The sequence below is a fragment of the Coregonus lavaretus genome (assembly GCF_964263955.1).
Source record: "Coregonus lavaretus genome assembly, chromosome: 18".
Taxonomy (NCBI): Eukaryota; Metazoa; Chordata; class Actinopteri; order Salmoniformes; family Salmonidae; genus Coregonus; species Coregonus lavaretus.
In genome coordinates, this window is record NC_140005.1 from 34,010,103 (window position 1) to 34,076,061 (window position 65,959).

The 65,959-nt window shown below is 42.4% G+C and overlaps 4 protein-coding genes across 4 annotated transcripts in view; all 4 read left to right on the forward strand.

The window, feature by feature from the left end:
• The first annotated feature begins 8,852 nt into the window (after positions 1–8,852).
• Positions 8,853–27,511, forward strand: g2e3 (G2/M-phase specific E3 ubiquitin protein ligase). Its single transcript, XM_084181494.1, has 15 exons — positions 8,853–8,961; positions 11,236–11,301; positions 11,454–11,551; positions 11,768–11,869; positions 12,340–12,464; positions 12,901–13,069; positions 19,737–19,843; positions 20,023–20,139; positions 20,242–20,366; positions 20,518–20,629; positions 20,984–21,297; positions 22,589–22,770; positions 23,824–23,996; positions 26,310–26,521; positions 26,714–27,511. Exons 2-15 carry the CDS (start codon positions 11,247–11,249, stop codon positions 26,959–26,961), a joined length of 2,139 nt encoding a protein of 712 aa, XP_084037620.1. The 5' UTR covers positions 8,853–8,961; positions 11,236–11,246; the 3' UTR covers positions 26,962–27,511.
• A 2,334-nt stretch (positions 27,512–29,845) lies between these two features.
• scfd1 (sec1 family domain containing 1) lies at positions 29,846–53,100 on the forward strand. The gene is made up of 24 exons (XM_084182567.1): positions 29,846–29,934; positions 30,552–30,711; positions 30,856–30,946; positions 31,176–31,298; positions 31,523–31,610; positions 31,732–31,821; positions 32,255–32,310; positions 32,842–32,927; positions 33,381–33,480; positions 34,257–34,396; positions 34,696–34,786; positions 34,906–34,985; positions 35,104–35,185; positions 46,496–46,592; positions 46,730–46,800; positions 48,370–48,449; positions 48,578–48,640; positions 48,862–48,937; positions 49,230–49,283; positions 51,467–51,519; positions 51,615–51,648; positions 51,844–51,909; positions 52,064–52,132; positions 52,426–53,100. The coding sequence occupies exons 1-24, from the start codon at positions 29,904–29,906 to the stop codon at positions 52,447–52,449; spliced, it is 1,905 nt and encodes a 634-aa protein (XP_084038693.1). The 5' UTR covers positions 29,846–29,903; the 3' UTR covers positions 52,450–53,100.
• Positions 53,101–53,835: 735 nt separating this feature from the next.
• opn6b (opsin 6, group member b) lies at positions 53,836–59,040 on the forward strand (the record flags this gene model as incomplete). Its single annotated transcript, XM_084181903.1, has 6 exons — positions 53,836–53,929; positions 54,450–54,655; positions 55,309–55,408; positions 55,758–55,862; positions 57,296–57,519; positions 58,600–59,040. The coding sequence occupies 6 exons, from the start codon at positions 53,836–53,838 to the stop codon at positions 59,038–59,040; spliced, it is 1,170 nt and encodes a 389-aa protein (XP_084038029.1).
• Positions 59,041–65,239: 6,199 nt separating this feature from the next.
• The window catches only part of coch (coagulation factor C homolog, cochlin (Limulus polyphemus)), a gene marked incomplete at both ends in the record, with an annotated part of 6,267 nt that continues 5,547 nt past the window's right edge, over positions 65,240–65,959 (forward strand). The window contains 2 exon segments of the mRNA XM_084181613.1: positions 65,240–65,273; positions 65,618–65,662. Coding sequence (XP_084037739.1) covers positions 65,240–65,273; positions 65,618–65,662 — 79 coding nt within the window.

Sequence of the window (65,959 nt, forward strand, 5' to 3'; positions counted from 1 at the left end):
CCTCACACTATCTCAAACCAACAGATAATACTAAAATACTAAAAACAGACTAAATGTTGTTGTTTTTTCTCCACAACTGGGTAAGTAGTTAGTGAGTGATAGTGTAAAGCTCAGATAAAGGTATTACCTCTCTGCAGTATCCTAGGCTCTCAGCAGCCTGTGCAGTATCTCTCCCTCTCTCTGTTTGTTTTCATATGGCAGTTTTAAAAAAGAGGGTGTTTCTCCTTTGTGGGGAAACAGTGGTCAGTGATACCCCTGCCATGTGGAGAGCCCAAACATAGGCTCCACCCTCCTTGGAACTCAGTGCCCTGAGGATGACATGCAGAGTTAGGGCTAGGGAAGAGCCCATCCGGCCATCCCAGTACTAACCCTGCCTGTAACCCAATCCTCACATCCAATCATAACAGTCATAACATCACAGTAATCTATAGAACCCTGGATGCATGTAGTATAGTCCTTCACGTCCAATCATAAGACAGTCATCTACCTAATACTAATGTGTCTCTAATTACTTGCTTATTAGGCTACATTAATGGAGGTCTGACATGGCTTTCACCCCGACTTCAGAGTACGGTAAACCTTCACTAAAAGAGATATAAGAACTTTATCATACACACAGTATCTGTGTGATCGAATATCTGTGGAGAGGATTTTGATGAAACAATTTGCAAATACACAATTTTACAGTCTTTCAGCCAACACTTTATTTTTTATCAGTCTTCATATTAGCTTTTTTGGCTATAGGAAAATACATTTACAGTGGGGAGAACAAGTATTTGATACACTGCCGATTTCCAGGTTTTCCTACTTACAAAGCATGTAGAGGTCTGTAATTAATTTATCATAGGTACACTTCAACTGTGAGAGACGGAATCTAAAACAAAAATCCAGAAAATCACATTGTATGATTTTTAAGTAATTAATTTGCATTTTATTGCATGACATAAGTATTTGATCACCTACCAACCAGTAAGAATTCCGGCTCTCACAGACCTGTTAGTTTTTCTTTAAGAAGCCCTCATGTTCTCCACTCATTACCTGTATTAACTGCACCTGTATAAAAGACACCTGTCCACACACTCAATCAAACAGACTCCAACCTCTCCACAATGGCCAAGACCAGAGAGCTGTGTAAGGACATCAGGGATAAAATGGTAGACCTGCACAAGGCTGGGATGGGCTACAGGACAATAGGCAAGCAGCTTGGTGAGAAGGCAACAACTGTTGGCGCAATTATTACAAAATGGAATAAGTTCAAGATGACGGTCAATCACCCTCGGTCTGGGGCTCCATGCAAGATCTCACCTCGTGGGGCATCAATGATCATGAGGAAGGTGAGGGATCAGCCCAGAACTACACGGCAGGACCTGGTCAATGACCTGAAGAGAGCTGGGACCACAGTCTCAAAGAACAGCATTAGTAACACACTACGCCGTTATGGATTAAAATCCTGCAACGCACGCAAGGTCCCCCTGCTCAAGCCAGCGCATATCCAAGCCCATCTGAAATTTGCCAATGACCATCTGGATGATCCAGAGGAGTAATGGGAGAAGGTCATGTGGTCTGATGAGACAAAAATAGAGCTTTTTGGTCTAAACTCCACTCGCCGTGTTTGGAGGAAGAAGAAGGATGAGTACAACCCCAAGAACACCATCCCAACCGTGAAGCATGGAGGTGGAAACATCATTCTTTGGGGATGCTTTTCTGCAAAGGGGACAGGACGACTGCACTGTATTGAGGGGAGGATGGATGGGGCCATGTATCGCGAGATCTTGGCCAACAACCTCCTTCCCTCAGTAAGAGCATTGAAGATGGGTCGTGGCTGGGTCTTCCAGCATGACAACGACACGAAACACACAGCCAGGGCAACTAAGGAGTGGCTCCGTAAGAAGCATCTCAAGGTCCTGGAGTGGCCTAGCCAGTCTCCAGACCTGAACCCAATAGAAAATCTTTGGAGGGAGCTGAAAGTCCGTATTGCCCAGCGACAGCCCCGAAACCTGAAGGATCTGGAGAAGGTCTGTATGGAGGAGTGTGCCAAAATCCCTGCTGCAGTGTGTGCAAACCTGGTCAAGACCTACAGGAAACGTATGATCTCTGTAATTGCAAACAAAGGTTTCTGTACCAAATATTAAGTTCTGCTTTTCTGATGTATCAAATACTTATGTCATGCAATAAAATGCAAATTAATTACTTAAAAATCATACAATGTGATTTTCTGGATTTTTGGATTTAGATTCTGTCTCTCACAGTTGAAGTGTACCTATGATAAAAATTACAGACCTCTACATGCTTTGTAAGTAGGAAAACCTGCAAAATCGGCAGTGTATCAAATACTTGTTCTCCCCACTGTATATCTCATAAAGTGGTACAGTAGATGTTTCTGGAACGATTATCAAAACTAGTTACTGTTATTTAAACAATGCTACCTTATTGTCTTGTAATTAACCACAGGTATAGACAAAGATATGCCTACATGACAGAAACCATAGACAGGTTGTAATAAGAGTAGGGTTTTGAAAGGAGAGTCAAACAGTGTGACTGCCTATAGCCTAGTGTGATTTAGATTTATTCAGTGGAAATAAAGAGAGAGAGACTGTGGCTGTGCCAAACAACCTGGCTTAGTTGACTACCTCTGTCTCAGGGCTCACAGCCTTTTCACATTTCTGATTAGCAGTCACACTTTATCACTCTGTAGACAACTCAATTTTCGTTGAGGGGAGAGGGAGGGGGTGAGGGGGCAGGCAGGGCTGGAGAGATGACATGGGGACCCCAGTGAGCTGAGAGCTGAAGCTGATAATTAGACTTGGGGTCAAAGAGACAGAATTATTTGGCTTATGTAGACAGCAATTTCCTCAAGCCACATGAGATGAGATATCACAAGCTGTTACAAATGTGCACCGGGAAGCCATGCGAGTGGGGTCAAAGTCAATCTTATATTCCCCACAGCAATCCGAATATTGAAAGCGCCAACTAACTAGGGACCGAATCATTTAATTTGACTCCTTACAAAGGGAAGGACTGTCCCCTCAGTCTCAGCCTTCAATTTCAGAGGCTGGTTGAGTTCACAGCTCTGACATCACCTGATAATCATGTCTGAATGCTCCTCACTTTATTTCAGACGAGCGAGAGTTGGATTCTGGGTTAAGGTTGGTGGTCATATGACCGTCATGTCCTTTTAACTCATCAAATGTGGTAGAATTTAATGATTGGTTTGATGTCTCCTGTGTATGCCCTCCCACTTGGCTCATAAAAGGTGCATCTCAGTGAGCTATGCCTATAGACTACAGTATGTGTATATGAGTGGAACCCTGTGTCCATGCAAACTCGGAACAGACTAATAGATTATGGAATCACAGGTACAGTGCATTCGGAAAGTATTCAGACCTCTTGACTTTTTCCACATTGTTACGTTACAGCCTTATTCTAAAATTGATTAAATTGTTTTTTTCCATCATCAATCTACACACAATACCCATAATGACAAAGCAAAAACAGGCTTTTAGAAATTTTTGTAAATGTATAAAATAAAATACAACGGAAATATCACATTTACATAAATATTCAGACCTTTTACTCAGTACTTTGTTGAAGCACCTTTGGCAGCGATTACAGCCTCTAGTCTTCTTGGGTATGACTCTACAAGCTTGGCACACCTGTATTTGGGGAGTTTCTCCCATTCTTCTCTGCAGATCCTCTCAAGCTCTGTCAGGTTGGATGGGGAGCGTCGCTGCACAGCTATTTTCAGATCTCTCCAGAGATGTTCGTTCGGGTTCAAGTCTGGGCTCTAGCTGGGCCACTCAAGGACATTCAGAGACTTGTCCCGAAGCCACTCCTGCGTTGTCTTGGCTGTGTGCTTAGGGTCGTTGTCCTGTTGGAAGGTTAATCTTCACCCCAGTCTGAGGTCCTGAGCACTCTGGAGCAGGTTTTCATCAAAGACCTCTCTGTACTTTGCTCCGTTCATCTTCGCCTTGATCCTGACAAGTATCCTAGTCCCTGCCACTGAAAAACATCCCCACAGCATGATGCTGCCACCACCATGCTTCACCGTAGGGATGGTTCCAGGTTTCCTCGAGACGTGACGCTTGGCATTCAGGCCAAAGAGTTCAATCTTGGTTTCATCAGACCAGATAATCTTGTTTCTCATGGTCTGAGAGTCTTTAGGTGCCTTTTGGCAAACTCCAAGCGGGCTGTCATGTGCCTTTTACTGAGGAGTGGCTTCCGTCTGGCCACTCTACCATAAAGGCCTGATTGGTGGAGTGCTGCAGAGATGGTTGTCCTTCTGGAAGGTTCTCCCATCTCCACAGAGGAACTCTGGAGCTCTGTCAGAGTGACCATCAGGATCTTGGTCACCTCCCTGACCAAGGTCGTTCTCCCCGATTGCTCAGTTTGGCCCGGGTGGCCAGCTCTAGGAAGAGTCTTGGTGGTTCCAAACTTCTTCCATTTAAGTATGATGGAGGCCACTGTGTTCTTGGGGACCTTCAATGCTGCATAAATGTTTTGGTACCCTTCCCGAGATCTGTGTCTCGACACAATCCTGTCTTGGAGCTCTACGGACAATTCCTTCGACCTCATGGCTTGGTTTTTGCTCTGACATGCACTGTCAACTGTGGGACCTTACATAGACCGGTGTGTGACTTTCCAAATCATGTCCAATCAATTGAACTTACAAAAGGTGGACTCCAATCAAGTTGTAGAATCATCTCAAGGATGATCAATGGAAATAGGATGTACCAGAGCTCAATTTCGAGTCTCATAGCAAAGGGTTTGAATACTTACACTAACAGTTCTCTTTAGTTTTACAATTTTTTCCATTGTAGAATAATAGTGAAGACATCAAAACTATGAAATAACACATATGGACTCATGTAGTAACCAAAAAAGTATTAAACAAATCAAAATATATTTTATATTTGAGATTCTTCAAATAGCCACCCTTTGCTTTGATGACAGCTTTGCACACGCTTGGCATTATCTCAACCAGCTTCATAAGGTAGTCACCTGGAATGCATTTAAATTAACAGGTGTGCCTTGTTAAAAGTTAATTTGTGGAATGTATTTCCTTCTTAATGCGTTTGAGCCAATCAGTTGTGTTGTGACAAGGTAGGGGTGGTATACAGAAGATAGACCAATTTGGTAAAAGAGCAAGTCCATATTATGGCAAGAACAGCTCAAATAAGCAAAGAGAAATGACAGTCCATCATTACATTAAGACATGAAGGTCAATCAATCCGGAAAGTTTCAAGAACTTTGAAAGTTTCTTCAAGTGCAGTTGCAAAAATCATCAAGCGCTATGATGAAACTGGCTCCAATGAGGACCGCCACAGGAATGGAAGACCCAGAGTTACCTCTGCTGCAGAGGATAAGTTCATTAGAGTTACCAGCCTCAGAAATTGCAGCCCAAATAAATGCTTCACAGAGTTCAAGTAACAGACACATCTCAACATCAACTGTTCAGAGGGGACTGTGTGAATCAGGCCTTCATGGTCGAATTTCTGCAAAGAAACCACTACCAATAATAAGAAGATACCTGCTTGGGCCAAGAAACACAAGGAATGGACATAATTTGAGATTTTTGGTTCAAACCTCTGTCTTTGTGAGACACGTGTGGGTGAACGGATGATCTCCGTATGTGTATTTCCCACCGTAAAGTATGGAGGAGGAGGTGTTATGGTGTGGGGGTGCTTTGCTGGTGGCACTGTCTGTGATTTATTTAGAATTCTGCAGCGATACGCCATTCCATCTGGTTTGGGCTTAGTGGGACTATCATTTGTTTTTCAACAGGACAATGACCCAACACACCTCCAGGCTGTTTAAGGGCTATTTTACCAAGAAGGAGAGTGATGGAGTGCTGCATCAGATGACCTGGCCTCCACAATCCCTCGACCTCAACCCAATTGAGATGGTTTGGGATGAGTCGGACCGCAGAGTGAAGGAAAAGCAGCCAACAAGTGCTCAGCATATGTGGGAACTCCTTCAAGACGGTTGGAAAAGCATTCCAGGTGAAGCTGGTTCAGATAATGCCAAGCGTGTGCAAAGCTGTCATCAAGGCAAAGGGTGGCTATTTGAAGAATCTCAAATATAAAATATATTAGATTTTTTTTTACACTTTTTGGGTTACTACATGATTAAATATGTATTATTTCATAGTTTTGATGTCTTCACTATTATTCTACAATGTAAAAAAAAAATTACAATTAAGAAAAACCCTGGAATGAGTAGATGTGTCCAAACTTTTGACTGGTACTGTATGTAAATAAGGTATCTGTTTTTTTTATTTTATACATTTGCTAAAATGTCTAAAAACCTGATTTTGCTTTGTCATTATGGGGTATTGTGTGTAGATTGATGAGGGAAACAAATATTTTAATCAATTTTAGAATAAGGCTGTAACGTAACAAAATGTGGAAAAAGGGAAGAGGCCTGAATACTTTCCGAATGCACTGTATCCCAATCTATGAATCCATTGTCAACACGACAAAGACAATTTATAATGAAGACACCTCCTTTTCACTATTGTTTTTCATATCAATGTACTGTACTTTGTACTTTGTTGAAGGTAAGGTTGGTTGAGACAATTACATTGATGGAAGCTACAATCTATCTGCAATATTAAAGCTGATCTATGTTGGTTGAGACCCACATAACTGACTACAGCTCCCTAGTTTGTTGACACAAAAATGTATTTCTGTGTTAGGTCAGAAATATACGTGTTGATGTGTGCTCTGATGTATGGTTTCGACTAACTATTTTGCCATTGTTATGTAAATTCATAGTCAAATTACCTTGTCTTATAGACACTTCTGCACATTAGTTGCACATGGTGTGAACAATGTAGCTCCTGTTATTATATCAAAATGCTGAACAGTATTACAGTACCATGATTGGACAGGTGAGATCACGCCAAGTATGCGTATTCATCTGAGTAAATCTGTGTCTATCATAGAAAATCTATTGAATCCTCCCAACAAAAGAGAAACCATGTAACATTCCAGCACACAACAAACCAACTCCTTCCTCTCCGCAGGCAGCATTGTAGTTTGTCAGTCCAATACAACAAAATTGTATTTTCATATAAAAAGGTGTTTTTCAAATGAGACAGAAGCTAGTGAAAAGGCACAGGAAGCTAACAGAGGACATATGTGTAATTATACTATTTTTACTGCCAGGAGCTCAGTATGTGAGAGGGGAATTAGTGTCACACCTGTGTATAATTGGCTAAATTAGCTTGTATAACGCCAGCTCTGAATAGTGGTGGACTTCAGGGGAGGTGTGTGCAGAGTTGGAAATCTAGATTGTTGTTTACACTCCCTTAGGAAACTTGTCAGGGGAGGAGAGGAATAGTCTGTAATCTTGGAGCTCAGCGGTGTTGACAAACACAAGGTAAATCAGGTAGTTCAGATAGCCGTACAGTACTGCTTATATTACAGTTCAGAGAAAATTTGAGTGGCTATTTAGTTTATAAACTCCACTTGTGTTGTGTTTAAGACACATACATTGAGTCTCATTACAATGTACCTTGCCTCCTTTCCCAATGAAATTAATCAGACTATCCATAGTCCTCCTGTAGGATTCTCATGTATTCATGGCAGGTTCCAGTTACTGTGTAAGATGGCTACTGTACATCGTCAAGTCAATGAAATAGGGGATAAACTGAAGAAGTGACAGGGAGGGAATATCATTGTAGTATTATCTTATATTAGAATGGGATTGATTTACTTTACATATGGCGGTGCTATGTGCCTGACGATGGCATACCATAGCTCTCCGTTGTTCATGACAGCTGGTTGGTACTCTGTTCTGAGACTAGTGTCTGGGCAGATGTTGTCCACTTTTCATGTGGTCTTCACCCAAACTAGGGTACCCAAAGAACAATACTGCTGGTGGCCAGCTGGGAATGGGAAATGAAAGGGAAACTTTAGTTTACAGTGCTGCAGTATATATATAATATCTATGACTTTCATCTGCATAGTGTGCGACATTCTTTTTATACTGTATGCCAGTTTAACATGTCAAACATCCTTAAAAAACAGCGAATCAGAAAAATATGAAGCCGTTTTAGGCCCTTGACACTTTCAAATGCCTAAAAAAAGTAAATATTAAAGGAATTTCTTGTCTATTACCGCCATCTATTGGTGAGTCGCTGCAGTGATACCAAAATCTTTTCATGTCTTTGTCCAACAGATGCAGAACATAGCCTAGTGTACATACAATCAATTTCATAATTAAGAAGTTATGGAGCTCTATAAAGCAATGTATTTGATAAAGCATAGACAATTTTGGTTGTATGTAACTTGATGCACCCAGATACGTTTTTGTGATTTAATCATATGCTCGAATTGAGGGGTTGACATATTTCCCTTGACATGCGCAACCCACCATTCATTTTTCACAGTACAACAGTACCGGTGTTTCAGACAAATAAAATATATCCGAATAAGCCTAAACAGATCCGAGTATGCCTTTGAATCAAGCATACATAGAACATTTTATATGCTAGATAGAAAGACATATCAGTCGGTTGTTTGTTTATTTACCCATGTATTGCTTATTTATATTTCAACATGACTAGGATTAAATTAAATTAAGTCCAATGTAGCCTACTTTACGGTCCCCTCCTAATCTTGCAGGAACATGCAACATGAATATCAGTGGACTATATGCATACATCTTTCTTTTTTGTGTTTTTTAAAAACTTTAAAACATTTCCTTGCACAGAAAATCAAGGGACAAAAACAATTGCACATCACTTGTAATGTAGTTGAATTTTAATTGTATTTTTAAGATTTTCTTTTATTTTGAAAAGCTTTTGATAATTCTACCGGAATAAACTTTGACTCCTCCCATTTCCGAATGTTTTGGTTCGGTTTGAAATTTAAACATCGAAGAACTTGAAGAGCGACGAGGGAAATTTAAAATATTGGAAAAGCTGACAAATTTGATTAAGATAGAAATCGAGTAAAAGTAAGATGCACGTTTGCAAGACACGAATGCACTCAATTTGTAATGTAGCTAGTTGGCTAGAGTGTAACTATGCACGTCTGTAATTTAGTTTACAAATTAGATAACGTTAGCCTATTGGCATGCCTTTCTTTGCATGAACTAGCTAGAATTTACAGCCAAAGCTAGCTAAATAACGAAGACGAGAGTCATTGGGTCATTACACGAGTTCGTAAATCTCGTTGCTACATGTATAATACAGATACAATTTGAGGAAGCCTATAAAATATGAAATCATTGAATCTAGTTAAAGTAACTGTTAGCTAAATGTGCATACGTTAACTACCTAGCTACATACCCATAGCTCTGGGGTGTATTCATTCATTCGATTGCAAAACGTTTCTTAAACGGAAGTAAACGACACGGGGAGGGACCTACCTGAATTTGTCCAATAGAAACTCTTGTTTTAGTTGCCGTTTGGACAATATCTGTATATATAATATATGAAGGTTTGGAGTATTACACCCCTGGTTCATCGCGAGTTGCTTGCATGTTCTTTCATATATCATTTTAGTGACTGATTCAATATACTTTTGTAACTCATTAACGTAAAGATGTTGCTAGATAAGAGTGGCGGAATTGTGAAAAATTCTCTGTCCACGAAACAAACGACTTTTGGGAACTTTGTCAGGTCCAAAAAGGTCCACGTTTCGGACTTTGTCAGGTCCGAAACGTGGCGATGCCTTCAATTGTTTAGGCAACGCCACGCACATTTACATAGAAAAAAACATAAACGTCCGTTGTCTGTCACGAACGTTGAATACAATTATATTTGAACTTACTCTGCAGACTGTCCATGGTGTTGGTCCTTCAGCTTGTCCAAATTTGAGACAAAATATCCACAGGAAAGTATTATTAAACCAACGTCAAAACGCGAGTATGGCTGTGTTTAGACAGGCAGCCCAATTCTGATATTTTTCCAACGAATTGATATTTCGCCCAAACACAGATATTTTCACATCAGATCTGATTGGTCAAAAGACCAATTAGTGAATAAAGATCAGAATTGGCCTGCATGTCTAAATGCAGCCTATGTGTGAAGCAATCAAGATGTTTCCTCATGACCCTAGGCACATGCACAACGGAAGTACATGCACACCATGAATGAAAACTAACGTGTGTTTACATGATTTTGTGCAGGTGCCAGGTGATAGAAATGTCTACTTCAGTATGGCACTCTAAAATGTTGAGTAAACAATACTTTCCTGTGGTATTTTGTCTCAAATTTCGAGCAGCTGAAGGACTAACTGCACAGACAACTGGTGGAGTAAATTCCAATGTAATTTTAAGGAAAATTATGGCTTTTAAGGAACATTTCCACGATTTTGCAGGGCTTTGTTTCAGACTGTATACCAATAATTAGTGTCAAAGTCTGATTTATTAGGCAAGCCTTTGACCATCTTTGGCTGCATGTGCATCCGACGCATGCACATGGACCAGAGCTAACATACCCACAGAGAGTGGGCCCTGGCCCTTCAACAAAAAGTAAACAATGGAGCCAATGTATTCCAATACATTTTCAAATGCAAAAAGCACTTATTGCTATGATGTATCTGTAGTGCTCAAGGAATTACGTTCCATGCAACAATAGGGTATTTGAGGTGCGCTTGATTCAGCTGGGAGTTTGTACTTTTGGGACTATTCCATTGGCTCCATTCTAGAAGGCAAACTAGCCTATGTCAAATTACATTTTATTTATAACAGGTGTATACTAGAAGTGAAATGCATACTTACAGGCCCTTCCCAACAATGCAGAGAGAAAATAATAGAAATAAAGAATAGAAAAATAATAACACAAGGAATAAATACACAATGAGTAATGATAACTTGGCTATATACAGTGTACACAGGGTACCAGTACTGAGTCGATGTGCAGGGGTACGAGGTAATTTCGGTAGATATGTACATATACTGTAGGTAGGGATAAAGTGGCAAGGCAACAGGATAGATAATAAACAGTAACAGTAGCGTATGTGATGAATCAAAAGAGTTAGTGCAGAAAGAGTCAATTGGTTAACTATTTAGCAGTCTCTTATGGCTTGGGAGTAGAAGCTGTTCATGGTCCTGTTGGTTCCAGACTTGGTGTCTGGAACCAACAGTCAATGACCATTGTTATGGCCTTCCTCTGACACCGCCTGGTATAGAGGTCCTGGATGGCAGGGAGCTCAGCCCCAGTGTGTATTTGACAGTCTGGTATCTTGAAAGTTCGCTAATACAGCTAAGGCATTCATTTTTCAGGCAATTTCCACATGAAGAAAATGAAGAGGAGGATTCGGAGATCCGAGCAGGAATACTCCATAGACTGTGAGTCATCAGTATGAAGGCCATTATGTTGTTGTAGTAGAAAACTTGCTCACTATTTTCAACACTTTGGCTTCGATGATAATGGTGAACAAACACACACGCATGATCAAACCACCCTACCAGAAAGTTATGGTACTTCTCTCTATTTTAAGGTTGTGCACTTTGTAAACTCAATGAAAATTGTCCGGACAAATATGGCGAGAAGATCACACTTAAGTCACATGAACTCACTGTGCACTACTTTTGCCTGGTAAGAGAGAAAGAGAGAGAGAGTGTGTGTGTGTATATTGAAATTACTCATTGTTAAAATGATGTATTACGGCCTAGCTTGAACCAAAATATTTTCTCATTGTGGAATATCATTATTCAAACAGTAGCAATCTATTTGTTTTATTGTTCAGTTGTTCACTGAAGGAAGCTTAAATGTACAGAACGTTTTCTGTGTCTGATGTTTTTTATATTCCAGCTGATGTCAAGTGGAGTGTATCAGCGTGGAGAGGAAAACGAAGGGATCTATGGCTTCTTGGTGGATGATATTAAACAGGAGGTCAGCAGATCCCACAGACTAGTAAGTCAGTGTGTTCTTTCATATTGAGTGAGTATTTATATAGCCTACTTTGACACTTGCCACCATAGAGATGCGGTGTAAAACACACACAAACAGATGTTCTATTTATGGCCCGCATGGTCTCAGAACTATTTCAGTAGATAGAGTTTTACAGAGTGGCTTGACACACCAGGTAGAGATTAGGAGCTTGAACACTCACCGAGCAGAAACGCTGCTCACCCCTGCGGAGAGACCACTGGAAGTAGTGAAGTCTGTAGAAGTTGTTAAGTATGGTGTACATTTGTATCAGAGTTAGCATAATCCTAAAGGGTTTGTCCACTCCAAGCCTAAGTAGCACTTTTATCACAAGAGACGTTCAGTACATATTATAGATTTAGCCTTAAGTAGTTTCTGGTTGCTTGGATTCTTGTTCAAAAACATTATTGTGTCATAAATTTACTTTTTTGCTTTCTGTGTACCTTATGTTTTAGAAGTGTGCGGTCTGCAAGAAGAATGGTGCCTCAGTTGGGTGCTACGTCAAAAGCTGCCGGAAAATGGTCCATTTTCCGTGTGGCAAACAACACCAATTCATCTTTCAATTCACAGATCCATTTCCGTAAGTGACCATGATTATATATTACCAGTATGTATTGTGTCTAGAGATTCTAAACATAATCCACAGCAGCCATGGCAAGGGTAGTAACAAGGGGAGAACTCGGCGCAGTTCTTGTTTTTGAGATTATAAATATATCCTTTATTCACAAATTGTTAAAAGCCATATTGACATTTGACATTTTAGTCATTTAGCAGACGCTCTTATCCAGAGCGACTTACAGGAGCAATTAGGGTTAAGTGCCTTGCTTAAGGGCACATCGACAGATTTTTCACCTAGTCGGCTCGGGGATTAGAACCAGCGACCTTTCGGTTACTGGCACAACGCTCTTACCCACTAAGCTACCTGCCGTTTCATCAGAATGAAACGAGCACTCTTATCTCACAGAAACAGAAACCATGCTTAATGCTTTGGTGCACATCTGATTGTCTTTCCCCAGCTCCTACTGCAAGGATCACAGTCCCACCCAGTCTGTGCCAGTGTCGTCCTGTGTCAGTGAGCCACTAACATGCTCAGTGTGTCTGGACGTCGTAGAGCCCGTCCTCTCCTACTCCGTCCTCAAGTGTCCTGCCTGCCATGGCAGCTGGTTTCACAGAGACTGTGTGCAGGTACCTACACTACCGTTCAAAAGTTTGGGGAATTAGAAATGTCCTTGTTTTTGAAAGAAAAGCAATTTTTTTGTCCATCAAAATAACATCAAATTGATCAGAAATACAGTGTAGACATTGTTAATGTTGTAAATGGCTATTGTAGCTGGAAATGGCTTGTTTTTAATGGAATATCTACATAGGCGTACAGAGGCCCATTATCAGCAACCATCAGTCCTGTGTTCCAATGGCACATTGTGTTTGTGAATCCAAGTTTATCATTTTAAAAGGCTAATTGATCATTAGAAAACCCTTTTGCAATTATGTTAGCACAGCTGAAAACTGTTGTGCTGATTAAAAAGCATTAAAACTGGCCTTCTTGAGACTAGTTGAGTATCTAGAGCATCAATAATTGTGGGTTCGATTACAGGCTCAAAATGGCCAGAAACAAATAACTTTCTTCTTAAACTCGTCAGTCTATTCTTGTTCTGAGAAATGAAGGCTATTCCATGCGAGAAATTACCAAGAAACGGAAGATCTCGTACAACGCTGTGTACTACTCCCTTCACAGAACAGCGCAAACTGGCTCTAACCAGAATAGAAAGAGGAGTGGGAGGCCCCGGTGCACAACTGAGCAAGAGGACAAATACATTAGAGTGTCTAGTTTGAGAAACGGACGCCTCACAGGTCCTCAACTGGCGGTTTCATTAAATAGTACCCGCAAAACACCAGTCTCAACGTCAACAGTGAAGAGGCGACTCCGGGATGCTGACCTTCTAGGCAGAGTTGCAAAGAAAAAGCCATATCTCAGACTGGCCAATATGATGGGCAAAAGAACACAGACACTGGACAGAGGAAGATTGGAAAAAAGTGTCATGGACAGACTAATCGAAGTTTGAGGTGTTCGGATCACAAATAAGAATATTTGTGAGACGCAGACCAAATGAAAAGATGCTAGAGGAGTGCTTGATGCCATCTGTCAAGCATGGTGGAGGCAATGTGATGGTCTGGTGGTGGTAAAGTGGGAGATTTGTACAGGGTAAAAGGGATCTTGAAGAAGGAAGACAATCACTCCATTTTGCAACGCCATGCCATACCCTGTGGACGGCGCTTGATTGGAGCCAATTTCCTCCTACAACAGGACAATGACCCAAAGCACAGCTCCAAACTATGCAACAACTATTTAGGGAAGAAGCAGTCAGCTGGTGTTCTGTCTATAATGGAGTGGCCAGCACAGTCACCGGATCTCAACCCTATTGAGCTGTTGTGGGAGCAGCTTGACTGTATGGTACGTAAGAAGTGCCCATCAAGCCAATCCAACTTGTGGGAGGTGCTTCAGGAAGCATGGGGTGAAATCTCTTCAGATTACCTCAACAAATTGACAACTAGAATGCCAAAGGTCTGCAAGGCTGTAATTGCTGCAAATGGAGGATTCTTTGATGAAAGCAAAGTTTGAAGGACACAATTATTATTTCAATTAAAAATCATTATTTCTAACGGTGGTCAATTGGTAGAGCATGGCGCTTGTAACGCCAGGGTAGTGGGTTCGATCCCCGGGACCACCCATATATTAAAATGTATGCACACATGACTGTAAGTCGCTTTGGATAAAAGCGTCTGCTAAATGGCATATTATATTATTTCTAAACTTGTCAATGACTACATTTCCTATTCATTTGCTATATTTCCTATTCAAACTCATTTCATGTATGTTTTCATGGAAAACAAGGACATTTCTAAGTGACCCCAAACTTTTGAACGGTAGTGTACATCCCAGACAAGCAGTGACCCTCTTGAGTGAATGTGTGAACACATTATTATTAAGCAACTCCATACTATATACAAAGTGTTGTAACAGGTCCTTACATTTAGGGCTTTACCAAACATGGCATAACCCTTATTCCACCCTCTATATAGAATTACATTGGCAAATAAGCGATTTGTGAAGCATCCATGGAGGTCTTACAGAGGGTTTATGAAGGCTTCATAAAATCGTTAATTGTAAGTGACTGCCTGCAGTCTCTTACAGTCGTATGAAAAAGTTTGGGCACCCCTCTGAGGCTGCATAATAATTTACTCTGTCGTCACAGAAAATGATCACAGTGGCATGCCATTCATTTTCTGTACTGGGGTATTGTCCAGACAAAGATTTTTAGTGTAGCAATATTAAGTTGTATGAAATTAAATCAGATGTGAAAAATAGGCTATGCAAAAATATGGGCACCCTTGTCATTCTGTTGATTTGAATACCTGTAACTACTTAGCACTGATTAATTGGAACACACAATTGGTTTAGTGTGCTCATTAAGCCTTGAACTTCATAGACAAGTGCATCCAATCATAAGAAAAGGTATTTAAGGTGGCCAATTGCAAGTTGTTGTTCTCTTTGACTCTCCTCTGAAGAGTGGCAACATGGGGGACCCAAAACAACTCTCAAATGACCTGAAAACAAAGATTGGTCAACATTATGGTTTAGGGGAAGGCTACAAAAAGCTATTACAGAGATGTAAGCTGTCAGTGTCCACTGTGAGGAACATAGTGAGGAAATGGAAGACCACAGGCACAGTTCTTGTTAAGGCCAGAAGTGGCAGGCCAAGTAAAATATCGGAGAGGCAAAGGCGAAGGATGGTGAGAACGGTCAAAAACAGCCCACAGACCACCTCCAAAGACCTACAACATCATCTTGCTGCAGATGGTGTCACTGTACATCGTTCAACAATTCAGCGCACTTTGCACAAGGAGAAGCTGTACGGGAGAGTGATGCGGAAGAAGCCTTTTCTGCACACACGCCACAAACAGAGTCGCTTGAGGTATGCAAACGCACATTTGGACAAGCCAGCTTCATTTTGGAATAAGGTGCTGTGGACTAATGAAACAAAGATTGAGTTATTTGATTTACTCCAAGTAGGGAAAGGGTGGAAGGGTTGGAAAGTAATTTTTGTAAATATTTGAGTATATCTTTTCATGTGACAACACTGAAGAAATGACACTTTGCTACAATGTAAAGTAGTGAGTGTACAGCTTGTATAACAGTGTAAATTTGCTGTCCCCTCAAAATAACTCAACACACAGCCATTAATGTCTAAACCACTGGCAACAAAAGTGAGTACACCCCTAACTGAAAATGTCCAAATTGGGCCCAATTGGCTATTTTCCCTCCCCGGTGTCATGTGACTCGTTAGTGTTACAAGGACTCAGGTGTGAATGGGGAGCAGGTGTGTTAAATTTGGTGTCATTGCTCTCACACTCCCTCATACTGGTCACTGGAAGTTCAACATGGCACCTCATGGCAAAGAACTCTCTGAGGATCTGAAAAAAAGAATTGTTGCTCTACATAAAGATGGCCTGGGCTATAAGAAGATTGACAAGACCCTGAAACTGAGCTGCAGCACGGTGGCCAAGACCATACAGCGGTTTAACAGGACAGGTTCCACTCAGAACAGGCCTCGCCATGGTCGACCAAAGCAGTTGAGTGCACGTGCTCAGCGTCATATCCGGAGGTTGTCTTTGGGAAATAGACGTATGAGTGCTGCCAGCATTGCTGCAGAGGTTGAAGGGGTGGGGGGTCAGCCTGTCAGTGCTCAGACCATACGCCGCACACTGCATCAAATTGGTCTGCATGGCTGTCGTCCAAGAAGGAAGCCTCTTCTAAAGATGATGCACAAGGAAGCCCGCAAACAGTTTGCTGAAGACAAGCAGACTGTTCAGATGGTGTCAAGCGTGTGTGGCGGCAACCAGGTGAAGAGTACAAAGACAAGTGTGTCTTGCCTACAGTCAAGCATGGTGGTGGGAGTGTCATGGTCTGGGGCTGCATGAGTGCTGCCGGCACTGGGGAGCTACAGTTCATTGAGGGAACCATGAATGCCAACATGTACTGTGACATACTGAAGCAGAGCATGATCCCCTCCCTTCGGAGACTGGGCCGCAGGGCAGTATTCCAACATGATAATGACCCCAAACACACCTCCAAGACGACCACTGCCTTGCTAAAGAAGCTGAGGGTAAAGGTGATGGACTGGCCAAGCATGTCTCCAGACCTAAACCCTATTGAGCATCTGTGGGGCATCCTCAAACGGAAGGTGGAGGAGTGCAAGGTCTCTAACATCCACCAGCTCCGTGATGTCGTCATGGAGGAGAGAAAGAGGACTCCAGTGGCAACCTGTGAAGCTCTGGTGAACTCCATGCCCAAGGCAGTGCTGGAAAATGATGGTGGCCACACAAAATATTGACACTTTGGGCCCAATTTGGACATTTTCACTTAGGGGTGTACTCACTTTTGTTGCCAGCGGTTTAGACATTAATGGCTGTGTGTTGTGTTATTTTGAGGGGACAGCAAATGTACACTGTTATACAAGCTGTACACTCACTACTTTACATTGTAGCAAAGTGTCATTTCTTCAGTGTTGTCACATGAAAATATATTCTCAAATATTTACAAATATTGTGAGGGGTGTACTCACTTTTGTGAGATACTGTATATACACTGCTCAAAAAAATTAAGGGAACACTTAAACAACACAATGTAACTCCAAGTCAATCACACTTCTGTGAAATCAAACTGTCCACTTAGGAAGCAACACTGATTGACAATACATTTCTCATGCTGTTGTGCAAATGGAATAGACAACAGGTGGAAATTATAGGCAATTAGCAAGACGCCCCCAAATAAGGAGTGGTTCTGCAGGTGGTGACCACAGACCACTTCTCAGTTCCTATGCTTCCTGGCTGATGTTTTGGTCACTTTTGAATGCTGGCGGTGCTTTCACTCTAGTGGTAGCATGAGACGGAGTCTACAACCCACACAAGTGGCTCAGGTAGTGCAGCTCATCCAGGATGGCACATCAATGCGAGCTGTGGCAAGGAGGTTTGCTGTGTCTGTCAGCGTAGTGTCCAGAGCATGGAGGCGCTACCAGGAGACAGGCCAGTACATCACATCAGGAGACGTGGAGGAGGCCGTAGGAGGGCAACAACCCAGCAGCAGGACCGCTACCTCCGCCTTTGTGCAAGGAGGAGCAGGAGGAGCACTGCCAGAGCCCTGCAAAATGACCTCCAGCAGGCCACAAATGTGCATGTGTCTGCTCAAACGGTCAGAAACAGACTCCATGAGGGTGGTATGAGGGCCCGACGTCCACAGGTGGGGGACGTGCAGGACGTTTGGCATTTGCCAGAGAACACCAAGATTGGCAAATTCGCCACTGGCGCCCTGTGCTCTTCACAGATGAAAGCAGGTTCACACTGAGCACATGTGACAGAGTCTGGAGACGCCGTGGAGAACGTTCTGCTGCCTGCAACATCCTCCAGCATGACCACCAACGCACGTTGCACCACAGACTGTCCAGGAGTTGGCGGATGCTTTAGTCCAGGTCTGGGAGGAGATCCCTCAGGAGACCATCCGCCACCTCATCAGGAGCATGCCCAGGCGTTGTAGGGAGGTCATAAAGGCACGTGGAGGCCACACACACTACTGAGCCTCATTTTGACTTGTTTTAAGGACATTACATCAAAGTTGGATCAGCCTGTAGTGTGGTTTTCCACTTTAATTTTGAGTGTGACTCCAAATCCAGACCTCCATGGGTTGATACATTTGATTTCCATTGATAATTTTTGTGTGATTTTGTTGTCAGCACATTCAACTATGTAAAGAAAAAGGTATTTAATAAGATTATTTCATTCATTCAGATCTAGGATGTGTTATTTTAGTGTTCCCTTTATTTTTTTGAGCAGTGTATATGTGTATGTATGTGTGTATATGTATGTATGTGTATATATATAATAAAAAACATGGGGGATTGGAAGTGATGCAGACAATTACATTGATGGAATTTACAATCTATCTGCAATATTAAGCTGATCTACCCCCCTTAAAAAAAAAAAAAAAAGATTGAGTTATTTGGTCATAACAAGGGGCGTTATGCATGGCGGCAAAAGAACACAGCGTTCCAAGAAAAACACTTGCTACCCACAGTAAAATTTGGCGGGAGTTCCATCATGCTGTGGGGCTGTGTGGCCAGTGCCGGTACTGGGAATCTTGTTAAAGTTGAGGGTCGCATGGATTCCACTCAATATCAGCAGATTCTTGGGAATAATGTTGAAGAATCAGTCACAAAGTTGAAGTTATGCCGGGGCTGGATATTTCAACAAGACAACGACCCAAAACACTGCTCAAAATCTACCCGGGCATTTATGCAGAGGAACAAGTACAATGTTCTGGAATGGCCATCCCAGTCCCCAGACCTGAATATCATTGAGAATCTGTGGGATGATTTGAAGCGGGCTGGCCATGCTCGGCAACCATCAAACCTAACTGAAGTGGAGATGTTTTGTAAGGAGGAATGGTCCAAAATACCTTCATCCAGAATCCAGACACTCATTAGAGGCTATAGGAAGCGTCTAGAGGCTGTTATCTTAGCAAAAGGAGGCTCTACTAAATATTGATGTGATTTTTCTGTTGGGGTGCCCAAATTTATGCACCTGTCTAATTTTGTTTTGATGCATATTGCACATTTTCTGTTAATCCAATAAACCTAATTTCACTACTGAAATATTACTTTGTCCATCAGTTATTTGATAGATCAAAATGAAATTGCTGATCCAAACACCCAATTAATTATAAATGGAAATCATGGAAATTGTCAAGGGTACCAAACTTTTTCATACGACTGTATCTATTTTCTATCTATTCCTCCAGAACCAGGCTCACAGTGCTGGCATGTTCTTCTTCAGATGCACTCTGTGCAATAACAAGGACATGTTCCAGCAGGAGATGCTCCGAATGGGAATCCACATACCAGAGAGGTATTATTCACCTTGTAGAACATTATTCATCACTGTCCTATGCCTTTTCCAGTTTCTACAGTATGTGTGTTGTGTGGGGGGGGGGGGGGTTGAAAGCAGAGCAGAATACTAATTTATATTGTGTTAGTGTTGTGGCGTTATGAGTTTTAACTAAAGTATTCTGTATCTGTGTGCCACAGAGATGCAGCCTGGGAGCTGGAAGAAAATGCCTATGAAGAGTTACTGCAGGTGTACCAGCACTGTGATGCCAACAAATGTCTCTCCCACAGTGGTCGGACATGCTCTTCACGCACTGGGTAAGCTCTACTGTAGTGTGGGAGTGGCTGAAATGGTTGACTGGCAAAAATGTGTTTATTGCTAAAATACATTTGAGTCTCATATGTCTTTTTGGTTTTCAGATGGTTTCAAATACTGCGTTGCATGCTCTGTGGCTCAAGAGGTACCCACCGAAAGTGTGCTTCCCTCAACGCTTTTGAGACTGACTGGGCTTGTGAGGACTGTGCAGCAGTTGTGGATGGGACAGGTAGGCTATTTGCCATACTGTATTTGTTTTAGTCTAACTGGACAGTGAAGTTATGACCAGACCAGTTATGATAGGAATGAAGAACTGATTTTATTAGGGTGTGTATGAAGTCTCTACATCTCTGTAATAATCAGTGTTCTTTCTTGTTTAGCTTCACTACCGAGACACACTGACTCTCCACAGCCCCCTGGGCAGAGAAGAAGCATGTCTTCTAAAAGGAGTCTCATCCTGACCCCTTGCCAATCACCCATAGTCTGTAAAAGGTACTGTACATTATTGTCTAGCATTTTCTCACACAGAAATCCATGGCGCCCTTCAGACGGGGGCTGGTCTATTGATAGTGCTGCCGGCCCTGGACCACACATTGCCCCTGGAGGCATGGGTTCAAATCCCGACTGTGCCACTTTCCCTCTCTTCCCATCTCAATAACTACTTATTCATGGTATCTATTTTTTTTTTACGATAAAATACGTTTTAAAAAAGTATTATTTTTATTGCCGCCATAGACCAAGTCCAGATGTTTTCCAGGGGAATTGTTGAGTCTTTCCTTACATGTTGTGCTAAGAACACATCAGCCATATTGGAGATAAACATTGATTGTTTTTAATGATGGGCAGGCCATTGTTGTCGGGAGGCTCTGCTAAAGAGATCCTACAGGAGCTTGCCAGTCAGATATCACAGCACCACCCGCCCATGCCAGTGGTGGTGAGTGGGAACATGGTCCTGGAGGCTGCCATGGAGTTAGTGAAGAGGAGCGACTTCAAGCCGTCCCATGCCCTGGCGGTGAGATTTACAAGCAGCAAGCACATTCCCAGCCTCGGCACCTGCCCTGGCAACACCCGGCGCTTCCTCAGCCTCCTGGTGCAGCAGCTGCAGAACACTATCTTTGAAGGTCCTGATGGTGCCAAGAACCTGACCCTCGATGCACAAGGTAGGTCAATAATTCCCATCCCCCCTTGTACAAAACACGCTCCAGCTCTCTATCATAAACTCACACTACCACCATCCCTTGCTGAGTCAGGGGTCATAAACTCGCATTCGTAGTTACATTTTGGTAGTGCTGAGCGATTTAGTGCTTTTTGTGTTCGATTATAAAAAAGAATCACAGTTTTTCGATTTTGGTTTCGATTATAATTATTTGGATTGAATGCTGTAACAACACAGAATATAACAATTAATACAAGTCCCATGATGGTAGCCCATTACTGCTTATAATTTAATTACCATTTATTCACATTACTTTACTTTAATACATTATTTAAGTTGTGTATATTACATTTGTTTTATTTGATGACTTTATTATTTCATTCCAAGTCATCTTATCTCTATTAAGCTGCTGCCTATGCTGTCTGACAAAATCACTACTTTGTAGTTAATGTAAATAAAGCATACTTTTATGACTGCTGAATACCAACTATCGATCACTTAGATTTTGTATTTTCAGGGAGAGATACCTCTCGAAGCAACAGCTGCTCTCTATATCCCCTCACGATCTATCTGTCTGTGTTACTGTAATAGCTGTAGGATGATCTGTCTGTGTTACTGTAATATCAGTACTAGGATCTGTCTGTGTTACTGTAATATCAGTACTAGGATCTGTCTGTGTTACTGTAATATCAGTACTAGGATCTGTCTGTGTTACTGTAATATCAGTACTAGGATCTGTCTGTGTTACTGTAATATCAGTACTAGGATCTGTCTGTGTTACTGTAATATCAGTACTAGGATCTGTCTGTGTTACTGTAATATCAGTACTAGGATCTGTCTGTTTTACTGTAATATCAGTACTAGGATCTGTCTGTTTTACTGTAATATCGATTGTGCATTTTTCCGTCTCTTCTGTAGCAGGCGTAAAAGAAACACAGACCGGACAAGTAGATGCGCAATGGATTATGGTCTCTTTTTTTTTATTACCACGTTTTATGCGTTAAACTATGTAGAATATTGGCCTGTTGGAAACTACACCTCCCTACTACATCGCACAGTTCAGGCTGGATCTGATTTATCAGATTGAGCTCACCCCAAAACATTTATAAAATGGAATTCAAATATTTGAACCAACGTCCGTCAATTAGTTGTTTAAAAAGCTACAAATAACTGAAAATGTGGTTAATTGCTCAGCAATACATTTTGGAGTTATATTTTTATCAAACACGGGATGTGGTTTCTATAGGTTCTCAGCTTTTATGTATTGTCTCATTTCTATGTCCTGTTTTCCCTAGCTCTGAGGGAGGACGTCTACTTTGACGTGGGGTGTCTGCTGTCCCTGAGTCTGATCCACGGGGGACCTCCTCTGGGCTTCTTCTCCAGGGCTCTCTACATGCGCCTGTTCAATTTCCCCTGGGATACCCCTCTTACTGTGGAGGACATGGGCAACACTGGATTCACAGACAAAGTCAAGAAGGTACATCTTTTACCATGTCTCTTTACTCTCTTAGATCCTCTTTACTCTCTTATATTTTGTTTAAATGTGGGGCAGTCGATCTCCCCCCCCCCAAAAAAAAATTTTTTTTGATTGGATAGGACCGATAAAGAGGAAAGATAAAGATACAGCTGCTGCAGTATATCACCGCTGGACCACCCTAGGCCACCTAATTGGCTAATCATTGCTAAATCATTTCCGCCCCTCAAACAAATATAAAAAATAAAAATGTATTTTTAGAGAAGATATTTGGATGGTAAAACTTTCAGTGTAAACTTAAGCGACTAAAAACAAATATAAAGTATGTAGAAAAGATAATTGACCTAATATATTTTTTCATAAGATAATCTTTGAGAACTAATAATCGCCAAAATAAAAACTAGACAGTCAGGGAGAATAAAAAATTCCCCAAATGTCATGGTATGACATTGATCTTGTTATAATGTTTGAGTCACTCAGATAGCATAAGAACACAGCATAAGCCATGTCAAAATGTGTTGAATTGCAGGAAACTAGCTTTAAAACCATAGTCTTCTCTCCGCCCCATGGAAAAATATGTAGAATAGCAGGAAATTGGCTTTAAAACAGCAACATTTTGTCTCTTTCGGCCAAGAGGATGACCTATAAAATGTTCAGTCGTGGACCACGCCATTGGCCACTACCACGCCCCCATCACGCCCACCACCTAAGCCCTGTTTTGATCCAGAAAAAACCCTGGAGTTATAATGTATATTTGTAGCGTTTGATGCATTGAGTCTTGGGGGTTTTCAATTAGGTAAATGCAGATGGGCAACCCCATGCTTCAGCTTATTTATTTAAGTAGTTGGACTACAGGTTATATTATAACATTTTCTTGGAGTAGAATGTCCTTTTTAAAATGTCAACAGAAGTGACCTTCTCACAGTCATTCTACAATAAATGTCTCACTGGGTGCATGCCCCCCGACCACCCCAGCAAAAGGAACGAACTTTGTCACTGCAATCCTAGGGGAAACACTGAAAGCCTTTAACTCATTTGACAACTCTTTTGCTTCAGATTCAGGAATCCAAAAGCTTGGAGGAATTGAGAGTGTCAATGCAGTCAGCTTCAGAATACCTGGAAGTGGCTGGGTGCATGAGACCAGTTGACAGCCTTTCTGAAAAAGACACACTTGTTGAAGATATTGTGAGCTTCCACCTAATCACAAGAATGCAGTTACCCTTCCAAAGGTTTGCATAAGTATCTTTTTGACCGTTTCACCATCTACATGTGTTTTTATTGTTGCTCAAACATATTTACCTTACGTAAACGTAGACTGTATTTTAAACTGTTACTAGAGTTCTACTATACAGTGCATTCGGAAAGTATTCTGACCCCTTGACTTTTTCCACATTTTGTTACATTACAGCCTTATTCTAAAATGGATTAAATTGTTTGTTTTTTTACTCATCAATCTCCACACAATACCCCATAAAGACAAAGCAAAAACAGGTTTTTAGACATTTTTGCACAGCTATTTTCAGGTCTCTTCAGAGATGTTCGATCGTGTTCAAGTCCGGGCTCTGGCTGGGCCACTCAAGGACATTCAGAGACTTGTCCCGAAGCCACTTCTGCGTTGTCTTGGCTGTGTGCTTAGGGTTGTTGTCCTGTTGGAAGGTGAACCTTCGCCCCAGTCTGAGGTCCTGAACGCTCTGGAGCAGATTTTCATCAAGGATCTCTCTTTACTTTGCTCCGTTCATCTTTCCCTCAATCCTGACTAGTCTCCCAGTCCCTGCCGCTGAAAAACATCCCCACAGCATGATGCTGCCACCACCATGCTTCACCGTAGGGATGGTGCCAGGTTTCCTCCAGATGTGATGTTTGGCATTCAGGCCAAAGAGTTCAATCTTGGTTTCATCAGACCAGAGAATCTTGTTTGTCATGGTCTGAGAATCCTTTAGGTGCCTTTTTGGCAAACTCCAAGCGGGCTGTCATGTGCCTTTTACTGAGGAGTGGCTTCTGTCTGGCCACTCTACAATAAAGGCCTGATTGGTGGAGTGCTGCAGAGATGGTTGTCCTTATGGAAGGTTGTCCCATCTCCACAGAGGAACTCTGGAGCTCTGTCAGAGTGACCATCGGGATCTTGGTCACCTCCCTGACCAAGGCCCTTCTCCCCCGATTGCTCAGTTTGGCTGGGCGGCCAGCTCTAGGAAGAGTCTTGGTGGTTCCAAACTTCTTCCATTTAAGAATGATGGAGGCCACTGTGTTCTTGGGGACCTTCAATGCTGCAGACATTTTTTGGTACCCTTCCCCAGATCTGTGCCTCGACACAATCCTGTCTCTGAGCTCTATGGACAATTCCTTCATCCTCATGGCTTTGTTTTTGCTTTGACATGCGCTGTCAACTGTGGGACCTTATATTGAATTTACCACAGGTGGACTCCAATCAAGTTGTAGAAACATCTCAAGGATGATCAATGGAAACAGGATGCACCTGAGCTCAATTTCGAATCTCATAGCAAAGGGTCTGAATACTTATTTTAAATAGGGTATTTCTGTTTTTTATTTTAAATAAATTAGCAAACATTTCTGAAAACCTGTTTTCGCTTTGTCATTATGGGGTATTGTGTGTAGATTGATTTGGACTCATCAGACCAAAGGACAGATTTCCACCGGTCTAATGTCCATTGCTCGTGTTTCTTGGCCCAAGCAAGTCTCTTCTTCTTATTGGTGTCCTTTAGTTGTGGTTTCTTTGCAGCAATTCGACCGTGAAGGCCTGATTCACACAGTCTCTGAACAGTTGATGTTGAGATGTGTATGTTACTTGAACTCTGTGAAGCATTTATTTGGGCTGCAATATCTGAGGCTGGTAACTCTAATGAACTTATCCTCTGCAACAGAGGTAACTCTGGGTCTTCCTTTCCTGTGGCGGTTCTCATGAGAGCCAGTTTCATCATAGCGCTTGATAGTTTTTGCGACTGCACTTGAAGAAACTTTCAAAGTTCTTGAAGTTTTCTGTATTGACTGCCCTTCATGTCTTAAAGTAATGATGGCCTGTTGTTTCTCTTTGCTTATTTGAGCTGTTCTTGCCATAATATGGACCTGGTCTTTTTCCAAATAGGGCTATCTTCCGTATACCCCCCCTACCTTGTCACAACACAACTGATTGGCTCAAACGCATTAAGAAGGAAATAAATTCCACAAATGAGCTTTTAACAAGGAACACCTGTTAATTGAAATGCATTCCAGGTGACTACCTTATGAATCTGGTTGAGAGAATACCAAGAGTGTGCAAAGCTGTCATCAAGGCAATTGATTTGTTTAACACTTTTTTGGTTACTACATGATTCCATATGTGTTATTTCATAGTTTTGATGTCTTCACTATTATTCTACAATGTAGAAAATAGTAAAAATAAAGAAAAACCCTTGAATGAGTAGGTGTGTCCAAACTTTTGACTGGTACTGTGTGTATATATATATATATATATAACACAGGAAGATCACGATTGTTATTGCACTGGGCTTTTAACTATATTTTGTTGAACCTTTTTGTGTTTTTAGGTTCCGTGAAGGTTTGAAAACCCTTGGTGTGTTTGACCAGGTCCAGATGTTTCCGGGGGCCTTCGTTGGTCTGTTCTGTTCCTCTCCTGACAAGCTGACTGCTGAGACCATGGCTGCCCTCTTCACTGTTAAGTTCTCAGAACAGGAAGAGACCACAGGGAAGGAGAGCGCTGTGCTCACCTTCTGGAGACACTACCTAGTGGAGTGTGAAGGTACTTTGACCTCCAATGACTGATTGATTGAATGATTTATGTGATGATAAGAAAGACACACTCGAAGGCCATTCAGACAGTCTACACTCCTATTACAAGTATATTCAGTAAAACTAACAAAAGCACATGAATGTCCCTGTCTGTCTCCATATATTACCCATCCTCACCAGTCTCTCTGTTCTCTGGTTTCAGTTGGCAGATGTGCAACATCGCTAGAGGACGTGCTCATCTATGCCACCTCTGCTGATGTGGTGCCAGCCGTAGGGTTCAGCCCCAACCCTACCTTATCCTTCCTCAACCCCCTGGACCCTGCTGGGGCCTTTCCCAAGAGCCAGCCCAGCTCTAACCACCTGCTGCTGCCTGTGGTGCCATCCTACCAAGTCTTTAAGAAGAATATGGAGTATGCAGTGTGCCAGCTCACAGTGATGCAGGCCATTTGATCACAGACTGTCTTGTTCTATATAAACACAACTCTACATGACTATTACTGAACTTGAGGGACACGTTTCATTCAGATTTTGGACTTAAATTAAAAAGGACTCGCTTCATAGACTTTTATAGAAGATTTAGGGAGGGTATTTCCATCATGACAGATATAATATGTATTTTCTATCATAGGCTTCAGCTGTTGACTTTCAGGAACAATTTTACACTACTTTAATAGTTAAAAGGGTCATGATAGGTGCTACATTTGTTTGAATGGTCATTTCTTTGTTTGAATGGTAATATGTTTGGAATGAAATGTTTGTTGCTTCATTTGGGATTCTCTTAGATTTATTTTATGTTGTACATAGTGTCTGTGTGTATCAGAATTTTCAGTAAAGTCCTGTCAATTATGCTACATTTTCTGTGTTCATAATTGTTGTAGCTTCTGTTTACGATGTACTGTTCATGTTGCATCTCTGGTGTTGACTTGGTATTTTATATTTTTGTAACTTCATTCTCAAGCATTTTACTTACGCCAAATAAAATGTTTGCATTTACTCTCTGAAATATATTTGTGATGGTTGAGATTTTTCCCCCAACAGTATTCAAAATGTGTTAGATAAGTGCATATCAGTGTATTCAGCATGCCCTATCATTTTACAGTCATCTATCCTAGTGAGGTTTTGGGAAACCTAATTGAATCAAGCAGACCAGTGATGTGATATATATATATATATATATATATATATATATATACAGTACCAGTCAAAAGTTTGGACACACCTACTCATTCAAGGGTTTTTCTTTATTTTTACTATTTTCTACATTGTAGAATAATAGTGAAGACATCAAAACTATGAAATAACACATATGGAATCATGTAGTAACCAAAAAAGTGTTAAACAAATCAAAATATATTTTATATTTGAGATTCTTCAAAGTAGCCACCCTTTGCCTTGATGACAGCTTTGCACACTCTTGGCATTCTCTCAACCAGCTTCATGAGGTAGTCACCTGGAATGCATTTCAATTAACAGGTGTGCCTTGTTAAAAGTTCATTTGTGGAATTTCTTTCCTTAATAGTTTGAGACAATCAGTTGTGTTGTGACAAGGTAGGGGTGGTATACAGAAGATAGCCCTATTTGGTAAAAGACCAAGTCCATATTATGGCAAGAACAGCTAAAATAAGCGAAGAGAAACGACAGTCCATCATTACTTTAAGACATGAAGGTCAGTCAATACGGAACATTTCAAGAACTTCGAAAGTTTCTTCAAGTGCAGTCACAAAAACCATCAAGCACTATGATGAAACTGGCTCTCATGAGGACTGCCACAGGAAAGGAAGACCCAGAGTTACCTCTGCTGCAGAGGATAAGTTCATTAGAGTTACCTGCCTCAGAAATTGCAGCCCAAATAAATGCTTCACAGAGTTTAAGTAACAGACACATCTCAACATAAACTGTTCAGAGGAGACTCCGTGAATTAGGCCTTCATGGTCATATTGCCGCAAAGAAACCACAACTAAAGGACACCAATAATAAGAGACTTGCTTGGGCCAAGAAACACGAGCAATGGACATTAGACCGGTGGAAATCTGTCCTTTGGTCTGATGAGTCCAAATTTGAGATTTTTGGTTCCAACCGCCGTGTCTTTGTGAGACGCAGAGTAGGTGAACGGATGATCTCCGCATGTGTGGTTCCCACTGTGAAGCATGGAGGAGGAGGTGTGGGAGTGCTTTGCTGGTGACACTGTCTGTGATTTATTTAGAATTCAAGACACACTTAACCAGCATGGCTACCACAGCATTCTGCAGCGATACGCCATCCCATCTGGTTTGCGCTTAGTGGGACTATCTTTTGTTTTTCAACAGAACAATGACCCAAAACACACCTCCAGGCTGTGTAAGGGCTATTTGACCAAGGAGAGTGATGGAGTGCTGCATCAGATGACCTGGCCTCCACAATCACCCAACCTCAACCAAATTGAGATGGTTTGGGATGAGTTGGACCACAGAGTGAAGGAAAAGCAGCCAATAAGTGTTCAGCATATGTGGGAACTCCTTCAAGACTGTTGGAAAAGCATTCCTCATGAAGCTGGTTGAGAGAATGCCAAGAGTGTGCAAAGCTGTCATTTTTTATTTATTTTTATTGAACCTTTATTTAACTAGGCAAGTCAGTTAAGAACAAATTCTTATTTACAATTTACAATGACGACCTACCAAAAGGCAAAAGGCCTCCTGCGGGGACGGGGGCTGGGATTAAAAAAATATATGTATATATAAATATAGGACCAAACACACATCACAACAAGCGTCATCAAGGCAAAGGGTGGCTACTTTGAAGAATCCAAAATATATTTCGATTTGTTTAACACTTTTGGTTACTACATGATTTACCAAATAGGGCTATCTTCTGTATACCACCCCTACCTTGTCACAACATAACTGATTGTCTCAAACTATTAAGGAAAGAAATTCCACAAATGAACTTTTAACAAGGCACGCCTGTTAATTGAAATGCATTCCAGGTGACTACCTCATGAAGCTGGTTGAGAGAATGCCAAGCGTGTGCAAAGCTGTCATCAAGGCAAAGGGTGGCTACTTTGAAGAATATCAAATATAAAATATATTTTGATTTGTTTAACACTTTTTTGGTTACTACATGATTCCATATGTTATTTCATAGTTTTGATGTCTTCACTATTATTTTACAATGTAGAAAATAGTACAAATAAAGAAAAACCCTTGAATGAGTAGGTGTGTCAAAACTTTTGACTGGTACTGTATACACACACACACACACACACACACACACACACACACAAGTTTATCAAAAGTTGTGGTAGCAAAGCCCACAGGTACAGTGGATGGCGATAATTTTCGATATTTAGGAGACGTCATCGAACTAGACTTGGCTGCCACGTCATCCGTTCCCCCTTCACTGCATAAACAGAAAAGATGGCCGCCTCCGTCCGGGAAAAGCAGGCAGGTCTGTGGTTTCGTTAATAGATTTTTCCTGAAAATAGGCTGTCGAATTGTGGCTTCACATTGTAAAACCGACTATTTTCTCTGACCCTAGCCTGTTGAATAAAATACGAACTTCCACGAAGGCCACCAGCCATCTTCATGAGAAAATCAATGCTAAGCTAACGTATTAGCTACCTAACGAAAACGTTACAATAATATTATAATAAAGTGGCAACAAGTCGGATGGCTAACCTACACTTACCACTACTCATTAATTCACTAGACACTTTGATGTGGTTGTCATGTCAAGGAACAGGAGTGCTACGCAGTGAATGACTGACAGAAAAAGCTAAACTGACTGCTGTATCGTTCATTTGGATGGGTGGCTAACTTGCTAGCTAGCAATCTAGCTATTTCACTCATCTTAACTATTTCACTCATTGAGTGGCAGAAATGGTATGGCAAAGTCCCAGTTCCCCCAGTCCTGTGCCATGTTTAGTGGGGCGAAAGTGGTGACTGTCCGAAGGGTTTGGGGGTGTGGTGGGATGTGCAGCACATATTGCACAAATATTTTATATTTTACATAATCTTAAACATTGGCCAAGCATGACTTTATACAGTATTCTTCTGTGTCCCTAGCTGCCTTGAAGCGCATGCTGAATTTCAACGCTCCTCCGTTGAAAAACACTGCTGCTGAGCCGGTATGGAAGGTGCTGATCTACGACAGGTTTGGCCAGGACATAATCTCCCCCCTACTGGCGGTCAAAGAACTACGGGACATGGGGATCACTTTGCACTTGTGAGTAACTCACAATTTGACATAACTTTTAAAAATCTATTAATCCCCTTCACAAAAGGTAAATGTAGAGAAAACTAAAATCATGATACACCAGACAAAGAATTGAAGAGGCTGGTCTTCAATGTATTTTATAATTCTCTATAGGTTGCTTCATTCAGACAGAGATCCCATCCCGGATGTGCCAGCCATCTATTTTGTTATGCCGACAGAGGAGAACATTGACCGGATATGCCAAGTAAGCATCCCTCACTCAGAATATCAATATTACATCATCAGCTATGATTAAACTCAGGATAGTTCTAGAGATGATAAGAAAAATGTATTGGGCCACTGAGCCTATGCATTTGGTGGCCTTGGCCAGATAAAATTATTTGTTCTCCAAACGTTACATCCCAGACATGTAACATCCTACCAGTCAGTATATTGTTACATTCCATTCCATTGTTTTGTTTTATTTTTCTCAGGATCTTCGTAACCAGCTGTATGAGTCATACTATTTGAACTTCATCTCAGCCATATCCAGAAGTAAACTAGAGGATATTGCCAGTGCAGCTCTCTCAGCCAACGCTGTCACCCAGGTTACCAAGGTGAGTCTACCACATACTAGTTCACCTCCAGGTTGCGTCTCAAATGGTACCCTATTCCCTATATAGTGCACTACTTTTTTTCCTGTAGGGCTCTGGTCAAAAGTAGTGTATTATATATGGGATAGGGTGCCATTTGTGACTCCGTCCTAGTCATTTTCTAAAACTCAACACATTACAGGGTATTGGACAGCCTTGTAATAGTAAGGTATTTTTTGCTTTCGTAGGTGTTCGATCAGTATTTGAATTTCATCACACTCGAAGATGATATGTTCATCCTCTGTAATCAAAATAAAGAGCTCATCTCCTACCATGGTAAGTTCATTGGATTCAGAAACGGGGCTAGATTGCACTTTGTCATTTTCATCAGATCTTATTCTTGATTAGCTGGCATGATTGTATTTGACTTCCTGTTTTCCTATTCCCTTTTGATTAGCAATTAACAAACCGGACATCATGGACACAGAGATGGAGGCCATCATGGATACGATAGTAGACAGCCTCTTCTGCTTCTTTGTCACTCTGGGTGGGTCTTTCAACAAAATATTATTAATGCCACAATACTATTGAGACTGCTCGAGAGAACATTGCTTTGGTATTTCAAAATACTGTAAGATTGTTTCATTTACTCAGGTGGTACCTGGTTGTACCATTTTCTCCCTGCTAGATGGCAGCGTCACTTTTGTTATTACTCACTTGAATCGAAGCAATACCAAGAAAATATTTCCTAGAGAGGAAAACTATTTGAAAGTAAAGGCCAAGGGTGTTGTCTGAAAATGTGACTATATGACACATTGAGCAAAGCAAACCCACTGCATGCCTACCTTGCAGGTTGTATACGATTCTCAGTTTTATCCTCATGGGATTCACAGCACATCCTCATATTCTCTATAGACAAGCTCTGCTAAAGTCTTCAATGCCCTCTATTGGCAGCTAACACATCTGTTTTGTTTTCTTAGGTGCTGTCCCCATAATCCGCTGTCCAAGAGGGAATGCTGCGGAGATGGTCGCAGTGGTGAGCATCATCCTTCCTCATTTATAACTCTCTGAAGTCTCCTCAGCCGCTGTCAGGGGCCGAGTCTGTCTGTCAGTTTGAATACTCTTTGTATTACGTCTTGGCAGTGCAGACACGGCTGGGAGAGGGAGAGTAGTACCCATCCCCAGTGGGTACAGTGAAAGGAGAAATTAGTAATTTGAGGACGACATCCAAATCCACCCACCTCCAGAATCTCACCGTTTGCAGACAGTATTTGCAGGTAGATTCTTGATGTGGGGAGGAATGTTGATGCAGTCGGTGTTGAAGCTGATCCTCCAAGAGCCTTAATGGATGGATGCAGTGTTGTTACTCTAGTCACACAGCACTGCTCTTTGTTCCCTATACTGTATTGCTGTGTTGTGGTGGGGGTCTCTCAGTGGAACGCTGCAGGACTGTGTGCTTAGTGTATATCCGGTTAAGAAGATGTAATGACTAAAATGTAATGTAAGGCCTCTTACCTAGCTACATAAGAGGCAAAACTATCTAACCCAGTTTCTCTGTTTGTTGCAGAAACTTGACAAGAAGCTGAGGGAGAACCTGCGAGACGCCAGAAACAGCCTGTTCACTGGAGACAACATGGGGGCCGGCCAATTCAGGTGGGTCAGGGTGCAGACTAGTACACTGGGTATGAACCATAAAGAGAGCAGACTAGATGAAGACATTAATATCATGATTCTGTACGGTACCACGGAAGGCCTACTCCATTCTCTAAGACGAACACATAAAATGGCTTCCCACACACACACTGTGCTACACAATGTCTTTGTCTAACTCTGAGGTGGAAATGTGCTATCCTGCTTTTCTCCTCTCCTCTGCTCTCCAGACCCACTGAGTAGTTAGCTTCGCTAAGTGGTGGATGAAGTGAAAACAGTCATGCCTCCTCTGGGAAGCTCTAAGTAGGATCCATTTCAAGTCTTCTTTTGTTTCAGCTTTGGTGGAGCAGAGAGAGAGCCTAGCCAGTGGGGAACTCTGGGTACATTTATCATCCTCTTGTTTTATCTCTCTCTCTCTCTCTCCCTCTGTCTGTTTGTGTCTCTCTTTCTCTTCAGCTTCCAGAGACCCCTATTTGTACTCGCTGACCGCAACCTGGATCTTGCCACCCCCCTCCACCACACATGGACCTACCAGGCCCTCATCCACGATGTGCTGGTAAGACTAACAGGAAGCCAGGGATACAGGGGGAGGGAGAGAGGAGCACATCTGTCTGTCATACTCCCACCACTCTGTTATGATGGACTTAACAGACACATCATACACTTTGACAAAAACTAAGGGCTTACCTATGAGACTTGACTAATTTATGGTGAGTGGTGTTATTGGGTATATGGTGTTTAACGCTCTGTGTACGATGAACTATGAGTATGAACGGCTCGGCTCAGAAGTGTGAATAGGGTATATATATATATATACCCCATGGTGTGTGATTTTTCAAGGTAGTGCTACTGCAATTACTTTGTGTGTAAGATGAAGAAGAGGGTAAATGCTGTGGTATGTGCTCAGTGCAGTGACCTGTGCCAGAGGTCGTAAATATTTGTGAGGAACCATTTTCCAGCATCCCTGCCTTAAAATTATTTCTGGTGTAGAATGTACGAATCTGTCTCCTCTCCCTCCCTTAGTTTTTAGTATTGCGTGTCCTTTGTTTTAACCTCAATATATTTATGATAACGGTTGTTATTTTGAATGTAGGTATTATGATGATGTAAGTAGGTATCAATGTTTATCCCAGAGGTATCTATGGACCAGTCTTTTTTCCGATGATGTGAGCAGAAATATGACCAGACTACACATCCAAAAGATCTCTGCCAGCCGCCAACCACCATCCCAACACTGAAAAACACAATCACTCAGAAATGACTCTATTTGCAGTAGTAGAAATGATTTTGCTGTGTGTGTGTGACTAATGTATTTCTGTGTGTGTGTCCTAGGATTTCCACCTGAACAGGGTCAGTATGGACGAGTCTGTGGGGTCAGAAGCCTCCCCTTCCGGAGCCAGACCCAAGAAGAAGAACAAGAAGAGTTATGACCTCACAGCCGCAGACAAATTCTGGCAGAAACACAAGGGCAGGTTAGGAACTCACTTGTGATGATTACTGATTTAGAGGTAGCTTGTGGCCGACGCTTTACAACTAGGTAGCAACAGTATATTCCAAGCTTTGCTTGTTAGAAACTCCATTCCATTGGCTAAAGTGTGATTAAACTGCTGATTTAGAAGGTAGTCTGCATTTGATGCTTTATAACTCAATAGTAACAGTATATTTCAAACGATTATTAAAGTTATGCTTTATAACTCAGTAGCAACAGTATATTTCAAGCTTTGCTGTAGTGAAGTTATTCTTGGCTGAGGGGTTGTTTTGACTCTTCCAGCCCGTTCCCGGAGGTGGCTGAGTCTGTACAGGAGGAGTTAGACACGTACCGAGCCCAAGAGGACGAGGTGAAACGCCTCAAGAGCATCATGGTAAGAAGGCACACAGGTGGTTTTATAGAGCGGTTCAATTAAGTAGTCTCACTGAAAACAATGGACTTCACTCACACTTGCATATTCCCCACTAAAATAACACTTTTTGTCTTCTCCAGGGGTTGGAGGGTGAGGATGAGGGAGCCATTAGTAGTATTAGTATGTCAGACAACACCGCAAAACTTACCTCAGCTGTCAGGTGAGCATCATTGTAGAATATACAGTATTTATCTGTATTATTATTTATTTATTCATTGCTGCGCCATTATTGACAGTGCTTAGTCTGTACCAAAACTGTTCTGTGTTTCCTCTACTAGCTCCCTACCAGAGCTTCTGGAGAAGAAGAGGCTGATTGACCTCCACACTAACGTAGCCACCGCCGTTCTGGATCACATTAAGGTCAGTATTAAACCCGGTCATGGCCAGACAGTGTGTTTTCTATGTCTAGATAGAGGGTGTTCTCTCTATGTTCTCTCTATGTCCACGGTGCACTGCATCCAATTAACATTTTTTTTCCAGATATTAAACATGTATGGAAGACTGTTTTGCTGTGCAATTTCAGTGTGAGCTCTAACATCTCAGAGCACTTTCTAACATCTTAGAGCACTCACTATAAAGCCGTGTTACTAAATCAGCCAGTAAAGGACTGCTAAAACATCCTCTTGACTTGGACTAGGTTAAGTGTACCTACTGTTTAAGTCCACATACACATTAAGCCCACTTCCTTTTTTGGATTAAATCTAATGTTTCAACCAGTTCATATGGTGGTTTTTATTCTAAGCCAATTAGATGTTTTCTTATTAAGTTATTGACAGTTATGTGTAAGTTCCTACTAGTGGCCAATTTCAAAGCTGCAAAAAAACGTTGGTGTGGAGGCGACTCAGATAAACACATTTTCAGATATTTTTAGTACCTCAGATAAGTGATCATACTTAATGTAAAATTGAGAGATTAACGTGTTGATATATGCACATGATAGCATCCTACATGGGTATTAATGACTTTCGTGCCTATTGAAAATATGGATTTGTCATGCTAGCAGTCGTACCACATGTCACAGTCAATACAGTAGCAACATAGCTTGGTGAACCACAACAATATAATAGATCTCAAGCACTCACAGCTCATATTTTTTAATGCATTTTGTCTTATTTGACTGTTAAATGAACCTTGCATTTTTATACATAGATGCCTTTTTTGTAAATTGGACATTTATCTGAAAGGGTACAGTAGCACAAAACACCCCCTCTATACAGAATGTAAAGAAATATTGATCAATACTAACTTTGCATAATATTGTAGTATATAGTGTATATTTATACCCCAGACCATTGGTTTCCAAATATTTTGTGAGTAAACTCAGCTATTTTGTATTTTTCACCGTAAATTATTGCTGTTCCAATTAAGCCCAGGATGATCCTATTAAGCCCAGTTTGTATTGAAACGTGGGGATTGTGTGTTGATATCCCTAATATTCAATCAACCTGAGCATAAATCGTTTTTTCTTCAGATTTAAGTTGATAAAATACTCAAACTACAGTTATAAATATTATGCATCTATCCATGGTTCCTTTACCAAAATGTAAAACAATTAAGAACAATGAAAAGCCTCTGTACTCTAAGACGTTTGGAGTGGACAGGTAGTCGTTGATGCAGAGAGAGAAGAATATGATCAGGGTTGAAGGATATCAGGGATAGAAGACCTACAGTTGAAGTCGGAAGTTTATACATCTTAGCCAAATACATTTAAACTCAGTTTTTCACAATTCCTGACATTTAATCCTAGTAAAAATTCCCTGTCTTAGGTCAGTTAGGATCACCACTTTATTTTAAGAATGTGAAATGTCAGAATAATAGTAGCGAGAATGATTTAGTTCAGCTTTTATTTCTTTCATCACATTCCCAGTGGGTCAGAAGTTTACATACACTCAATTAGTATTTGGTATTAAATTGTTTAACTTGGGTCAAACGTTTCGGGTAGCCTTCCACAAGCTTCCCACAATACGTTTGGTGAATTTTGACCCATTACTCCTGACAGAGCTGGTGTAATTGAGTCAGGTTTGTAGGCCTCCTTGCTCGCACATGCTTTTTCAGTTCTGCCCACACATTTTCTATGGGATTTGAGGTCAGGGCTTTGTGATGGCCACTCCAATACCTTGACTTTGTTGTCCTTAAGCCATTTTGCCACAACTTTGGAAGTATGCTTGGGGTCATTGTCCATTTGGAAGACCCATTTGCGACCAAGCTTTAACTTCCTGACTGATGTCTTGAGATGTTGCTTCAATATATCCAAGATGGCGTAGCAGTGCGGTCGTGTTTTTTTCGGTGTCCTTGTGTAAATAGCCAGGTATTTTTTTTTGTGTGTCTATTTTGTATATATTTCTCAATTTTTACTTTTCATTCTTTAACTAAATATACTTTCCTGCAACCTGCCTCACCCAACGTGGAAAGGATTATATTATTTCTTTATAACTTTTATCAAGAACCTTAAGCTGAAACTAGTCTAGCTGCAACCGAATGGCTACTTGCTATTAGCCACCGTTAGCGTCTTCACCATTGTCCATGGCCTGCACTACCCACCAGCCAGCTCTAGCTCTAGCCTGGACAATTTGTCGGCCAGTCTGCACAGCGTGCTATCGACCCAGACCATATCGGATTTTCTGCCGGAATCACTGGACCCTAGCGCCGGATCATCGCAACCAGCTAGCTGCAACCAAATGGCTGTTGTCGTTGGCTAATTACCATTGCCCCTTACCAAGCACCAGTTAGCCTTGAGCTAGCCTCGAGCCAGGCCCATCTCCCGGCTATCTACCTCTCTGTCAACCGGACGGGACCTCCTAGTGTTGACACGGAGCCCCGCCGATCCAACACGACTGGTTTGCCGACGAAATCGTCTGATGTGGTTTCAACAGGCTTCCCGTTACGACGTCGACCACGAAGATCCATCTGCTAGCCCCGTCCCGCTATCACACGCAAGCCTGGCCTCTTGCTCGCCAGTGCTGTAGCAGCCCCCGAACTACCTCCGAACTCTCCTATTGCTGTTCACCGGACCTTATGATAACTCAGCTATACAGCTGATGCCTGCTAGACTGTTCCTTTATATGGTACCGCATCCTGTTTATGTTTAGCCTCAGCCCAAACTTTGTTGCCATTACCAGCTGTTATCTTAGCTCTCTCGAATAACACCTGTGATTGCTTTATGCCTCTCTCCCATTTCAATATGCCTTGCTTATTGCGGTTTCGGTTATTTCTTATTGTACTATTTCACTGTAGAGCCCCCAGCCCAGCTCAGCCTGCCTTAGACAGCTCCTTTGTCCCACCCCCCATACACGCAGAGACCGACTCAATCGGTGCCTCCAGTGATGCTATCTCTTTCATCGTTACCCAACGCTTAGGTTTACCTCCACTGTACTCATATCCTTCCATAGCCTTGTCTGTACATAATGCCCTGAATCTATTCTACAACGCCCGGAAATCTGCCCCCTTTTTTCTCTGTACCCAACGCACTAGAAGACCAGTTCTTAAAGCCTTTAGCCGTATCCTTATTCTACTCCTCCTCTGTTCCTCTGGTGATGTAGAGGTTAACCCAGGCCCTGTAGCCCCCAGTATCACTCCTACTCTCCAGGCGTTATCATTTGTTGACTTCTGTAACCGTAAAAGCCTTGGTTGCTTGCACGTTAACATCCGAAGCCTCCTCCCTAAGTTTGAGTTATTCACTGCGTTAGCACACTCCGCCAACCCTGATGTTCTAGCAGTGTCTGAATCCTGGCTTAGGAAGGCCACCAAAAATTCAGAAATGTCCATCCCCAACTACAACATTTTCCGTCTCGATAGAACTGCCAAAGGGTGTGGGGTTGCAATCTACTGTAGAGAGCCTGCAGAGCTCTATCATACTATCCAGGTCTGTGCCCAAACAGTTTGAGCTTCTACTTCTAAAAATCCACCTTTCCAGAAATAAGTCTCTCACTGTTGCCGCTTGCTACAGACCCCCCTCAGCCCCGAGCTGTGCCCTGGACACCATATGTGAACTGATCGCCCCCCATCTATCCTCAGAGTTCGTACTGCTTGGTGACCTAAACTGGGATATGCTTAACACCCCAGCCAACCTACAATCTAAACTAGATACCCTCAATCTCACACAAATTATCAACGAACCTACCAGGTACAACCCAAAATCTGTAAACATGGGCACCCTCATAGATATCATCCTGACAAATTTACCCTTTAAATACACCTCCGCTGTCTTCAACCAGGATCTCAGCGATCACTGCCTTATTGCCTGCGTCCGTAATGGGTCCGCGGTCAAACGACCACCGCTCATCACTGTCAAACACTCCCTAAAACACTTTAGCGAGCAGGCCTTTCTAATTGACCTGGCCCGGGTATCCTGACCTCATTCCGTCAGTAGAGGATGCCTGGTTGTTCTTTAAAAGTGCTTTCCTCTTAATCTTAAATAAGCATGCCCCATTAAAAAAATTCAGAACTAAGAACAGATATAGCCCCTGGTTCTCCTCAGACTTGACTGCCCTTGACCAGCACAAAAACATCCTGTGGCGTACTGCATTAGCATCGAACAGCCCCCGCGATATGCAACTTTTCAGGGAAGTCAGGAACCAATATACACAATCAGTTAGGAAAGCAAAGGTTTTTCAAACAGAAATTTGCATCCTGTAGCACTAACTCCAAAAAGTTTTGGGACACTGTAAAGTCCATGGAGAATAAGAGCACCTCCTCCCACCTGCCCACTGCACTGAGGCTAGGAAACACTGTCACCACCGATAAATCTACAATAATCGAGAATTTCAACAAGCATTTTGCTACAGCTGGCCATGCTTTCCACCTGGCTACCACTACCCCTTCTCCGCTATGCAATCCGGTTTCCGAGCTGGTCATGGGTGCACCTCAGCCACGATATTATAACCGCGATCGATAAAAGACAGTACTGCGCAGCCGTCTTCATCGACCTGGCCAAGGCTTTCGACTCTGTCAACCACTGCATTCTTATTGGCAGACTAAATAGCCTTGGTCTCTCGGATGACTGCCTCGCCTGGTTCACCAACTACTTCTCAGATAGAGTTCAATGTGTAAAATCTGAGGGCCTGTGGTCTGGACCTCTGGCAGTCTCTATGGGGGTGCCACAGGGTTCAATTCTCGGGCCGACTCTATTCTCTGTGTATATCAATATTGTTGCTCTTGCTGCTGGTGACGCTCGGATCCACCTCTATGCGGACGACACCATTTTGTATACATCTGGCCCTTCATTGGACACTGTGTTAACAAACCTCCCAACGAGCTTCAACGCCATACAACACTCCTTCCGTAGCCTCCAACTGCTCTTAAACACTAGTAAAACTAAATGCATGCTCTTCAATCGAACGCTGCTTGCACCCGCCCACCCGACTAGAATCACTACTCTCGGTGGGTCTGACCTAGAGTGTGTGGACAACTACGGGTGCCTACAGTGAGGGAAAAAAGTATTTGATCCCCTGCTGATTTTAAACGTTTGCCCACTGACAATGACATGATCAGTCTATAATTTTAATGGTAGGTTTATTTGAACAGTGAGAGACAGAATAACAACAAAAAAATCCAGAAAAACACGTCAAAAATGTTATAAATTGATTTGCATTTTAATGAGGGAAATAAGTATTTGACCCCTCTGCAAAACATGACTTAGTACTTGGTGGCAAAACCCTTGTTGGCAATCACAGAGGTCAGACGTTTCTTGTAGTTGGCCACCAGGTTTGCACACACCTCAGGAGGGATTTTGTCCCACTCCTCTTTGCAGATCTTCTCCAAGTCATTAAGGTTTCGAGGCTGACATTTGGAAACTCGAACCTTCAGCTCCCTCCACAGATTTTCTATGAGATTAAGGTCTGGAGACTGGCTAGGCCACTCCAGGACCTTAATGTGCTTCTTCTTGAGCCACTCCTTTGTTGCCTTGGCTGTGTGTTTTGGGACATTGTCATGCTGGAATACCCATGGAATACCCATTTTCAATGCCCTGGCTGAGGGAAGGAGGTTCTCACCCAAGATTTGACAGTACATGGCCCCGTCAAATCGTCCCTTTGATGCGGTGAAGTTGTCTTGTCCCCTTAGCAGAAAAACACCCCCAAAGCATAATGTTTCCACCTCCATGTTTGACGGTGGGGATGGTGTTCTTGGGGTCATAGGCAGCATTCCTCCTCCTCCAAACACGGCGAGTTGAGTTGATGCCAAAGAGCTAGATTTTTGTCTCATCTGACCACAACACTTTCACCCAGTTCTCCTCTGAATCATTCAGATGTTCATTGGCAAACTTCAGACGGCCCTGTATATGTGCTTTCTTGAGCAGGGGGACCTTGCGGGCGCTGCAGGATTTCAGTCCTTCACGGCGTAGTGTGTTACCAATTGTTTTCTTGGTGACTATGGTCCCAGCTGCCTTGAGATCATTGACAAGATCCTCCCGTGTAGTTCTGGGCTGATTCCTCACCGTTCTCATGATCATTGCAACTCCACGAGGTGACATCTTGCATGGAGCCCCAGGCTGAGTGAGATTGACAGTTATTTTGTGTTTCTTCCATTTGCGAATAATTGCACCAACTGTTGTCACCTTCTCACCAAGCTGCTTGGCGATGGTCTTGTAGCCCATTCCAGCCTTGTGTAGGTCTACAATCTTGTCCCTGACATCCTTGGAGAGCTCTTTGGTCTTGGCCATGGTGGATAGTTTGGAATCTGATTGATTGATTGCTTCTGTGGACAGGTGTCTTTTATACAGGTAAAAAAACTGAGATTAGGAGCACTCCCTTTAAGAGTGTGCTCCTAATCTCAGCTCGTTACCTGTATAAAATAAACCTGGGAGCCAGAAATCTTTCTGATTGAGAGGGGGTCAAATACTTATTTCCCTCATTAAAATGCAAATCAATTTATAAAATTTTTGACATGCGTTTTCCTGGATTTTTTTGTTGTTATTCTGTCTCTCACTGTTCAAATAAACCTACCATTAAAATTATAGACTGATCATTTCTTTGTCAGTGGGCAAATGTACAAAATCAGCAGGGGCTCAAATACTTTTTTTCCCTCACTGTAGGTGTCTGGTTGGACTGTAAACTCTCCTTCCAGACTCACATTAAGCTTCTCCAATCAAAAGTTAGATCTAGAATCGGCTTCCTATTTTGCAACAAAGCCTCCTTCACTCATGCTGCCAAACATGCCCTCGTAAAACTGACTATCCTACCGATCCTTGACTTTGGCGATGTCATTTACAAAATAGCCTCCAACACTCAACTCAGCAAATTGGATGTAGTCTATCACAGTGCCATCCATATACTACCCACCATTGTGACCTGTACGCTCTTGTTGGCTGGCCCTCACTACATATTCGTCGCCAAACCCACTGGCTCCAGGTCATCTATAAATCACTGCTAGGCAAATCCCGGTTTTATCTTAGCTCACTGGTCACCATAGCAACACCCACCCGTAGTCTGCGCTCCAGCAGGTATATCTCACTGGTCATCCCCAAAGCCAACACCTCCTTTGGCCGCCATTCCTTCCAGTTCTCTGCTGCCAATGACTGGAACGAACTGCAAAAATCTCTGAAGCTGGAGACTCTTATCTCCCTCACTAACTTTAAGCGTCAGTTGTCAGAGCAGCTTACCGATCACTGCACCTGTACACAGCCCATCTGTAATTACCTCATCCCCTTATTGTTATTTATTTTTCTAATTTGCACCCCAGTATCTCTATTTGCACATCATCTTTTGCACATCTATCATTCCAGTGTTAATACGAAATTGTAACCATATTGCACTATGGCCTATTTATTGCCTTACCTCCATAATTTACTACATTCACACACACTGTGTAATATATTTTCTGTTGTATTTTTGACTTTATGTTTTGTTTACCCCATATGTAACTCATATGTAACTCTGTTGTTGTTTTTATCGCACTGCTTTGCTTTATCTTGACTAGGTCGCAGTTGTAAATGAGAACTTGTTCTCAACTGGCTTACCTGGTTAAATAAAGGTTAAATAAAATAAAGAAGAATATCCACATCATTTTCCTTCCTCATGATGCCATCTATTTTGTGAAGTGCACCAGTCCCTCCTGCAGCAAAGCACCCCCACAGCATGATGCTGCCACCCCAGTGTTTCACGGTTGGGATGGTGTTCTTCGGCTTGCAAGTCATCCCCTTTTTCCTCCAAACATAACGATGGTCATTATGGCCAAACAGTTCTATTTTTGTTTCATCAGACCAGAGGACATTTCTCCAAAAAGTACGATCTTTGTCCCCATGTTCAGTTGCAAACCGTAGTCTGTCTTTTTTATGGCGGTTTTGGAGCAGTGGCTTCTTCCTTGCTGAGCGGCCTTTCAGGTTATGTCGATATAGAACTAGTTTTACTGTGGAAATAGATACTTTTGTACCTGTTTCCTCCAGCATCTTCACAAGGTCCTTTGCTGTTGTTCTGGGATTGATTTGCACTTTTCGCACCAAAGTACGTTCATCTCTAGGAGACAGAACGCGTCTCCTTCCTGAGCGGTATGACGGCTGCGTAGTCCCATGGTGTTTATACCTGCGTACTATTGTTTGTACAGATGAACGTGGTACCTTCAGGTGTTTGGAAATTGCTCCCAAGGTTGAAACAGAGTTGTGGTCTACAATTTTTTTTCTGAGGTCAAGCAAAGAGGCACTGAGTTTGAAGGTAGGCCTTGAAATACATCCACAGGTACACCTCCAATTGACTCAAATGATGTCAATTAGCCTATCAGAAGCTTCTAAAGCCATGACATAATTTTCTGGAATTTTCCAAGTTGTTTAAAGGCACAGTCAACTTAGTGTATGTGAACTTCTGACCCACTGGAATTGTGATACAGGGAATTATAAGTGAAATAATCTGTCTGTAAACAATTGTTGGAAAAATTACTTGTGTCATGCTCAAAGTAGATGTCCTAACCGACTTGCCAAAACTATAGTTTGTTAACAAGAAATGTGTGTAGTGGTTGAAAAACGAGTTTTAATTACTCCAACCTAAGTGTGTGTAAACTTCCGACTTCTTCAACAGTACAAGTGGTGGATAAAAATGAGGGACAAGAAGATGACTATTGGACGACTAATAATGCAGTTAGGACCGGGACATTGTCATATTGTTGTCCCTCATTCATCCAGGACTTTCTATTTTTTGGGTTCACCACATGTACCTTTTGTAATACAACAGTAGAGGGAGATTTGAAACTGTCTTCAGACAGGCTTTAGGAAGACAAGTTGAACGAATAAACAAGAATAGGAGTACAGCAACTGTGAACCAGCTTTCAGCTAATTCATTTAACGTTGTTTGTGTTATGGTCTTTGTGCTTTGCGTCTTATCCACAGAGGGCCGGTGCGGGTGCAAGTTTTTGTTCTAACCAAGCAGTAACACACCTAATTCAACTAATCAAGTCTATGATTAGTTGATCAATTGAATCAGGTTTGTACTGGTTGGCAAGAACAAAAACCTGGGCCGAAATTGATCTCTGCGGATACGATTGGAAACCCCCTGTTATCAATGCTATTTCCATGATGAATAGTAATGATCAATTGATTTGAATAACTTTAGGGGAGATTGTTATAATTCAAGCTTACATAAGAAATGTCAGTTTCTAAGTTTTCAACCTCTAGAAATGAATTGAAATGGATTATTTAAGAGGCGGGCTTATTTGGAACACCCATGGGCTTAAAGGGTACATTCGGTACCTATTAAGCCAAGTCTGCACTTTTCAAATTTTTTATCAAATTTTTTTCTCACATAAAAAAAAATGCTGTCATAAAACTTCACATGAGAGATTAATCTTTAATTTGATCATTTTAACGAAAATTATAAATATCTCAACTTAGATTTTGGTGGGCACTTACTTACAGTGGGGAAAAAAAGTATTTAGTCAGCCACCAATTGTGCAAGTTCTCCCACTTAAAAAGATGAGAGAGGCCTGTAATTTTCATCATAGGTACACGTCAACTATGACAGACAAATTGAGATTTTTTTTCTCCAGAAAATCACATTGTAGGATTTTTAATGAATTTATTTGCAAATTATGGTGGAAAATAAGTATTTGGTCACCTACAAACAAGCAAGATTTCTGGCTCTCACAGACCTGTAACTTCTTCTTTAAGAGGCTCCTCTGTCCTCCACTCGTTACCTGTATTAATGGCACCTGTTTGAACTTGTTATCAGTATAAAAGACACCTGTCCACAACCTCAAACAGTCACACTCCAAACTCCACTATGGCCAAGACCAAAGAGCTGTCAAAGGACACCAGAAACAAAATTGTAGACCTGCACCAGGCTGGGAAGACTGAATCTGCAATAGGTAAGCAGCTTGGTTTGAAGAAATCAACTGTGGGAGCAATTATTAGGAAATGGAAGACATACAAGACCACTGATAATCTCCCTCGATCTGGGGCTCCACGCAAGATCTCACCCCGTGGGGTCAAAATGATCACAAGAACGGTGAGCAAAAATCCCAGAACCACACGGGGGGACCTAGTGAATGACCTGCAGAGAGCTGGGACCAAAGTAACAAAGCCTACCATCAGTAACACACTACGCCGCCAGGGACTCAAATCCTGCAGTGCAAGACGTGTCCCCCTGCTTAAGCCAGTACATGTCCAGGCCCGTCTGAAGTTTGCTAGAGTGCATTTGGATGATCCAGAAGAGGATTGGGAGAATGTCATATGGTCAGATGAAACCAAAATATAACTTTTTGGTAAAAACTCAACTCGTCGTGTTTGGAGGACAAAGAATGCTGAGTTGCATCCAAAGAACACCATACCTACTGTGAAGCATGGGGGTGGAAACATCATGCTTTGGGGCTGTTTTTCTGCAAAGGAACCAGGACGACTGATCCGTGTAAAGGAAAGAATGAATGGGGCCATGTATCGTGAGATTTTGAGTGAAAAGCTCCTTCCATCAGCAAGGGCATTGAAGATGAAACGTGGCTGGGTCTTTCAGCATGACAATGATCCCAAACACACCGCCCGGGCAACGAAGGAGTGGCTTCGTAAGAAGCATTTCAAGGTCCTGGAGTGGCCTAGCCAGTCTCCAGATCTCAACCCCATAGAAAATCTTTGGAGGGAGTTGAAAGTCCGTGTTGCCCAGCGACAGCCCCAAAACATCACTGCTCTAGAGGAGATCTGCATGGAGGAATGGGCCAAAATACCATCAACAGTGTGTGAAAACCTTGTGAAGACTTACAGAAAACGTTTGACCTGTGTCATTGCCAACAAAGGGTATATAACAAAGTATTGAGAAACTTTTGTTATTGACCAAATACTTATTTTCCACCATAATTTGCAAATAAATTCATTAAAAATCCTACAATGTGATTTTCTGGAATTCTTTTCCTCATTTTGTCTGTCATAGTTGACGTGTACCTATGATAAAAATTACAGGCCTCTCTCATCTTTTTAAGTGGGAGAACTTGCACAATTGGTGGCTGACTAAATACTTTTTTTCCCCACTGTATAGGTATAATATAATAATATAATATGCCATTTAGCAGACGCTTTTATCCAAAGCGACTTACAGTCATGCGTGCATACATTTTTACGTATGGGTGGTCCCGGGGATCGAACCCACTACCTTGGCGTTACAAGCGCCGTGCTCTACCAGCTGAGCTAGCTGAGCCAGCTGAGCCAGCTGAGCTACAGAGGACCACTTACCCTAATGTGTAACTTCTGTGACCCATCCACAGAGCCGTAAACTGGACGTGTACTTTGAGTACGAGGAGAAGCTGATGAGCAAATCCACCCTGGATAAGTCTTTACTGGACATCATCAGTGACCCTGACGGTAGATGTGCCACTGTGCTTATCTATAACAGAAATCATACATGTGCTATCTCGTGTACTTTGTCAAGGGTCGGAAATACCTGAGATGCTTGTTGATGTAAAGTTTGTTAAACAACAATGTTTTTGTCTTTGTAACAGCGGGAACACCAGAGGACAAGATGAGACTGTTTCTGATTTTCTACATCACAGCCCTGCAGGCCCCTTCAGAGGTGAGGCCTGGCACCCTCTTAACCCTTACCCTTACCCCTTCTAACCTAACCCTATCAAACACATGTATACTAGACTAAACCCTAACCCTGTCCCTATCAAAAACATACTAGACTCAAATCACACATTCTGTCACCATCAAACACCTGCCAAACCAGCCTCAATCACAGGTCAGAGAGGACCCACAATATACAGGCCCCTTTGTTAGGGAACTGTTGATTTGCCTGATTCACTGCAGTCATGTGCAGTATCATGTCTAATGGAACCCAAAAACGGCACAATACCAACCTCAATGGAGACACTTTGTGGCTTTACTGGATGTGGTAGTCTTAGTAACAGCACAATACACAATATGAAAAACCTTGGCCCTGGCTTGGATTTCATTGTTTAGAACACCAAACATCAATTCTCAATTCTTTTTTCATTTGATATTGAAACCAGCTTTTCTTGACAACATTCAAAAGCTTTATTGTTCAATATGACATGTTAGAGCAGATTCCAGGAACATTGATACCATTTGAAGCCGAGGCCAAATGTCATTACTCCCGAAGTCCAATAATGCTAGCTTGTTCTGAGCATCTCAAGGCCCTCTGTATAGGAGGACACCCGGCTCTCCACTATGACTGTGGGTTCTACGTCCCGTCTGTTTTCTTCAGTGAGGTGGCGCAGCTCAGGGACTAGCCTCTTACGGACCCTGCTAAGACTTGGACGACCCTAATACTGGCTCTGCTTCAAGCCCTGTCATCACCACCTCAGTAACCACAGTTCACCACAGAGGAGTGAAGTCAAGTCCCTCCAGCCGCCAGCTCCAAAGCTCTGGGAGGATGCCAGGGCCCGTATTGACAAAGTCTTGAGTAGGAGTGCTCATCTAGGATCAGTTCCCTGCTCGTCCACATAATCATATTCATTATCGTCCAAAAGACTAAACTGATCCTAGATCAGCACTCCTACTCTGAGGAGCATTAATATGGGCCCAGATTTCTGGCTGCGGCTGCAGGCTGGGATCAGCGTTAGGATCAGGCTGTCCTGGAGCATCATGTTGATCAATGGTCTTCCTAATAGCCCTTCTCCTCTGAGACGCCGTTCTATTTTCCCGGCCTGACAGCTGAAGTCAAGCAGGAAATCTTTTTCCACCGCCAACGTCTTGTGGTATTCCTCCTTTCATCTCCGTCCCCCCCTGAACCTGAACCTGAACCCGTCCAGGGCAGATTATTACCATGGGATTACCCTCTCCTCCTCTCCTCTCTGGTCTGTTCTCCAGTCGGTCCAGCCTGTACATTTTAAGGTTATTTGTTTTCCCTGGATGATGTGGTGTAACCTCAGTTTAGTTACATAAAAAAGTGCTTGTCTCGGCCATCATAATGTACTGATGATACCACCGTACACGTGTCACACTTAGCCTCTCACTCTGTTTTAGGATGACGAGGTTTATATTTCTTCAAGCATTTTTAAGTCCCTGTTCGATAAATGCCCTACTAAACCTTGAATGCCTGCTCAATCACTTGTATGTTTTAGCTTGGTGAAAACAGCCATACTGTTATCTTACTGGGGGTTTTCTGTGTCTGTTTCAGACTGATCTGGACCAATACAAGAAGGCTCTGCTAGAAACTGGCTGTGACTTGTCCTCTCTCAACTACATCAAGCAGTGGAAGTAAGACGTTACAAACAAGCAGGCGTTTTCATCATATAATGTTTCATACATGCAGAACCAAACAGATAATAAAACACATTGTTTTGGGTTCTTGCAAGAAGCTTATTATGAAAATGTGTTTTTGCCAGGGCTTTCACAAAGATTGCTGCCACGCCATCTAACTATGGGAACAGCGGTGTGAAACCTATGGGGTAAGAGAGAGAGAGCGCTCTCTGTGTGCATCCCAAATGGCCCCATATTCCCTACCCGGTGCACTACTTTTGACCAGGGTAGTGTACTATGTAGGGAATAGGGTGCCATTTGGGACGCTGCAGCAGAGTTTCCCTTGTTTCAGACCTCATGTATCCTAGTCCCATAGACCTAACCCCCCGTGCTGACCCTGTCGTCCTCCTCCTGTCTCTCCATCCCACAGCCTCTTCTCTAGAGTGATGAACTCTGGCTCCCAGTTTGTCATGGAGGGGGTGAAACACCTGGTGCTTAAACAGCATGTGAGTAGCTTTACACACACACACAGACAGAAATATATACACACACACACAATTATGCACAAAAACACACACATACACACATACAGAATGAGACAGAGGAGAGGAGCAGTCTCATCATGATACTGTCTGTATGTGTGTTTTTAAAATGTCCAGATGTCCCTTGGCTTTGATGGGAAGGTTTTGCCTGGAGACATGTATGATAATATCTCACGCAGCTGCTTGTTGGAGTCAGTCTGTAGTGAATAATTATCTGGTGAGAAAGAACAGAGTTTTTAAAGTGTTTTTCTTTCAGAACCTGCCAGTCACGCGTATCCTGGACAACCTGATGGAGATGAAGTCCAATCCGGTGAGTCTCCTCTTCTCTTCCCTCCTCTCTTCTCTCCTCCCCCTCTACTGTGGACATTCCTCTATGTTTCTGCTTTGTTGCACCATCACATTCAGGAGGGACGCATGCTGATGAATACAGTGGCAACAAGATGGACGACCTGATGGGAGTCTCATGTCTGCAGTCAGAGACTTCTCCAATCATGCCCTGTTCTGTTCAGATCACTTCTGAATATGTGGGGGGGAAACTAGTCATCACAAATAAAGGCAGCAACTGTAGCTAAGCTACTTTGTAAAATGTCAAATAGCTGTCTGTAGTCGTGTACATACCTGTCGATGACCTCACAGTGTAATAGTGTTTAAGTCAAGTAAGTCAGTCGTGTGCGTAACAATTGTAGAAATGCCAGGAGGCTTCTGCTACAACAGACATAGGGGTATGCGTCCCAAATGGCACCCTATTCCCTATATAGTGCACTACCTTTGACCAGAGCTGATTGGGCCCTGGTCAAAAATCGTGCACTATGTAGGGAAAAGGGTGCCATTTGGGAAGCAGCCCAGTGATTAAAAACAGCTCTGTGAGGGTGGCCTGGCCTGCACTAAGGGCTCCATGGTGGTGAGAAACCCTAGCCGCTAGCTGGCTGCAGGGCATTAATGTGTGCTGCCTGCCAGGCTGCAATAGAGCACATGGGCAGCACTGTGGACTCTCATACCTCTCTCTGGGATGGCAGGCACACAGTGAACAGGGAGATTAGGTTACAGCTAACCCAGAAGCTCTCTCTACACTCTCATCTCTCTCAGCTCCTTACCAGCTTACCCTAAAGCAGAGGGAAGGTCCACTTCATTGAAAACCATTCACAAGCCATCCTCTGTGTACTCAACACTACACTTGTTAGTGTAGGCCACCCCTCTGTGGTCTTTGTCTAATGTTCCCTGGATCAGCTGCTACAGCTATAGAGGTGTTACATCAACTTAGTCCCTTTGTGATTACCATCTCTCACAGCTCCATAGACATTTGAAGAAAGATAATATGAACAAACGCTTTTCAATTTCCATTAGCTCAGTTCCATCTTGTGTGAGTGTCCCAGGTGGCACCCTATTCCCTTCAATGTGCCCACAGGGCTCTGGTTAAAAGTAGTGCGCTTTTATAGGGAATAGGGTGCCATTTGGGACTCATCCTGTGTCTCTACAGCCAGGAGGGAGCAGGGATTACGGGATCCTGTTACTGGCTTTAGATGCCCCCCAACCCCTATCCCCACCTCTCCAAACACTGAATTGGACATAACAATATTATCATTTTCTCAGCTACTGGAATTACAGGGCACTGTACAAAGCGCTTCTTGTTCGGTGAGCCGAGAGGGAGAGGGGCACATCAGTCCAAATTCAACAGCCTCCATCCTCCTCTCCCTACCCCTGTCCCGCATCCGATGGCCCTCTTGGACAGGTGTAATCTATCGGTGGTTCTTCTGTGTGAACACAATGCCATTCCTCTCCCAGGCAGGTTTAGCAGTGTGTTCAGGTTTGATATCAGAAGCCCTCTGCTGAACTGCCGCTCCACTGTGGGAGGAAAGACGATAGCACAAAACTCTGGAGCGTCTAGTCAGTTCAGAGAGCAAAGGGAGCTCCTCTTTCACCAGCCTGACTGCAAAGTATTTTCTCTTCTGGTGAAGAATGTGAGTGGGCCACGGCTCTGCCAAATAGAGGTAGATGCGTTCGGTCCATTGGGAAGAGAGGAGATAGACTAGGGATGCATCCCAAATGGCACCCTATTTAGTGCACTACTTTTGACCAGGGCCAATAGAGCTTTGGTCAAAAGTAGTACACTATAAGGAATAGGATGCCATTTGGAACACAGCCTAGACTAAAGACTTGGCTCTGGGTTTAAGGAGGACGTATGAGGGGGAGGAAACTCCACTGACCCTATTTAAGACCAGTTCTGGTAAATGGGACGTTTCTGTTGAAAGCAGGCAGGTGTTGTCTGAATCTGAGTTCAGCCTGAACTGATCGTACTTGAGTCAATTTGTTGAATTTGTTTCACAGGACCCATGCTTATACAGGAGTCATATTTAATAAGAGGAATTGGGTGACCATGAGCAATGGGGGGGGGTTTGGGTATTTCTAGAATTGTCATAAAATGGGCTCTCTCTTGTTGTTCATGTGATGTATAAGTTTGTTGGTGTACTGATTTTATGTTTTTATGATCTGCAGGAGACTGATGACTACAGATACTTTGATCCCAAGATGCTGCGCGGCAGTGAGAGGTAAGACTCCAAGAGCTCCAAGGATAGCAGTTAGTTAAGGCCTCTAAATAGTAACATGCATTTTCTGTGTCTAAACACTCCTGTTCTCCCAACAGCTCAACCCCAAGGAACAAGAACCCATTTCAAGAGGTGAGTCCTGCCATGGTCAGCAGACAGACAGAGACACACACAAACAGGGCCTCCACTAAATCCAGTAACTGCTGTGTGTTGTCCTGGAGCCTAGCTTGGCCTGACTGTGTGACGGGGGGAGCACTAATCTGTGTGTATAATGTACATGAACCTAGCAGCCTGAACCTGTCAGTGAGATCTCTCCTTCTGTTTCAGGCTATCGTCTTTGTGGTCGGAGGAGGAAACTACATAGAATATCAAAACCTGGTGGACTACACAAAGGTAAACTATCACTCAAAATTGTGTTAGTTTTTAGTTTTATTAAAACGTCTACATGTAACATTGTGACAAAAGTTTTTATTGTATTTTGTGAAACATCTTCATATTTTCAGTTGAGTTTTTATTGAACAATGTGTATTTTGTGGCATCCTTTTAGGCAAAGCCAGGGAAGAGGGTGCTGTACGGATGCAGTGAGCTCTTCAATGCAGGACAGTTCATCAAACAGGTAGGAGGACCACCAGCCTTTGCTGTGTCCCAAATGGCTCCCTATTACCCATATAGTGCACTACTACCCTATGGGCCCTGGTCAAAAGTAGTGCACTGAATAGGGAAAAGGCTGCCATTTGGGACGCAGACTTTTTGTTGAGTAATATCAATCATTTAAGCCCTAAACATAATATGGAATGATGACACCCATATTGTGGGTTTGTGTTAAATCACCTACACTTCTCAGTTGATCTTAGATTTATTTTAGTGAGATTTTGTTTTGATTGTTTCTCCTTGTTTATATCTCCACAGCTATCTTCACTCGGCCAAAAGTAAAAGCAAGAAAACATATGAACATTTTATTTTCTTGGATTCCATTTCTCCTAAATACTTACAACTGCAATCAAGACCTCTCTAATCGTTGATCATCGTTTCAAGTTCCTCTAGATCCTGACTCTCTCTCTGATATTCCATGTATTTTATAATGTGTACTATACTTACATTGTTTGTTTAAAGGCCCAGTGAAGTCAAAAACATGATTTTCCTGTGTTTTATATTTCCACACTATGAGGTTGGGGAAAATATTGTGAAAATTATGATAATGCCCTTTTAGTATAAGAGCTGTTTGAAAAGACCGCCTGAAATCTTTGCCTGTTTTGGTGGGATGGAGTTTGCCTGCCTGGTGACATCACCAGGTGGTAAATTAGTTAATTGACCAATACGAAAGAGTTCCAAACCTCTCTGCCAATAACAGATCATTTTCAGACCATTCCCAGACAGTCCTAGCAAAATTCTTGCTTGAGAAATTGTTCTTGCTAAGAAGCTATTTTTGTTACTTTTTGACTATTTTTAATTGAAAACAATCCCAGTAAGGTACTTAATTGTTACCCAGAAATGATTTGATATTGATATAAAAACAGCTGCATTGGGCCTTTAACTAATTTGCTTTGCACTCTCAACAAATAAAGTTTTAACAGTCTAACTCAACACTGTCTTGCTGTGTAGTGTATCTAGTGTTTCTACCAGGGTTATCCAACGTGTTTAATCTTATTCAAGATCAGGACAGGGTGTTTTAGCAGAGACTTCCTCTTGCACCAAACAAGGATACAAATAAATAATATTTACAGTCTACAAATAGCCCTGTTTGTCTGTTATCCGTTCCCCTTAGGCGATTTGGAGCTGAGCTCGTATGAGCCAAGAAGCCAGTGTCAGTTTAGTTGCTGATCTAGAGTTGTATCATGGAGAACTCACCACTATTATACAAGGTGCTGCTGTTTCTTTTCTATATTGCCCCACACCATAGACTAAGACCACTACCTTGACCAGCTTTAGGTGTCACCAATCAGAGTATGTAGCGGAGTGTATTATTAGCTGACCTGACTTCCGTCGCTAGTGGCTAGCGTTGCATCAGACACTCTCATTAACCGGATCAAGGGATTAGGCTAATGTATGTAGGACACAACCATGCCTGTTCTATTACTGTACACCTGCCTTACATACACAGACAGGGTCATTCTATGGAGAGACTGAGAGGGTGATTCTCAACTCTGTCTCAGTTGGAATTACTACAGAGAATGCTACCATCTACCTAAGGGGTCCCTGGGACACCACTCACTTCACCTGTCCTGGATCAGAACAGACTGGGGTCTTCAGACGGGTGTGTGTGTGTGTGTGTGTGTGTGTGTTTGAAATGAGACCATCGTAAAAGCTTGGAGGGTGCTGATGGAGGACTCCGACATATTCCGTCCTAATGTATCTGTCTACATGGTGTCAGCCGAGGGGGAGACTGCCATTGGTGTTTACTTGTTGATACTAGGTAATTATTCTGTTTACTTTGCCAAACTGCTATAAACCCATACTGTTGATAATATAGTAGATAAATACATGGTGAATGTTATGTTAGTGTTCTTGTATACGTTAGGTAGGTTACTTTCTAAATGTAATCAGTTACTAGTTGCTTGTCCAAAATTGTAATCAGTCATGTAATTTTTGGATTACCCAAACTCTGTAACGTAATCTGATGACTTTCCCGTTAAGAGGTATTAGAAGAAGACATAAAGGATCCATCAAACTCAGACTTGTTCAGGTGCCATAATGTATTTTTTCGCAAACATCCTTTATGAATTTTTAAGTAATCCAAGAAGTAATCATCTAGTTTTTCAAAGTATCTGTAATCTGATTACGATATGTTTACAGGTAACGTATCTGATTACAGTTCTTTTTTTTGTAATCAGATTACATGTAACTGATTACGTGTAATCAGTTACTCCCCAACCCTGTGGGTGACATTGTTATGATATGGTCTAAATAGGATGTTTTTTTGTTTACATTTCCAGAGTGGCTCTCCTGTCTAGGCAATGGAGTGGTGATTCTACTGTTGGTCAAGCAGAGACACAGACTTCAGCCACAAGACTTCCTCACTCTCAATCTGGCTGTGTCCGACGCTGGCGTCGCTATCTTCGGCTACTCCAGAGGGATACTAGAAGTCTTCAACGTGTTCAGGGACGACGGCCTGCTGATCAAGACCATCTGGACCTGCCAGGTACGTTGGTCGGTAGTTGTTTTACCCATATGGGCTTATAAGAAGATTTGTAATGCTAGTTGTTGTTGTTATTATTGAGTTATTATCTTAATGCCTTGAATGAGGTTCAAGAGCACTTCATAGATTTACATTGAAAGCATTTTTGACATTATCCCAGATCTTGGGAAATTCAACACAAAACTACATTAGAGCTATACAGATAAGATCAGTACAATTATAACTTAGAATTTCAGGGAGGAATCAAGAGGTGATCCTGATCTGAATAAGCTCAAGGACAACTTGTACAGTAACATATATTTTATATGGTATTGTAACTTAGCATTTTTGACTATTAAGAAATAAAGTATCAGTTTAACAGGAAATTAAAACAACTTCCCTTAGTACTGTTACCGTGGCTACCCAGGACTCCCACCACTCCACTTGACAGACGACTGGAATAAATGACAGAAAGAAAAACATGACATTCCACCAGAGAAGAGTGTGCTTTTATCCTGCATTAGTCAGTCTACCTGGCTTGTACCCTGAGAGTCTGGTTAGTGGGTGATGACACAACACAGTTTGGAAAGATTCCTTCCTCTCCCTCAGGTTGGCAGAGAGCTGCAGGCACTTCATCCTAATCTCTGTGTGTGTATGTGTGTGTGTGTGTACGTCAGGTGGACGGCTTCCTGATCATGCTCTTTGGGCTCATCAGCATCAACACACTGACAGCCATCAGTGTCATCCGCTACATCAAAGGATGCCAGCCCAGCTATGGTATGTAGTCTATGCTGTGGCCCTGCCAAGCCTGAGGGCTGCTGGCTAGGTTGGGGCTGAAGCCTCCCCTAGTCAAGTTGCTCAGGGTAGGGCACCCTGGCTCAATGGCAGCCATTCCAAACTCATTAGTCTGCTGCTTCAGGTCAAGGCCTTACACTGTTCAGTGCTCCCTGACCGCCGGCTGGCAAGTTGGCTAGATGGCACAGATGGGACTATTAGAGAGAGAATCATAAATCTAATCTCAGTTGTCCTACTTGTTTTTTGTGAAATCACCAAATCATTTGTTTCTTCCCCATGTTTCGTCATATAATACCATCTCTGTTTAGTAACTACATGTCTTGTCTTTCAGCTCATTATATTAACCAATGTAACGTTGCCGTGGTGATTGTGGCGGTGTGGCTGTGTGCCCTCTTCTGGTCTGGAGCGCCCCTGGTGGGCTGGGGGAGTTACACAGGTAGGACCCTGTCAATGTAGTCTCTGAAATCCCAGACCTAGGGAATCAGCACTAGAACATTGGTTACATTGTGGGCCTCTCGTTCGCTTCTCTGATAAAGTAGATACACTACATGACCAAAAGTATGTGGACACCTGCTCGTGAACATCTCATTCCAAAAACATGAGCATTAATATGGAGTTGGTCCCCCCTTTGCTGCTATAACCGCCTCCACTCTTCTGGGAAGGCTTTCCACTAGATGTTGGAATATTGCTGCGGGGACTTGCTTCCATTCAGCCACAAGAGCATTAGTGAGGTCGGGCACTTATGCTGGAGATTAGGCCTGGCTCGCAGTCGGTGTTCCAATACATCCCAAAGTTGTTCGATGGGGTTGAGGTCAGGACTCTGTGCAGGCTAGTCAAGTTCTTCCACACCGATTCCGACAAACCCTTTCTGTATGGACCTCGCTTTGTGCACGGGGGCATTTTCATGCTGAAACAGGAAAGGGCCTTCCCCAAACTGTTGCCACAAAGTTGGAAGCACAGAATTGTCTAGAATGTCATTGTATGCTGTAGCATTACGATTTCCCTTCACTGGAACTAAGGGGCCTAGCCCAAACTATGAAAAACTGCCCCAGACCGTTATTCCTTTACAGTTGGCACTATGCATTGGGGCAGGTAGCTTTCTCGTGGCATCCACCAAACCCAGATTAGTCCGACGGACTGCCAGATGGTGAAGCGTGATTCATCACTCCAGAGAACGCGTTTGCACTGCTCCAGAGTCCAATGGCAGCAAGCTTTACACCACTCCAGCCGACACTTGGCATTGCGAATGGTGATCTTAGGCTTGTATGCGGCTGCTCGGCAATGGAAACCCATTTCATGAAGCTCCTGACGAACAGTTCCTGTGCTGATGTTGCTTCCAGAGGCAGTTTGGAACTCGGTAGTGAGTGTAGCAATTTGCAACCGAGGACAGATTATTTTTACGCGCTACGCGCCTCAGCACTCGGCAGTCCCGTTCTGCGAGCTTGTGTGGCCTTCCACTTTGTGGCTGAGCCATTGTTGCTCCTAGACGTTTCCACTTCACAATAACAGCACTTATAGTTGACCGGGGCAGCTCTAGCACGGCAGAAATTTGACGAACTGACTTGCTGGAAAGGTGGTATCCTATGACGGTGCCAAGTTACTGAGCTCTTCAGTAAGGCCATTCTACTGCCAATGTTTGTCTATGGAGATTGCATGACTGTGTGCTCAATTTTATACACCTGTCAGCAACGGGTGTGGCTGAAATAGCCAAATCTACTAATTTGAAGGGGTGTCCACATACTTTTGTATGTATTGTGTATATTTGTTGTACTATATGCACATACAAAAATATGTGGTTAAAAGGAGTTGATTGATCAATGATCATTATAACCAATCAACCTGGTCAATTCTTTGTTTTCCACCTTGCAGCTCGTAAGTATGGGATGTGTGAGATAGACTGGGTCCAGGCCAGGTTCTCTGTGTCCTACAGACTCTACGTCATCCTCATCTTCACCTTCAACTTCTTCATCCCATTTGTGGTCATATGGTTCTCCTACGTTTCCATCATCCGGGCAGTCAACAACAGCCACAAGTCCAGCAGAGGGGGAGAGGTCAGCGAGAGAGAGAAACAGATGGAGCGCAGTATAACAACAGTGAGTGAGGAAGCCCCCAGTCTACAAACAATTAGTAGCTGCAGGATTGGGTACATATTACATACTGGGGAATGCTGTGGGATTCAAAGTATAAAGTAAATCTAGCATTGTGTCTGCTGATGGTTTGCTCTTTTAGCTATACACTGCTCTTATTTCATTATCATTTTAGGTATTGGTTAGGTCAGTGTTTGTGGCTACTCATGTGTAGTGTACACTCACCGGCCAGTTTATTAGGTGGTACACCGTTCACGAAAATGGATCGCTCCTATAGACACTGAGTCATGTGGCCGTGGCTTGCTATATAATGCAGGCAGACAGGCATTGAGGCATTCAGTTACTGTTCGATTGAACGTTAGAATGGGCAAAACGAGTGACCTAAGCGACTTTGAGCGTGGTATAATCGTTGGTGTCAGACACGCCAGATACAGTATCTCAGAAACGGTCGCCCTCCTGGGCTTTTCACGCACGACAGTGTCTAGGGTTTCCCGAGAATGGTGCGAAAAACAAAAAACATTCAGTCAGCGGAAGTCCTGTGGGTGAAAACAGCTCGTTGATGAGAGGTCAAAGGAGAATGTCAAGAATCGTACCACAAACAGGCAAATAACAGTGCAGTGGTGTGCAGAACGTCATCTCGAAACGCACAACTCGTCGGTCCTTGTCACGGATGGGCTATAGCAGCAGACGACCACACCAGGTTCCACTCCAGCTAAAAACGACAAGAAGCGCCTCCAGTGGGCAAACGATCACCAACACTGGACAAATTGAGGAGTGGAAAAACATTGCTTGGTCCGATGAATCCCAGTTCCTTTTGCGCCAGAGTCAGGATTTGGCGTAAGCAACATGAGTCCATGGACCCATCCTGCCTGGTGTCAACGGTACAGGCTGGTGGCGGCGGTGTCCCACCGTCCAATCTGCAGCAACTGCGTGATGCCATCGCATCAGCATGGACCAACATCCATGTCGAACATTTCTGTGCCCCGAACAATTCAGGCTGTTAAGGAGGCAAAGCGGGGTCCGACCAGGTACCTAATAAACTGTCCAGTGAGTATATATTATACCAACTCCTTCCTCCTCCCCCAGGTGTCTCTGATCCTGTGTTCATCCTTCCTGCTGGCCTGGTCTCCCTACGCGGTCATCTCCATGTGGTCTGCCTGTGGTCACCAGGTGCCTCCTCTCCACAGCATCCTGGCCAGCCTGTTCGCTAAGTCAGCCAGCTTCTACAACCCCTTCATCTACCTGGGCATGAGCTCCAAGTTCAGACAAGACTTCAGAGCCCAGTTCCACTGCCTGCGCCCCAACCCGGACCTCTCCCACAGACCCGACGAGGTGCAGATTGACCTGGACATTATGGAGGTGAATGGAGGGGTGGATGACCTGGACTCTGGGGTGGAGCTGGGTATTGACAGGGGTGTGGAGGAGAGGGGGGAGAACCAGAGGAGTCCTCTTATGCCCCCCATGATAGCCCCCGCTCCCAGTCACCGCCTGTTCCTGAGGAAACTCAGTGACTCTGGACGCCTGTGAGATCTCTGTCTCTCTGTTTCTGTCTCTCTGTTTCTGTTTCTGTCTCTCTGTTTCTGTCTCTCTGTTTCTGTCTCTCTGTCTCTGTCTCTCTGTCTCACTGTCTCTGTTTCTGTCTCCCTGTCTCTCTGACCATGTCTCTCTCTTTCTCTCTCTCTCTCTTATAAAGTACAGGACATGTCCTACGTACTGAGCTACAGCGGAGCTCAGCTTTCACTGTTAACTGTTCACCTCCATAGACATGGGTAACTCACAGTACAGCAACCCTCTGGACTTAAAAAAAAACTTAAATCCAGAGAAGACCTTGGTTTTGATCTCACCTGAATTGTTTGGAATCACTGATATTGAAGGATTTACAGTATGTGGCAAACACTATCAATTTAGGGTCTGAATGAAATCATATCTGTTTCACTGTTTTACATGTTACTCTAAAGCTGTAAATAATGAGTTATTTTTTAAAATAAATCCTTGGTTTTGGTTTGTATGCCGTCCAAAAAATAACTTCCAATAGCTCATCAATCAATGATGACTTGACTTAATACAGTAACTCAACTCAAAAGGGGTTATATCAGGCGCTGATGTTGTACATTAATTCTCAGTCACTCACAGAGGGATTGTGTGCAGAAATAATGAGGTGGAGAAGTGAGAAAAGGCTCTGCCTTGACCTGAAGTCGCTAATCTGGGTTTTGTCCCCCCTCTGCCTTGAGGGAGCTTGGGAAATTGGGAGAATGTGAGCCGGCCCTCACATGGAGACTGGCTGGTGCACAGCTGAATCTGTGGGACCAAGAGGAGAAAGCAGAGAACAACACAGCAACCACAGAATGGAAAGATGGTACTGTTCAATTCAATACAGCTTTATTTGTCCCCATAGTGTAGTGCATCGACACACAGAAACAAGAGGAACAATCCATAGACGTGTAACATAAAAACAATAACTGTGAAAAAAGAACTGCAATAAATATCAAAGAAAAGTGTAAAGTATATGTGCAAATGCAAGTAGGATTACTGTAGTACTGTGGAGTGTACTATACTGTGGCCGGGAATTAGGAAGGATATAGGATATATTGTATGAGGGGGAACTCCACTCCAAAGGCTGTGGTTTTATAAATCAGCTAGTGAGTGTGCTGAATAAATATGACCAGGTCTCACCTCAATAAAACAAAGCCACTGTAATGCAGTTGGGTTCAACAATGGAATTATAACCGAACAAGTTAACAATAGTCTCCCTTTGTAATAATAACCTGTCCCAGATAATGACAAGGTAATGGCTGCCATAAGTCCCCTTTCTCTTCTATGAGTAATTATAAACCACAACACAGTGGTTGTGTCCGAAATGGCAACCTATTCCCTATTTAGTGCATTACTTTTGACCCGGGCCCTGGTCAAAAGTAGTGCACTTTATAGGGAATAGGGTGCCATTATCGACACACCCGTGTCTTCAGAGTGAAAGTTACCTCAGGAGTCCACGGCAGCTGGAATTTCAGCAGGACTAATGACATGGGACAGGCACACAATAACCCATCAGGGGTCCCCATGACTGACCATACACAGCTACCACAGCCCTGCCAACACCACGAGCACGGTGACACAAAATAAACCAATCCCCCCCTCCAAGAAAATACCACAAAAACATCAGCTTGTTAGTGAAATCTCTTAACTTTCTGGAAGAAAGAGCATCTTTAATCTATGTTTGTTTAAATGTGAAATTCAACTTTTTAGATGATAGTTTCTCATGAATTTTACTTTGACAATGTTTAAACAGAAAAGTACAATTCATTTTTCCTCAAAGACATAGGACCATCAATGTTCAAACCTGAAAGCAGTCTGCATTCACAATTTGTACACAGGATGTTGAATTGTTTAGAATGTGCATACCAATATTAATAACAATTTGATGTGCCTTATTGCTTGTGTCTGAATATAAATGCATTTGATATTCCTTGGTCTATGGTGGCATGGTCAGAGGATGAGCCTTGAACTCTGAGTAGGTTGCTGTGTTTCTCCCATGAAGTCTCCCATTACTCTAAACACATTACAGTGGCCCATTCTGCTTGGCCCATGCTGAAACAGCTATGTCACTTCTCTTTTAGTCAGCTCCTTAGTCTCACCCTACATGGCTGAGCATGGAGTCCCAGGCCAAGTTCTCCTTGTGACCATCACCTGCTTACTTGGAAACACCCAGCCAAGCCTACACTCTCCATTAGCTTTATAGTATCATAACTCATACCATGCTGAAATGTTTGTTGGTGTTTTCAATTAGGCAGAGTAATGTACTAGAAACAAATGCACTAAAAGGTGTATATGTAGTGCTGCAGGAGTAATGAGATGTTGTCATTGGAATGTGTGGAATATGTGTCCCATTCCTCAGAGGGAACAACAACTCATTGTACACAGACACCACAGAACAGGTTTTAGATACTCACCTTCTTATGGAATCTATTTCTTTCCATCTTTTTGAATGTCATCAGTGACACTTCACCCCAGGTGATTTATGTGATCGTAGCCTTTTTAAATTTTTATTTATTTTATTTTATTTAACCTTTATTTAACTAGGCAAGTCAGTTAAGAACAAATTCTTATTTACAATGACGGCCTACACCGGCCAAACCCTGACGACGCTGGGCCAATTGTGCGCCGCCCTATGGGACTCCCAATCACGGCCGGTTGTGATACAGCCTGGAATCGAACCAGGGGGTCTGTAGTGACGCCTCAAGCACTGAGATGCAGTGCCTTAGACCGCTGGCGATACACTGGTGCTGTGATGGTAAAAGGCCATACTAACACCTGGACAATGGTCTGATGGCACCCTAGTGGCTTTGGCTTTATCAAGAGGAGAGGTTCAGGTTATCCCTGGTTTATCTGTCTAACGTTGATCTCACTGAGGGCTCTGCTGGGACTCTTTGTCCAAAAGAAAATATTGAGACGTTGGCACATGAGACTCTGCTCTTCTGGAGGACAGAAAGACATGAGGAGAATATCAAGCAGCTGTAAGGGTTGTCATGGTGACTGCCATTTCCTCTTCCTTTTCTTTCTGACAGTGAAAGGGATGGGGATTTTTAGAACAATGATCAACATGTGTGTCTATGGAACATGTGCAGTGCCTTAGGAAAATACTCACACCCCTTGACTTATTCCACATTTTGTTGTCTTACAAAGTGGGATTAAAATTAATTTTCATAAAAAATAAAACACTAATATATCTTGATTACATAAGTAATCCCCGAGTCAATACATTTTAGAATAACCTTTGGCAGTGATTACAGCTGTGCGTCTTTCTGGGTAAGTCTCTAAGAGCTTTCCACACCTGGATTGTGCAACATTTGCCCATTATTCTTTAAAGCTCTGTCAAATTGGTTGTTGATCATTGCTAGACACCCATTTTCGGGTCTTGCCATATATTTCCAAACAGATTTAAGTCAAAACTGTAACTAAGCCACTCAGGAACATCCACTGTCTTCTTGGTAAGCAACTCCAGTGTAGATTTGGCCTTGTGTTCAAGGTTATTGTCCTGCTGAAAGGTGAATTCATCTCCCAGTGTCTGTTGGAAAGCAGACTGAACCAGAAAAACTTTCCAGTCCTTACTGATTACAAGCATACCCATAACATTTGAGTAATTTAGCAGACGCTCTTATCCAGAGCGACTTACAGTTAGTGAGTGCATACATTTTTCATACTGGCCCCCCGTGGGAAACGAACCCACAACCCTGGCGTTGAAAACGCCATGCTCTACCAACTGAGCTACATGGGACTATAACATGATGCAGCCATCACTATGCTTGAAAATATGGAGAGTGTTACTCTGTAACGTATTGTATTAGATTTACCACAAACATAACACTTTCTAGTCAGGACAAAAAGTTAACGGCTTTGCCGCATTTTATGCAGTATTATTTTAGTGCCTTGTTACAAACAGGATGCATGTTTTGGAATATTTGTATTCTGTACAAGCTTCCCTCTTTTCCTCTGTCAATTAGATTAGTGTTATGGAGTAACTACAGTGTTGTTGATCCATCCTCAGTTTTCTCCTATCACAGCCATTCAACTCTGTAACTGTTTTAAAGTCACCATTGGCCTCATGGTAAAATCCCTGAGCGGTTTCCTTCGTCTCCAGCAACTGAGTTAGGAAGGATGCCTGTATTTTTGTAGTGACTTGGTGTATTGATACACCATCCAAAGTGTAATTAATAACTTCACCATGCTCAAAGGGATATTCAATGTCTGCTTTTTTTTAATATTCCCATCTACCCATAGGTGCCCTTCTTTGCTAGGCATTAAAAAACCTTCCTGGTCTTTGTGGTTGAATCTGTGTTTGAAATTCACTGCTCGACTGAGGGACCTTACAGATAATTGTATGTGTGGGGTACAGAGATGAGGTAGTCATTCAAAAATCTTGTTAAACACTATTATTGCACACAGAAAGAGTCCATACAACTTATTAGTGAGTGCATAAATTTTTCATACTGGCCCCCCGTGGGAAACAAACCCACAACCCTGGCGTTGCAAGCGCCATGCTCTACCAACTGAGCTACAGGGGACTATAGCTTATGTGACTTGTTAAGCACATTTTTACTCCTTAACCTATTTAGGCTTGCAATAACAAAGGGGTTGAATACTTATTGACTCAAGACATTTCAGCTTTACATTTTTTATTAATTTCAAAAAATTTCTACAAACACAATTCCACTTTGGCATCATGGGGTATAGGCCAGTGACGAAATATCTCAATTGAATCCATTTCAAATTCAGGTTGTAACACAACGTGGTCACCAAAGCACAGATTGCAGTGTGTATAGTCTTTATGCCAATTAGCAGATACTTTTATCCAAAGCAACTTACAGTATTGAATGCAGATGTTTTAGTACGTGTGATCCCAGCAGGAATCAAACCCACAACCTTGGCATCGCTAGCGCCACGCTTTTATCAACTGAGCCACATAGTAGCACTTAATCTGGACCTCCCAGATGGCAGGATGCTACTGTGTAAAACCCCCATATTAAATACATATTTGGCAGTCTGGAATAACCTCAAAAGGTATTTTCATCTGATGAGACTTAAATTAAACATCTGTCAAAGATCACTAAAAGGGATGGTTATGAAAAAGTAATTTAAAAAGTGTCAGTCCACTTTGCAGTGAAGAGAGAAAAGAGTGCGGAATGTTCTATAACAGTTATTCAAGATGATATCAGATCAGCAAAAAATATATTAAGTATCTTGTTTATTTTGTTATATAATATGTCCTCTTGGTTACTAAAAAGCATTTGGAGAAGGTATTATTGTGTCCTCAAACTGCAACTGAAATGCTTTTGATTTGTTGAGATAGAGTTACCATTCAATAGAAATGTATGACCTTTATTGGAATGGTTGCGTTTATAGTAATCATGTGGTTTGATTGCTGTGTGTGGAGAACCTATTCTTGCACTGGTTACTAAAACCATGATCAATCACAACAATCCTCACATGCAGTATTTGTCTGGTAAAATATGATTACCTACTGAACAGTCTTCTACTGTATGTTTTCTTATATGTTTAATTACTTATAGATTACTTAATCTACCCTATATTCTAACAACCAGGTACCTGAAATCATAACATCCACCTCACTTTATTTGACTAATATTTAATTTCTGGTTAATTTTGAGGCCACCTTATTGTCCTGGCTGCTTGGTTCAGATGTCCCTTCTCAGGTTGAACACAGGTCTCTAGTAGACCCCGCCTCCTCTGATGTCACAGGGAGATGACTGGGAAGTTTGAGGACATTATTTAAGGAGCCAGCTCTCTCTGGAGGCTCAGATGTGATCCAGGAATATTACAAACTTCCAAGGAATAGCACCTTTTTCCTTTCCCCTGCAAGAATTTGGCATTTGGAATCTTAGATCTCAAGGAAACCGTATTCTACAAATTGTCTGTAAGGTGGATTTTTTTTGTTGTTAAATCCCATAGAGACAGAGATGCTCTGTTGTGTTGAACGCATGACTGAACATCGTCCAAGCTGCAGATATCTAACAGTCTAAACAAGAGTGGTGTACTTCTCTATGAATTGATTACCAAAAACTATAAACCTGTTTTATTGCATTGTTAGTTATGTGCTTCTTTCTTATGCATTTCGTCTTATAAATTACTATTAATTGTATGTCTCCAATTATTGAAGAAATGTAAAATGTTTTCCTGCTTGCTTATTTCATTGTAGGTGTTTGGGTCCATCATGCCAATTTTGTTTGCTGTTCTACACCTGTTAGGTAAGCACTGGTTGATGCAATTGACACACTGAATGTACTTGTGCCACATCATCTACCTTGTATGAGTTATCTAGGAAATACTTTTTTTCGGTTTCACTCACATTTAAAAACTGTCATATCTGATCAAAAAGGCATTGTAGAGTTTTGTGTCATAATGATGGAAATTAGCTCTGTGCAAAAAGAAATAATATGTGCACAAATAATATGTGAAATCTTTATGTGTAAAGAAATATAATATGTCATATGTAACTAAGATTTCATTAATGCATATTTGACACAATATTATTGAGTGAACTTTGACATTATTGAAAAGCTTCAATGATCACTTTGTTTAATTCCCACAGGTATTCTGTCTCTGACATTCAGAGCGTTTGGATCTGAATCAAGTGGTTAGTGGTTTTGTTCTCTTTGAATTTCATAAACACTTTGCTGTTATTTCTCTGTCAATATTAGGCAGATGAGATACCGTAGATTTGATACTACTAGTATTCTGGGAATTAACAATGTGTTCACTAATGTTTCTCATATTAATTTGATCCAGTGTAGTCCCACAGGGAGACAGTTGGGAACTGCACAGCTCAGCAAGATAGTAGAATATTTAGATATGTGAGAGTCTATTGATGAACAGTAGCTGCTGTATGTGGAGAAAAAAAGATATTTGATCGTGTCGTATCAGTGGATTTATT

Bases quoted from the DNA above. Each gene is read 5' to 3' on its own strand.
- g2e3 (XM_084181494.1), top strand. From the start codon at position 11,247: ATGAAGAAAATGAAGAGGAGGATTCGGAGATCCGAGCAGGAATACTCC. The intron at 12,465-12,900 runs GTAAGTGACCAT...GTCTTTCCCCAG, and splicing joins CAATTCACAGATCCATTTCC to CTCCTACTGCAAGGATCACA. The intron at 20,140-20,241 runs GTAAGCTCTACT...TTTGGTTTTCAG, and splicing joins ACATGCTCTTCACGCACTGG to ATGGTTTCAAATACTGCGTT.
- scfd1 (XM_084182567.1), top strand. From the start codon at position 29,904: ATGGCCGCCTCCGTCCGGGAAAAGCAGGCAG. The intron at 30,947-31,175 runs GTAAGCATCCCT...TATTTTTCTCAG, and splicing joins ACATTGACCGGATATGCCAA to GATCTTCGTAACCAGCTGTA. The intron at 33,481-34,256 runs GTAAGACTAACA...TGTGTGTCCTAG, and splicing joins CCCTCATCCACGATGTGCTG to GATTTCCACCTGAACAGGGT.